The sequence below is a fragment of the Phaseolus vulgaris genome, chromosome 4 (assembly GCF_051622355.1).
Source record: "Phaseolus vulgaris cultivar YP4 chromosome 4, ASM5162235v1, whole genome shotgun sequence".
Lineage (NCBI taxonomy): Eukaryota > Viridiplantae > Streptophyta > Magnoliopsida > Fabales > Fabaceae > Phaseolus > Phaseolus vulgaris.
Window position 1 is genome coordinate 50222605 of NC_143501.1, and position 68736 is coordinate 50291340.

At 34.9% G+C, this 68736-nt stretch overlaps 4 protein-coding genes across 13 annotated transcripts in view; 3 read left to right on the forward strand and 1 right to left on the reverse strand.

Annotated features, from left to right (window-relative positions):
- LOC137838170 (arginine--tRNA ligase, chloroplastic/mitochondrial) overlaps positions 1 to 2348 on the reverse strand; it is an 8389-nt gene extending 6041 nt beyond the window's left edge. For 4 of the 7 annotated variants that reach the window (XR_016520421.1, XR_016520422.1, XM_068647417.1 and 1 more), the window contains exons 1-6: positions 2096 to 2348; positions 1882 to 1979; positions 1481 to 1629; positions 1028 to 1103; positions 774 to 875; positions 343 to 561 (exon numbers count right to left, since the gene is read on the reverse strand). Coding sequence is in view for 5 of the 7 variants with exons in the window: in XM_068647417.1 (XP_068503518.1) it covers positions 343 to 561; positions 774 to 875; positions 1028 to 1103; positions 1481 to 1629; positions 1882 to 1979; positions 2096 to 2180 (729 nt within the window). In the remaining 2 variants the exon portion in view is untranslated. Of the gene's footprint in view, positions 1 to 342; positions 562 to 773; positions 876 to 1027; positions 1104 to 1480; positions 1630 to 1881; positions 1984 to 2095 lie in introns of all 7 variants that reach the window. The other 3 variants (XM_068647418.2, XM_090301361.1, XM_090301362.1) reach the window with 3 other exon arrangements.
- Positions 2349 to 12753: 10405 nt separating this feature from the next.
- On the forward strand, positions 12754 to 20540 carry LOC137838171 (arginine--tRNA ligase, chloroplastic/mitochondrial). 2 transcript variants are annotated; one of them, XM_068647419.1, is made up of 18 exons: positions 12754 to 12994; positions 13102 to 13157; positions 13294 to 13442; positions 13596 to 13671; positions 13788 to 13889; positions 14120 to 14338; positions 14937 to 15017; positions 15710 to 15793; positions 15884 to 15988; positions 16593 to 16771; positions 17124 to 17208; positions 17610 to 17796; positions 17993 to 18062; positions 18566 to 18635; positions 19082 to 19171; positions 19531 to 19599; positions 19800 to 19901; positions 20220 to 20540. In XM_068647419.1, exons 2-18 carry the CDS (start codon positions 13146 to 13148, stop codon positions 20328 to 20330), a joined length of 1791 nt encoding a protein of 596 aa, XP_068503520.1. In that variant the 5' UTR covers positions 12754 to 12994; positions 13102 to 13145; the 3' UTR covers positions 20331 to 20540. The 2 variants fall into 2 exon arrangements, with proteins under 2 accessions (XP_068503520.1, XP_090157490.1); XM_090301364.1 differs by having other exon boundaries at positions 12917 to 12994; positions 14876 to 15017.
- Positions 20541 to 23150: 2610 nt separating this feature from the next.
- Positions 23151 to 40562, forward strand: NRPC2 (nuclear RNA polymerase C2). 2 transcript variants are annotated; one of them, XR_016520493.1, is made up of 38 exons: positions 23151 to 23300; positions 23632 to 23743; positions 23845 to 23966; positions 24085 to 24177; positions 24331 to 24403; positions 24479 to 24569; positions 24686 to 24738; positions 24900 to 24964; positions 26612 to 26717; positions 26815 to 26925; positions 27114 to 27173; positions 27626 to 27664; positions 27795 to 27845; positions 29246 to 29344; positions 29727 to 29786; positions 29895 to 29987; positions 31383 to 31490; positions 31623 to 31733; positions 31969 to 32085; positions 33644 to 33760; positions 33859 to 33939; positions 34141 to 34245; positions 34317 to 34397; positions 34479 to 34629; positions 34739 to 34783; positions 35073 to 35150; positions 35214 to 35353; positions 35458 to 35548; positions 36620 to 36747; positions 36825 to 36954; positions 37037 to 37167; positions 37432 to 37557; positions 37639 to 37694; positions 38368 to 38438; positions 39141 to 39225; positions 39305 to 39408; positions 39692 to 39820; positions 40186 to 40562. XR_016520493.1 is itself a non-coding variant. In XM_068647420.2 (38 exons), exons 1-38 carry the CDS (start codon positions 23260 to 23262, stop codon positions 40234 to 40236), a joined length of 3486 nt encoding a protein of 1161 aa, XP_068503521.1. In that variant the 5' UTR covers positions 23151 to 23259; the 3' UTR covers positions 40237 to 40562. The 2 variants fall into 2 exon arrangements, 1 of the variants encoding a protein (XP_068503521.1); XM_068647420.2 differs by having other exon boundaries at positions 34498 to 34629.
- Positions 40563 to 41711: 1149 nt separating this feature from the next.
- On the forward strand, positions 41712 to 51692 carry VPS15 (protein kinase family protein / WD-40 repeat family protein). 2 transcript variants are annotated; one of them, XM_068647422.2, is made up of 12 exons: positions 41722 to 42208; positions 43013 to 43135; positions 43237 to 43282; positions 43445 to 43605; positions 44263 to 44342; positions 44657 to 44762; positions 44954 to 45130; positions 45224 to 45533; positions 45648 to 48331; positions 50110 to 50357; positions 50434 to 50533; positions 51297 to 51692. In XM_068647422.2, the coding sequence occupies exons 1-12, from the start codon at positions 41936 to 41938 to the stop codon at positions 51471 to 51473; spliced, it is 4485 nt and encodes a 1494-aa protein (XP_068503523.1). In that variant the 5' UTR covers positions 41722 to 41935; the 3' UTR covers positions 51474 to 51692. The 2 variants fall into 2 exon arrangements, with proteins under 2 accessions (XP_068503522.1, XP_068503523.1); XM_068647421.2 differs by having other exon boundaries at positions 41712 to 42208; positions 45224 to 48331.
- The last annotated feature ends 17044 nt before the right edge of the window (positions 51693 to 68736 follow it).

The window sequence follows — 68736 nt, forward strand, 5'->3', positions numbered from 1 at the left end:
ACAAAGAATAACAGAAAACAAACACACATAAAGACGTAGATGTACTTGATCATGAAGACAATTAGAATTTAGAAATGCCAAATTATATCATCTATTTTCTCAAACAAATTTAGTTCTTGAGCCATTCAGTAAGGCTGATGACAAAACTTGCCAAATTAAATGATTGTTCCAAATGAATTACCCAAAGTTGTGCCTTATATAAAGAAACCTAGCTTTGACAGTGTATAGCTAAGATGTAGCCACAAGAAAAGGTAAAAATCATTTGTCATTAGATTAAACATGCACTATTTTCAAACTCTTGGCACAAAACCAGTATAACATTAGATTAGAACTAAAATCTACCTGTGTTCCCCAGTCACCAACGTGATTTCTACGGATTACACATTCCACTCGTGAAAATTCAAACATACGGGCCAATGTATCACCAATAATGGTAGATCTCAAGTGGCCAACATGCATTTCCTTCGCAATGTTAGGGGATGAAAAATCAACCATGGCCCTCTTGACTGGAAGCTGAGGTGCCCATGCATCAATGCCATCAATTAGCATTCTCTGTACCCTCTGCAATAGGAAGTTTCTTGGGCTTAAATACTAACAGAAGTTTGAAAGAGCTCAATCATCCATACAAATTTAAAACCTTAACTTCTGCATATATACTCCCTTCCCATAAATGAACTCAGATCCCACCCCCACTGGAAAAATAAAGTTGAAGGACTTAGACACTAGTACAGACTTTTTGTAATTCAAAATTATAAGATGCAAAATGCCATCACCTGTGCTATCCACTTCTTTGACAATACAACGTTGACAAATCCTGGACCAGCTACAGAGCATGAATCTATCATTTCAGATGGAGGAAGATTGTTAACGATGGCCTACACATATAAAAGAACATACAGATGACCTTTAACAAAAGTAAACCAACTCTAATTCCAAATAAATAATTACTAAAGAGGAATAGAAAAGAAAAAAAAAAACACAGCTGGTAGAAATGCCAAAAAAATGAGTGAATTATCTCTGATCATACCTGCCCAATTGCTGGGGGACCCCTAAATCCTGTCTGTTTTCCCTTCACCTTAGACCACACACCCATTGCGTTATTGCTGCATCAAGAGAATATTCTTTGTTTCACATATGCATAAATATAACAATAATACCACTTTTCAACTGTGCACAATCAATTAAGGACTTGTTTGAGTGCACTTCTCTACGAGTACTTCTTGAAAAAGAAATAAGGAAGAACGAAACGAATTTTTCCATAAGACAAAACTAACTTAAACTTAAGCATAAGTTAATTTGTAAAAGTACTCCAGTATTCAACTTTTCTAAAAGATTACTTTTAACTTATAGAAAAACTTATTTCATATTTCTTTTTTATTTTGCTCTCCTAAAAGTGCTTGTGGATAAGTTTTTCCACACGTCATAGAACCTCATTTTCACTTCACATGGATACAACAAGGGAAAAAAAAAGTGAACCAACCATTGATAATCTCCAAACTTCACACCACCTTTAACAGCACAAGCATCAACTAATGGCACAACATCTGGTTCATCAGGCACTGTAGCCCTCAGAGACAATTCAAACAGCTGCGCCAATTGCCTCTTGACACTGGCCGGGTTATCTATTTCCTACATCATTCCAAACACGATACAATACCATATATCACACACACAAAACCAAACCAAATAAATAAACATAAAGTTTAGATAGTTTTATATTCGGTTTCATTTGCCTTGAACAAAAACACTTGCACTTCCAGTACCAACTTGCTTTCATAATAAAAACATGAATCACATACTTCTAAATCAATTGAACTGCGATTAACTTCTTTCAAAATCAATTTCGCCACCACTCTTCAAACACACACTTGGTGAACTTACAGTTACAGCAGTGGACGTAGATTGTGGCTTGGTGACAGGAGATTGCTGCGTCTTGGTCACTGATAAAGCGAATCTCCGAGACGCAATCTTGAGCAAATCTGTCTACACATTAAAGTTCAAAGGAAACGACGTCGCGTTAGTGAATTAAGTTCAGGCGTTGAAACAGTGTTACGATGGTATCATTGAAGAGAACGAGAGAGGAAGCTTAACTGACCGGAACGAGAAGGTGGTAGAGTGGAAGATGAGGGAAAGTGAGAGAACCGATTGAGATTAAAGCAACCTAACCCTAACCCTAACATTTCTTCTTCTTCTTCTTCTTCTTCTTCTTTGAGGTTCCAACCTTCCCAAACACCATTGTTAAGTGTTAGCCATTTTTGTGTGCATTGTGTTGGCCTCCGCTGAAGATAGCCAGTGGGCCACCACCACTGAACAAACCAATTTTACAAAAATGCAAAAAAAATTAAAAATTCAAACTATGTAAAATATTATAATTATATAAATTGAGAATAAAAATTTATACACAACTATATTTTAATTTTCTTTTAATAAAAATATTTTTTAAAATAATTAATAAAAAATATACAATAAATTTGTGGTTTAAAAAATTAATTTTTTAAAAATAGTGTTAAAACTGTTCTAAAATTATCATAAATTTAATAAATACTTTTTAAACTTGATATTTCATCAGTTTCTATAAGTATTGATATTCGATATGTTAAGAGACGTGTTCGAATCTCGTAACTTCAAAATGTATTTTATTTATATCAATGATTTAATTTAATTATATTATTATTTACTAAATTATAATTATATAATGAAATTTATATTTATATATAATTATGATTATTTCTGATTAATCATGTGAAAATATATGACAGTTAAACTCTTATATTAGTGTAAAGTGTATATTACATTGAAAAAATTCATTCTCATGGAATTTTGTTAAAGACTTGAAAAAGATAATACTTCAGTAAATATTAATACGTATAATATTATTTTAAGGAAATATACATATATTCATATAAAAGTTTCTTACACAATAACCAAATCATAAATAGTCATTTTAACTATTGACTTTTTATAATAATTATTTAACAAAATTGTAAAATAAGAATTTTAATTTAGCGCTACATTTTCATAAGGAAACTTTAATAAAAAAACGAAAATAGGATAAATTTATATTTTTTAATATCTTTAAACACCACTTGCAAGCTTTAATATACGAGTATTTCTCATAAATAAATATGATAGTGCAAACTAAGTATATGAAAGATGAACCTTGATGATGCATAAGTTAACATGTTGTAGGTTGTAATTGTAGTAAAATAAGCTTTAAAACACAAACAAAATTGATTATCCGAAGCGTGAATAATTGACTTATCCACGATGTATTGTGCAAGTCCTTTATGATACAACAAGAACTTCCCGGTAATTACCAAGGATCAGAATTAGCAAGTTATTCTTGATAGTGTAAGAACCCAATGTACTTAGGAAAATAAATATAATAAAGTAAAATAATGAATGAAGAGAGAGAAAGAGAAAATTGTGAATAAGTGGGAGGAAGAAGAAAGATTGCAACGTTGAGTTGCTGAATATGAGAGGCAAAGAAGGTGTGTTTCCGGAAGAGGGAACCCTTGTTTATATAGGGGAAAAAAATAACAGTCCTAAAACTGCCATAACCCACGTTTCATCCATTGGCGGCACTACTCCAGGTCCCAGTTGCACAACCTCCCGAGAAGAACGGAGTCTTCGAAGGTTTGAGTCTCACAATTTGCCCTTGCACAAATCGTGAGTGAAGAGAAATGGAACACTTGCACAAGGGTTTCTGTGAATTGTGCAACAAGGAAGCTGAACCCTGGATTTTAGGTTTGTGAATCAAAACCGCATTAGGTTCGTGAGTCAAAACTGTATTAGGGTTCATGAATCAAAGCCACATTTTTTGTTTTTCCGTTTCGCAAAATCGCACTTTGTTTTTCGTTTTGCAATATATACAGTTTTACAATAGTAATCACTTGATTTTGTTTAGTTGCAGTTAGATATGATCGGATTATATGAGGTGAGATTTACCTCCTTACGATGATGACATGGCACCTCCACACCCATTTGTAGTCATAAATGGCAATTCGTCTACAAGCTATGGTTGTATTTTAATGATTAAGTTATTCGTGATGTTGTTGTCATATTGCATCCCACAAAGCATTTGTTGCATAATATATAGAGTGATGTTGATTTGTATCACATCCATTATTACGAAGTGGACTTTAAGCCTAACTCAACCCCATAAAACCGGCTCATAGGGTTGAGGTTTGCACCCACTTATATACAATGAAAGGCTCTAATCTCTAGTCGATGTGGGATCTCCAACACACCCCCTCACGTCGAGACTACCAACTCGTGCATGGGACTATATATTATGGGTGGTCCGATAGCGACCCGATAGCGGGTGGCACAATAGGCCCAACACAAACACTCGCTAGAATAGGCTCGAAAATGGCTCTGATACCATATTACAGTAAATGAAGATGAATATTCCTTGTCTGATGTGATGCTTTAATGTAGCGTACGTAATCGCACGTAATCGTAATGAAGAAAGAGAGGTTTTGATAAACCCTAATTGTAGAGAAAAATAAATATAAAAGAAACTTTTATTCACTTGTATATTAGAGAGTAAAATACATGATGTATATATAAGAAAAAAATTAAGACCTAGCTGAAACAGAAAAGGAAAGTTGGACCAAACAAACAAAGCCCAATAGTTTAAAATAGAAAATTAAATATATTAACACCCACAAGCTGGGGAGTAGATATTTGCCAGGCCCAGCTTGGGTTTGAGAGTAGAGAATTGTGCGGAAGCAAGGGGCTTGGTGAATATGTCAGCAACTTGCATTGCAGAAGTAATGGGCAGTAGTTTGAGGAGACCAGAGTTAACTTTTTCACGAACTAGGTGACAATCAATTTCGATGTGCTTGGTTCGTTCATGAAAAACTTGATTGGAAGCTATTTGAAGGGCAGATTTGTTGTCACAGTACAGGGTTGCAGCCTGGGAGAGAGAAAGATGTAAATCCTGAAGGAACTCACATGTGGTGGTGGCAAGGGCTCTATACTCGGCTTCAGAGGAGCTGCGGGAGATAGTTGGTTGCTTCTTTGATTTCCATGATATTAGGGAGTCTCCTAAGTAGATGGAATATCCAGTGACAGATTTGCGTGTGGTAGGACATGTTGCCCAGTCAGAGTCACTAAAACCACAGAGGTGAAGTGAACTAGTGTGAGAAAAATATAGTCCTTCACCAGGGGTGCCCTTGAGGTAACGCAAAAGACGTGAGACAGCTTGTTAATGATGAGTTGTGGGTGCAGATATGAATTGGCTTAAATTGTGGACAGCGAAAGCGATGTCTGGTCGCGTGTTGGTTAAGTAAATTAGACGTCCAAGGAGTCTTCTGTATTAGAAAGTGGCATCAGCATCGAGAGGTGAGCCTTGGTCGGGAGAGAGACGGGAAGTGTGAGTCATAGGAGTGGCCACAGGTGCAGAGTCAAGCATGCCAGTTTCTTGAAGGAGATCAAGAGTATACTTGCGTTGACTTAAATGAAGACCAGTACTGTTGCGAGCAATTTCCAGTCCCAAAAAGTAAGTGAGATTACCTAAATTTTTTATCTTGAAGTGATGGTGAAGGGATGCAGTTAATGTATTGATTTCCTCCGTGTCATCACCAGTTAAGACCAAGTCATCAACATAAACAAGAATAACAGTGAGTTTATCATTATTATATTTAAGAAAAAGAGAGTGATCAGCAACAGAAATAGAGTAATTATTTGATAAAAGAAAAGTAGAAAGTTTGGCGTATCATTGGCGACTAGGTTGACGAAGGCCATACAAAGACTGTTGAAGCTTGCAAACATGTTGGGGAGAAGGAAGAGAGAGGCCAGGCGGGGGAGTCATGTATACCTCTTCATGGAGATCACCATGAAGAAATGCATTATTAACATCAAGTTGTTTTAAAATCCAATTTTTGGTAGTGGCAATAGCAAGGAGAAGGCGGACGGTAGTGAGTTTAGCAACAGGTGCAAAAGTGTCTAAGAAATCAAGTCCTTCAAGTTGGGTGAACCCTTTGGCAACAACTTTAGCTTTGTGGCACTCAACAGTGCCATCATAATAGTATTTGATTTTATATATCCATTTACAACCAATAGTTTTCTTTCCTGGAGGGAGAGGGGTAAGTTGCCAAGTATTGTTAGCAACAAGAGCTTGAAGCTCATCTTGCATGGTAGATTGCCAATAAGCATGTTTGGAGGCTTCGTTATATGTCCGAGGTTCAGGATGAGAATTGATAGAGGAAATAACATTTCTAAAATTGGAAGATAAGGAATTGTAAGACAAGTAATTATGAATAGGATATCTACTACTTACAGTGTTGGTTGCAGTGTGGAAATCTGCAAGATAGGCAGGTTGTCGGTGAGGACGAGCTGATCTTCTTGGAAATTGAGGTGAGATGCTTCCTGGAGATGCAGGCGGTGATAATTCTAATGGAGGTGCAATGTTGGATGCAGGAGCAGAGGAACTATTTGTTGGAAGATCATAGGATAATGAGGTTGGTGGAAGGACAGTATTGGATGCAGAAGTAGAGGCACATGGCTCGACAAGAGGTGCAGTATCCGAAAAAAAATCAAAAGCAGAATTATATGCATTAGAAATAGGGAGAGATAAAGTGTTAGGGTCCTTAGGCAAGTCACTGTCCAATTTATATGGAAAGTGGTTTTCATGAAAGATTACATGTCTTGATATCTCTATGCTATGAAACTTTAAATTTAAGATAATATAACCTTTTGTATTTTGTGGGAAGCCAAGAAAAATACCTTTGATAGATCTATCATCTAATTTTTTCCTATGTGCAGTAATGGTACTAGCATAACAAAGACAACCAAACACTTTTAGAAAGGAAATGTCATATGGTTTTCCAAACAACTTTTCATGAGGAGTGATGTTATTAAATAATGGAGTAGGAATAGCATTTATTAAGAAAACAACATGATTTACAGCAAATTCCCAAAAAATAGGAGGAAGGTTTGCTTGAAAAAGTAAAGCCCGGGTTACATTTAGTATGTGTTGATGTTTACGTTCTACAATGTCATTTTGTTGTGGTGTTTCAACACAAGATTTTTTATGTATAATTCCCTTTGAAGCATAAAAATTTGACATAGCAAACTCAACACCATTGTCAGTACGAATCATTTTGATATTAGTTTTGAAATGATTTTGAACGAAAACAGTGAAGTTAATGATGTGCTGACGCACTTCAGATTTGTTATGCAACAGAATAACCCAAGTATAACGCGAGTAATCATCAACAATAGTCAATAAATAACGAAAACCTTGCATAAAAATTATGGAACATGGTCCCCAAATATCAAAGTGTACAAGATCAAAAATAGCAGAGGTAACAGTATTACTTAAAGTGAAAGGATGTTTTCTCTGTTTTGCACGACTACAAGTGTCACATACATGATGAGTATCAACAGTAATAAAAAAGTATTGTTTGCTTAAGACATGTAATCTTTCATGTGAAGGGTGTCCTAGTCTATAATGCCATAGTGTTTTGTCTGTGATATTACAATTAATAAAAGGAGCAAAACAATGCGGTTTAGAACGACTAGAAGCAGGCAAGGTAGTGACAAGGTACAAGCCAGCGGTGGCTTTAACTGTACCAATCCTCTATTGGGTGAGATTGTCTTGTATAATGCAGTGGGTTGAAGTGAAAGTTAAAGTGCATTTAAGTTGGTGTGTGAGTTTGGAAACAGATATTAAGTTTAATTGAAAATGAGGCATGTATAACACATCAGACAAATAAAACTTATCAGAAAAACATACTAAACCAGAATATGTGGCATAAACGGTTTGGCCATTTGGAAGACTAATTAGACAGGTTTAATTTTAGTATAAGTAGTAAAAACGTTCAAATTGTGACAAACATGATCAGTGGCACCAGAATCAATAATCCAAGATTCTTTTATAGAAGATAGTGAAGAGAGAAACTTACCTGTTGAAGAATGCTCAGTATTGGGGATTTCATCCGTAGAGATGGTGCCGACTTGATTAATTTGAGTGTGAGGGGCAAGATCCTCAAGGTTTTGTTGACGCAAAATGTTGGTAAGGAATTGGCACTGTTGTGATGTAAGTTGAATCCCCTTTACATCCTGTTCTTTAAGAAAAAGCTCAGAAAAAGTGTCAGTAGTAATCATATTATTGGTTTGAGATGTCCAATTGGTGAATTTGTAGCCAGCAGGGAACCCATGCTTTTTATAACAAGTGTCGACAGTGTGGCCAAGACGATTACAAAAAGTGCAGACTTTTATAGTAAAAGAAAACTTTGAGGTTTTAACATTACCAGAAGGAAAACCCACTTTGTGAAAGCAAACAGCCTCAGTATGACCATATTTACCACAAAAATTGCATGTAATAGTGTGACTACTATTAGGACTATGAAGACTAGGATTTTCATTAAACATTGCCTAAAATATTTTTAAAACCAATCAAGATTTTGAAAGAGAACAGAACAAAAATAACCAAGAACAACAAAGAGGGAAATAAAAATCAGAGAAAAGCGCAGCAGAACTCTTCATTTGAAGAGCTCTGATACCATATTACGAAGTGGACTTTAAGCCTAACTCAACCCCATAAAACCGGCTCATAGGGTTGAGGTTTGCACCCACTTATATACAATGAAAGGCTCTAATCTCTAGTCGATGTGGGATCTCCAACATCCATATATAAGTCAGATGGCGCGAGGATGATTGTGATGTACTGAGACCCCCCTGATGGAGATGCATATGTTAGACTTAGTGGACCCTTTAAGACTCATCCTGGACATCGTGTTTTGGTATGAATTTATCATTATTTATTTATGGTTTATATATGTTCATTTCACTTTAATATAATTTTGTCCATAGTTATTGGATATACATCGGAGGATTACAAAGACGTTGCATTTCATAATGGACAAAGATAATATAGTTGAAAGTACCTCTGAATGGGAAAGGACACACATAACCCTTATACTAGCCCAAGAAGCGACTCAAGAAAGGGTTGTATACATTAGGACGCATCGACACCATATACAATTAGTTTGACTTTATGAAATTTATTGTTTATTACTATTTAAGTGTTACTTAATTGATAATTAAATTACTTAGCATAAATAATAATTGCGTAAACGATAACTGAAATTAATAATTACATTTTCATTTATTATAAATTGAAATATGTGTTAGTCACATATGTCATTTATCTATGTAAAAACTTGCATCCGGGTGGTGTAATATGACGACAAAGTTTGGACGGTTGGATAACAATGAATAGACTACAATATATTTATTGGTGGAATCAGACAACCTTTTGCACCTTAACTTGAAATAGGAATTACCAATTTCAGTTAAATAATTATTAACAACTTAATTCGATGCTAAATACCAAGATTTAGTTCTTAAGTAGAGTATACTTTAATAAAATGATTTCCAAACATGTGTCTAATTACAATAATACGATGGTGGCTCAAATCAGATAATTGGTGGGTTCTTAAAGAGAAAATAGTCATTGAACACAAAAAAAATTGCCAGTAACATGTTCTAAATCTGGAATTCATATTTTTTCTTTTTTGAAATGTGTCATGCCTCCAACTCCACTACATAATAGGGTACCATAAACCAACCTCTATACTCCTTTGTTTCAAATCAAAATTTCAAAAATAATTTAAACATTTAAAAAAAAAATTATACAATACAGGTGCAAAATATTGTAGAACAAAAGCAAAAGCCAAGAGTTTTTGGTCAAATTAAAAACTCAATTAATGGGGGTGGCCAATGGGCTAAATAAATGGTTTTGCAATTTAGCGCATAGTCTACCATGCACCATGCCGCACAGAAGCTTCCCCCATCGTTCTTATCCGATCGCAACTTCCCAATCGCATTGCAACACGTGTTCGTGTTGTCGATTAGATTCAACGTACGGTATAATTCACAAGGCTCAAAATTCAATTTAAAACTGTTCATGTGAAATCCCTCTATTACCCTCACCTCCTTTATATAAAAGCCCTCACCAGAGAGGTTTTTCAGTCACTCACTCACTCACTCTCTGTGACAGCGAAATCACCGTTCAAGAGAAAGCATGAAGGACGCCGGAAAGAGCCACAAGGCGAACGGAAAGCTGTCGCCGGAGGCTCGGAAGGACCGGAAGTCGGCGACGGGGATGAGCGGATCGCCGAAGAAAGGAGGCCACGGCGGGAAGTTCACGTGGATCGGCAACGGCTACGAACATGTTGAGATCGCCATGGACGCCAAGGATCCGAACTTCGAGGATCCGGCGGAGATTGCCGTCGTGTGATCGCCGTGGTTTCCGGTGACCAGATCTGTACATAGTTGGCGATAGACTTGGTTTTCTAATTCAATAATGTGAAGTTAGTCGAAGGAGAAGCGTTTTCGATTATTGACTGTTATAGATCTGTCGTATTTCGTAGTAGCATGGCACTTTTGTTGTTGTTGTAAATATATGATCCTCGGAGTGCAGTGATTCTCGCATTCGCGATTTCATGCTTCCAGGAGCTTCTCATAACGAGAATTTGATTTTAATTTTCAAGTTTAAGTGTTTCACTTAACACTTTTTCGTATGATAATTCGTTAGAACAGCTTTAACTTTGTTCATAGAGGAATTTTAATAACTTAACAACCTATTTTGGTATGCAGAAACTAGATCTTATAGTAATTATTTTTGTGAGATTCATTGATGAAACTCATAAACAGTGTTGTTCTGGTTTGAGTTTTTAGATTTGAGTAAGAGAATTTTTACTTTAACAAAATCGTATGTATTTTAATAGACTACAACTACACAGATTTTAAGTTTTTCAAATAATATGAATATATCATAGTACACAAGTTATGTGAATATAGATATTGTAAGTAGGTGGCAACAAATCTATTTATCTATCGTTTTGTTTTACAATTTTAAATTTATTTCATTATTCCATTTCAAAAAAAAAAATCATGTAAACTCATCTGTTTAATTTTATGGATGATTAATAATTTATTCATTATCTGTTAAAAAATTAATAGATTCTCTATTAGTATCACTTTTCAAAAAGTAATTTTAGATCTTTCAAAAGTTTACCTTCTTAAAAAGTTTTTGAAAAAACACATGTTTAAATTTGTTTCACAGTATTTAATTGATTTCTTTTTAAAAGTGTATTTTTAAAATATTTCCATGTCATTTTAATATATTTATATGGGTTACATATTCATCCACCCAATGAGACCACTCCTCTTCTTCCTCAAATCATTTTTTAATATTCGACACTCTCGGTACTTGATTCAGATTCTTACAATTATCCTAATGTATATCTTGTTTGTCAAATGGAAATTTAATTGGAATAAATCAAATTTTATGTTATCTTATTGCTTTATTTTATTGTATTGCTATCATTTTCATTATTGTTTATATTAGTATCATTATTTAGTCTAGAACTTTTGTTACAATCATTTTTAACGTTATTATAGGACTAATGATATTATTATTATTATTATTATTATAAATGTGATATATATTGAATTAATTATCATTTGTTATGAATAACTTCAACCTTAAACCCTAAACAAATTTTATGTTATCTTATTGCTTTATTTTATTGTATTGCATATTATTGTTTATATTAGTATCATTATTTAGTCTAGAATTTTTATTATAGTAATTTTTAACGTTATTATAGTACTAATGATAATATTATTATTATGATATCTATTGAATTAGTTATCATTAATTGTTATGAACAACTTGGTCAAAATTACTATTTATGTCACCAATTTATTCTATTCTCTTTTTATCTCTCTCATTTTTTGTCTTCTCTTTTGTAAACTTAATATTAATTTTACATAATAAGACACAAAAATACTATTACGTTATGATAGCTTTTGGAGTTGGGGTTTTCAACTCTCCATGTAGTAATGTTGTCATTTTTTCTGTGAACATTAACAATTCATTCTCACATAGTTTTCATCCTAAAAAAGTTGTAAAATGGTTTGGGTAGTAGTTTTGCTTCAAAGCATGAAATATGTATTGATGAAAAATACAAGAAAAATTGAAAACATTTTTATCAAAAAGAATATAGCAATGTGAATTTATTGCTTGAAGCACCATGAGAACTCAAAATGGTATAATTATTAGAAGAAAAAAATGTGACTTATGAAGTAAAAAAATTAAGTGTTTTGAGTTTGTCATGGTTTCGCAACAAAAATTAGTGAAAACATATCGTTTGACTTTTAGAATGCTCATATATAATTGATTTTTTTTATAAAGGAGTACAAGACAAAAGTATAAATATTGTTAACAAGATAAAAATAAGTCACATTTATTTAAATTTCAAATTATAACCTATAAGTCACAAGAGTAAAACTCTAAACCTTAAATCATAAGCCCTCAAAATCTAATCTCTAAAGCCTAATTCACACAATTAAATAAAATAAAATAAGTAAAATAAAATGATCAATAGATGAATTAAGTGATGAATCCGTAATCATAATAATTTAATCACAAAATAAAATTCTCACTTTTTATTTAAAATTTAAAATTAAACTAATATAATCTTAAATATTTTAACTAATTTAATAAACTATAAAATTTATTTATTTTTATTTAAAAAATAAATATATTTTACCATAAAATATTTGAAATTCATTATAAAAGTTATTACCTTTTCATACTTTTTTTCTATCTAGCCAAAGTAAAAAGAAGAATAAGCATAATAATATTACATATAAGTTTGATATTCTACATGTGTGTTATTTTCCTTACAATGAAAGAAACCCTATAATATATGGTACCAATGTTAAGTTTTTGTCCTCTTTTTTAACCGGAAACCGTCAAAGTCTTGACGGCCAAGTAACCGCGTGACGAACACGGCCAAACATAATTGGTCCACGTCACCAGCCACCGGCAAGTGTGGGTTAGGGCTAGGGCTGTTCTGGAAGTTGAAAAAAAAGGCTCACTCGCGCCGTTATCGTGCTCCCATTTCATTTCTCTCAACACACTCTCACTCTTCTCTTCCCTTCTCAGCTTCTTCTCCAGCATCACTCTCAGGTTCGTTCATCTTCAATTCACCTCTCTTTTTCTCCTTTCATTTTCACACTTCCATGAATCGCTAACACTACGTAGTTTCCTTCAATTCTTCGTTCTTTTCCAAACAGATTAACTCCACCAACGTCGCCGTTTGACGCCGCAATCCAATTCCATGGCGTACATCGTGAGTTAACCTAGCTTCTTCAATTTTCCAATTAATCAGTGAATCGATTAATTATTATCTATTCAGCTTCATTTTGCATGAGTCGTTTTACTTTTCGTCTTAATTAGCTCGAGTGTTTGTTTGGAATGGCTTGCAGGAATTAGATTGTCCGGCGAGTGTTAAGAAACAGTTGGCGAAGGTGTTCGAGGTGTCTCTGAAGACAACGGTGCCGGATGAACCCGAGGTTTCGCCTTCAGTTGATGCCTGCGCTGCCAAATCCGGTGTCAAATTCGCTGATTACCAATGGTTTGTTGCGTGTGAACTGTGGAAACGAATTTAGGGTTTTAATTTTGGTTGCGCCTTGTATGTCGTTATTAGGATGCATGTTTGCAACGTAATTGCACTCCCGGTGCTTTTTGAGGCTAGCTTAGCTTGTCAATGTTTTCGTTTATGGTGCAGTAATAATGCGATGGGTATATTTGCTAAGATAAAAGGAAAGCAGTCAGGATTCAGGGGTCCCCCTGCCGTTGGACAGGTATAGGAAGACGTGGTTAATTCCGTTTCTTTTTCTTTTTGCGTTTTTCACTTTCTGAGTATTGAAGTTGACTTGTTGTTGGAAGAGGATCATTTATGTGTGTTTGGTTTGTGTAGGCAATAGTTAAAAATCTTCCGCCGTCTGAAATGATAGAATCGTGCTCTGTAGCTGGTCCTGGGTTTGTGAATATTGTTTTGTCGAAGAAGTGGATAGCAGAGGTGATTGCATTTTCTTTTCTATCTTCTAATTTTTGAGCAAGAGATGTCATGTGGATATTGTTCGAGTCTGTTTTTATTTTTTTGGGGAGGGTGGGGTGTATCCGAGACATTTTGTCCATTTATTGGAAGGGTGCTATAATAAGATTCTAATGGTTTTTTTTTATTTTTTTGGATTATTGAGTTTATTCAAAATCTCTATTGTCCTTTAAGTGAAAAAACTCATCCTGCAGAGATTAGAGAGGCTGTTGATTGATGGTATTGATAACTGGGCACCACGACTTCCAGTGAAGACAGTTCTGGTTGATTTTTCCTCACCTAACATAGCAAAGGAAATGCATGTTGGCCACTTGAGATCTACCATTATTGGGGACACATTATCTCGAATGCTTGAATTTTCTCGTGCGGACACTCTTATCCGAAGGAATCATCTTGGTGACTGGGGGACGCAGGTAGAATCATCTTTTCATGGAATGCTATTTGTGTTGTGAAATTGAAAATTCTGTATGTTTGAACTGAGGTGAGATGGTTTATGTGACTTGTGTTGTTACTAAAACTTTGACATACACTGTAAAAAAACACTAGCTTCCTTTGGATAACTTGTGGCATTGAGTAACATAATTGCAACTGCAATTTAATAAGATTATGTTTGTTAGCATTACTAGGCTTGACTTTTAAGTATGCTTAGGACTATGTTTTGTGTAAGTTGCTTTTGTAGCTGTCTTCATGTGCATGAACACATTATATCCTTCTTAACTGGACGAAGGTATGATACAAGTTTTGTACCACTTCTCTGTTTTACACTAACCCAAATCAATTAGTGTCCTAAGATCACTGCTCTGCTCTCTATCTGTATCTCTCCCTCTCCCTAGATGAAATCAGTTAGATATTGAACCATTTCAATTAGTCCCTAAATTAGGAATGTACGCTGACTTATTTTTACAGGGATATGTGGCATATTTTCTTGAATCATAATATTGTTCTATCAGGAAAGTTCTCGTTTTATATTGGTATCATATCGCTCCTCAGAGTCCATGTATTCGTTTACAGTTTGGGATGCTAATAGCTCACCTCTTTGACACGTTCCCAAACCCAGAAGATTTCAATGAAACAGCTATTGGGGATCTCCAGGTGAGAAAATATATGAAATCAAACTTATATTCCATTTACTTTGATTTAGATGTTCAGTCATACATTGTTTTGTTAGCATTTCTTATTTAGGCCGGACGTTTTTTAGTTCATTTGATGTTTACTCGTTCTAGATAATTGAATTAATTTCTAATTCCTTAATGGAAGTAATAACTATGCCTTCCAATTAACTAATTTGTTTGGATGGTCGTTCACCCTAACTAGGAATTACAATGTTTTTTTTTTCTCACATGTTGAAAGAAAAAGTAACCAGTGCTTGAAAGAAAAGTGATCAGTTTTATCTGCATCTTTGATTCAAATTTGTATTCTCTTTTTTTTTGTGAATAAAAATTGGTCATAACTATCTGCTGATTGAAATCAGTTCTATATCTCTATACCTTTCTTTTTTTACTGAAAGAAGAATCTAATTAGCAAAAAAGTGAAGTCAGAAATACTCGTTTTATTTGGGTTATTTTTTATTATTTATGTTGTTCTTTTGTCAATTCTTACAACTGATGAACACTTAACTTTGGAAAGGAAATGTTTATAATAAGTCTTGAAGGATAATATTCTCATTAATTGTCACTTAGTTTAAACTTGGTCAAATATATTTCTATTATGACACTTTTTGTTCCACTGCATAAGTGAATTATTATTAGAGATTCTGAAGTTCATGTGACTTGGTGCATTTTTAGGCATTCTATAAGGCCTCCAAAGTGAGGTTTGATAATGAACCTGAGTTTAAGACGAGGGCACAACTGTCAGTGGTCCAACTCCAGGTATTGATAGTTTTCTTTTTTGTCTTGTATGTTTGTAAGATCTTAACGACCTTGGTTGTAAATTTAATGTGTGTTTAACGTTGGCTTCAGGGTGGAGATGAGGTTTATCGCAAGGCATGGGAGCGAATTTGTGATATTAGTAAAGCTGAATTTGAAAAGGTTTATCAGCGCCTTGGAGTTAGATTGGAGGCAATGGTAGGGCTTCTAGTTTCCTTTTTGACTTACTGAGCTCACCTGTAGTGTCTATTGAATTCCTTTTTACCTTCCACAGGGAGTATTCTAAGATGTTTTGTTATTGTGTTACAAGAGCACTGCTACACTACCAACTCTATTCATGCTTAGAATTTTTTTGCTTTAACTTCTGTCTTTTGGCCAGATCTCCCATATTCTGTCTATCAAGTCTGTTTTTTTGTCTGTTTTCTTCCTTTTTTTTTCTATTCTAGTTGGGTTCTCGCAAATTAGCTTAAGAAAACTGAATATTTTTTTTCTAGCTCCTCAGAAGCTGCATAATAACTTTCTGTTGCAATTTTATTCATAACTAAGATTGAAATTAGGACTTTTTATGAAAAACAACTTCTCTGCATTTTTTAATCATTTACAATACATTTGTAGCCTAAATTTAACAATAATGCCAGCATAAAAGGCTCTGTTTAAGCTAATTATGTGCTGATGTGCAATAAGTGTAACAATAAGTAGATTATTGAGTTAATGGATTTCTTTTTTTAATAATTATGTGTTTATTTAATTCAATATCTGTTACATTCGACTGTGTACTGAATGATAATATATTTGGTTACAGGGAGAGAGCTACTATAACGATATAATCCCTCCAACTTTGGATAAATTGGATAAATTAGGGCTGATCCAAGAAGATGACGGTGCTCGTGTGATTTTTGTTGAGGGTGCAAATATACCAATTATTGCTGTGAAAAGAGATGGTGGCTACAACTATTCTTCAACTGATATAGCATCCCTCTGGTTAGTTTTCACTTTCAGTTTTTGAATAAACAAACTCATACCGAGTTACTGTTAGTGTTACTGGCTCACTTCAGTGGTTAAAATTTATTATTGATTGTCCATCAGAAGCCACTACAATAGCTTCTGGATATGTTACATATTAGTCACGGAGAAAGAATGTTTGATCCACAATTTTGATATGTTTCAAAAATGCACTGTGTCAAGTTTATTGGCCCTTTGTATGCATACATTCTTTAATTTCATATAAACTTTGTTTCTCTATCAACTGCACATAATATGAATGTGGATCACAAAATTTACTGACTTCAGAAGGTAAACTGTAATGATTATCTGAGCTACTTTCATCATGTAGGTACCGTCTAAATGTGGAAAAACTTGACTGGAATATATATGTTACTGATGTTGGGCAGTGGCAACACTTTGATATGCTTTTTAAGGTATATCTCAGTTCATGTTTTTTTATGGTTTGTGTTGGCTACCACCTTTTTTTGTTGTAGCCAAAACTCTTTGGTACGCTTTTTCCAGTCGAATTGCCCTTTGTTATTGAAGAGTGTTTTGTATTGCTGATTGGCTACAGTACCCTCGGCTAGTTATTCTGTCCCAATATTTTTCTTGCTCATTTCATATTTTTCAGTTTTCTAAAAGAGGAAAGCCATGTACCCATGACATGTTTCTGGCGCTAATGTGCATTATTCTAAAAACACTTCCAATTTTATGTTCAATGCCTACCATTTTTTTTTCAATTTTTCAAAAGAGAAAACTCATGGACCATGACATAACTGTGCATTTTGTCTGATGAGACAAAATGTCTGATATCCCCTCCAATTTTTTCTTTCAGGCATTTAGACGTGCAGGATGGCTGCCAAAGGATGAAAATGAGTTCCCCAAATGTACTCATGTTGGCTTTGGTCTTGTTCTTGGGGAAGATGGAAAACGATTTCGAAGTCGCAGCAGTGATACTATTCGATTGGTAGAGTTGCTTGATGAGGCCAAAAAACGCTGTAAAGCATCCCTTCTTGAACGTGGTAAAGTACTTGCTGCCCAGTGTGATTTTTACTTTTTCCTTATTTGCATGCAAGCATGAATGAATTGAAGTGCAACCATCAATAAAGTCAAGTCTGTGCTTGATTAAATTGTATTAATTCATGTCCTATTTAATCTTATTTTGTGAGAATCTTGAATACATTGATGGTTAATCTTCCAAATCCTATATACTTTCAGATGCTGTTAAGGATTGGTCCGAGGAAGAGATTGAGAAAACAGCAGAAGCAGTTGGTTACGGGGCTGTTAAGTAAGCTCCTTTAACTCAATCCCTTTTTTCCTCTACTTCTATGTGCTAAATCAGCATTTTGCCCTGGCTATAGATGTTGGTAGTTGCTCCATTGTAGATGCATTATCATGTGCCAAATTGTAGACAAATATATCTCACATAACGGTTTCCTGTTGACTTGTTTTTAAGCTGTATTTTTATAGGGTACTTTAAATTCTGAACTAATATCTGAATCCTATTAATGAATACTAATATTCACTGGGGTTTGTGATTGTATGTGCTAAGTGCTAACTCAAATGAATCAGAACATGTAATGAGTTTGCTTGCCATTCTGTGATTTTTCCCGCTAAATGATAGGCTAGGTATTCTATTTAGGTTCTCTTTTATTTAACTTAAATTTCTACATATTGCTTTTTGACTTGACAAATCTTTCTCTTGCAGTTTACTTTTGCCTGTGATGAGAATAAGAATTGAGTTGTTGGCTTTTAGCACCTTATTTTAGTGTCTTCAATTTTTGCTTGCAGGTATGCTGACTTGAGGATCAACAGATTAACAAATTACACATTCAGCTTTGATCAGATGCTCAATGATAAGGTGCATTTAGTGTGTCCTAGTGTAGCTCAGCATGTAGATTATTGACAATTATTGGTTGTGCTATTTTTATTTCCCTCGTAGCAAGCATCATATGAAGTATAGGGTAACTTTCGAGATTAATGTGTGGTTGGTATCCGTGGGTGGTAAATGTCACTGTTACGGTTTTGATAAAAAAAAATATAGGGTATATTGATAACTGTCCGTTAGTGTGAAAACTCATATCCTTTGATGTTCTCTTCAGTGGTTCAGTTCCGGAGGTCCCTCTAAAGTGTATCCTTCTTCCCTTTAAGTTGGAGCCTTTTCTAATTGTTAGCTCCTTATTAACAATGGGTGTTGGAGCTGCTAAGAAGAATCTCCTGTTTGCTTTTGTTGAACTTTTCATTCCTATAAACTTATCGAACATTATTTTTGTCTTGTCTCACCTTTCTAAATTTGTTATGAAACAGGGGAATACAGCTGTTTATTTGCAGTATGCACATGCTAGGATCTGTTCTATTATGAGGAAATCTGGTAAAGATATTGAAGAAATAAAGAAAGTAAGTTATTTTTTTCCCGGGGTGATGATTTGCCACTTTATTAAATGCCATGAAAAACGGATTCAGTTCAAAATAAATGTTGTATTTGTTTACACTCTGTCATGGTTGACTTGACGCCAGTCAATTTTGTTCTCATCAATTGTATTTGTGATATGAATTTGTCTCACATGTGCTTTATATATAGTTAGTCAGCTAAATATTGTTCTTTAATTTGTGTACATTCCTTCATACGTATGTCATGTTTCAACGACTTTGTGATACGACTTCATATCAAGTGTGTTTTATATAGTCACTCAACTAAATATCGTTCATTAAATTGTGCCCATTGCTTCTTACTATGTTCAACAACTTTGTGACAGAATGGGAAGATAGTGCTGGATCATGAAGATGAACGGGCATTGGGGCTTCATTTGATTCAATTTCCTGAGGTAGGACACATGAAACACATAAGTTGTTCTTGTGCTTTAGACCCTTCCATGCTAGTAATGATTTGAATTTTCTTACTGGCATTCCATTTTCTTTATACCAAGGGTATGTCATGGCTATGCGACCTGACATTACTGTATACTGTTTTATAATCCATCAGATACTTGCGTTGATATGTTGGCTTTGTTGTTTTATTTTTCAGGTTTTCGAGGAGTCACTGACTAATCTATTGCCTAATGTGCTGTGTGAATACCTCTATAATTTGACAGAAATATTTACAAAAAAGTTTTATACTAATTGCCAGGTATACTTCTAAAGTCATAACCTTTATGCTATTTTCTACGCAATTCCTATTCCTATTTCAGTGGTATACATAAAACTGCCAAGTAGCATATCTGTATGTTTATCCCCAAAAATGTTGGAGATAGGTTAATATATACAGACACACTTTTAGTTATTCTTTTGTGAAATAGCTGATGGTGGGTTATCACCTGAAATTTCTCTGTTCACGTTTAAACTTTCTCAAATGTTGCTTTGTTGAGTGTCTCACAGTAGAAAGTTCGGTGAAAGAATAATGTTTAGATTGAAGCCATGCAACTGAGCTTTTTTTTACCATTGGCAGGTTGTGGGGTCGCCTGAGGAAACTAGCAGACTCTTGCTATGTGAAGCAACGCTAATTGTGATGAGGCAGTGCTTTCATCTCCTTGGAATCGTACCTGTATACAGGCTATGACCTATCTGAAGAGCTTTTTATGCAAATTTTTGCAACAGATTAATTGTCTTCGCAGGTTTAGGAAACTGATTGTTCTTTCTAATGATCTGCCCCATGCTGTTCTGTCTATTGTATGAAGGGAAAGTAGGAAAGTAGTGTACGACTGATTGTAGTTGTACTCACAAGGTTATTTAAATTTTGATTCAATGCTATACGGGTTGTTTCCTTTCATTTTTGGGTCTTGTATTAGTACTTCATTCTGTTATTCTTTTAATTCTCTTTTATTTTTCTAATTTTCAAACTGTGCAACATGTTTTCTTAAATTTTGTTTTGCCGAGCTTTTTGTGAGCCTAAAATAACCTGCACTAGACATCATTTAAGGTTTGTATTCGTAAGTATTTTTCAGCATATTAGGCCGATTTATATTTAATTTTGTATAATGCTAATAATTTTAGAAAATTATTTCTACTTTTTGGCTTTAATTTTTATAAGATAACTTTATGCCTGTTCTTTATGCCCCTAATTTCCAGATCGTGAACGAAGATGTAGTACGTGGGACTATGGGCGATGAAAAGGGGAGTGAGGAATATGTTACATTTGGGCATACGTCAATGTATTTCTTTTAATTTATTTATTAATCCAATTCATCAAACAACCATCTCCATGAACATAAAAGTTCCTATTTTATCCTTTTTTTTATTGTAAAATTTGGAAGTTAAAAATATCTTTTAGATTATACAACTTTTTTATTTATTTTGGATTACATAATTTGAAAATTATTTATCAGGTGATTTTTTATTTTAAAAAAATTGGGTATTTATTCCAACACTTCATATTTTCATTCAGGATCTTATAAATGTGAAAATTTTCACTTTCTTTTTATAGTTTGAAGCTTTGTTTTGTTTGAATTTTACAATCTAAAAACTTCTGCAATCAAGAAATAAAAATGTTTAAATCTAAAAGTCATTTTTTTAAAACAAAACCCTTTTTCACTATCCATTTTTTTTATCTTCTAAATTGTGAAATTAAAAAATACTATGCCAAATATTAGCTCATTTCAAATTTTAAGATTAAAATTAATTTTAAAACGGAAGAGATTAACTATTTCAGTTAATTTATCTTCCTACATTATTTTTAAATGCCATATTAATTTAGGGACACAAATTAAACTAAAAAAAATCGCAAGTCTTGTCAATTTTGAATTTGAATAACAAATTAGATGGGAAGTCAATAAATCAAATTACTGTGCATTTTAAAATCATATCAGAGAGAATTAAAGATAAAATCAATTAAAAAGGGAATAATATTTGAGTATTTTTTTTTCTAATACTAATATACTTCATTTTTTTTGTCAAGTATTGACTAATTTCAAAACTTATGAAATTAGTTATTTCAATTAATTTATCTTCTTACTTTATTTTTAAATGCTATATTAAAATCTTAATTGGACTGAGTGATAAAAAATAAATTTTTAAAACATTTACAAATCGTGTTAATTTTAGATATATAAAAATTATATGAGAAATCAATAAATCAAATTACCATGTATTTTAAAATTAAAACAATCAAATCAGGGAAAAATAAAGATAAAATTATTTTTAATAATTGCACTAATAAAAAATCAAATACATTCATGATATATTATCAGTGTTTCAAAAGAATCAAATAAGTCAGATTAATATTATCATTTGCATTTTTTACTCTTTAAAAAAAATTAATGTATAAGTATACATTTTTCTATTATAAATGGTCATTTTGGTCCATTTTTATCTTGTATGTAATAATAATAATAATAAAGTTATTGTATTTTCTTTGTTATATATATATATTTTACTTATACGTTTATAATAATTATAATTTTATTAAATTAATATATGAGGTGAATTTACAAATGTTAATAATATATAATTTTATTTAAGTTTAAGATGATTCTAAAATATCAAAATTCGTCAACCTTTAAAGCAACAAATGTTTTCTTTTGAATAACTTGATGCAGTGATAACATAATGAAAAAAATAAATTGTCCAATTATTTTGTTTATTTGTTTTAGAGATATTTGTGAAATTGTTATTGGTACTGATATTTTATTCATATCGATTCTGTAACTTTGATTATTGTAAGTATATTTCCATTAATTTTAAAAATAATTTAATATATTTATACTTTACTTTAACATTATTTTTACAATGTTTAAGATATTTATATTTATATTATTTTTGTATTGAAAAATAAATGCTTATATTTATAGATTTTTTTTGCCATTCAGATAGTAGTAAAACGAGGGAGGTGACAAACATATTTAATATAAACATTTCAAAATACATACAAAGCACTGTATTTAATATTTTACATGTATCAATTAATATATAATTTTAAATTATAGTTAATTAATTTATAACTTATTCGTTACTAATGTTAATATAACTTATATGGATCATTGACAACAGTTGCTAACATTATTCCTCATCGTTTTCACATAATTATTCTGTATTATTACATATAAGAAAATTAACAATTTAGTCATCAAACATATACTATCAAATATATATAGATGCATAATTTTTTTATTCTATTATATTTTCTATCTTAATTATTGATATATAAAAATATTTCCTTTTATATATCGTTATAGATAATAATAATAGTAATAAGTATTAATAAAATCATCATCCCTAATAACCATTATTAGAAAACCTAAATCCAATATTTCCACTTTTAAATTTATTTTTTATCAACTTAATTTATTTCATATACGTTTTTCTATTAGTATATTAATATAACAACTCACGAAAAAAAAAAGAAATTATATATTTTTTCATATTATTATTTATCTCCCCTTTAGGGGTTTTTTCGAGCCAAACAGGGCTTAATCCCTAAACCCCCACCTTGTATAAACAATTTTCGAATTCATAGGAAGAAACCATAATCCTGCAACTCACCCATCACTGCAATGGCTCGAAATCACGATCCTTTGCATCGACCCACCACAGAGTAACTACTTTTCTTCTTCTTTTCTCTCTTTATTCGTCACTTCACACATTACTTCCACACAAAGTTGCAAATTTTTCGTCGTTGGTTTCTGCTGTGCCGTGCTGTTATTTCAACTTTTCTGCGTTTTCATGCTCAAACATCACGTGGGGTTGAGTTTTATCATTCAGAAAATAGTTTGAGAAAACAGTGCATGGGTTGTATTTTGCACTGTCAATCACTCTCCTTTTAATTGTTTTAACTGTGTAAAAGTTTTTGCTCTTCCTTTGAAAGAGGATTTTGCACTGAGAGTATAATTGAAATTTTGTGTTAATGCTGGTTTTTGTGAACTTAGGAGCAATGGGGGCAACAAGAAACCTGATGATTCTGGTTTTGACCAAAGGATTCTAACTGCTCCTATAAAATCTGCTGTTGACAAGTTCCAGCTTCTTCCTGAGTTTCTCAAGGTATCTTGCTGTGTAGTATGAATTGTAATTACATGGGATTAGGTAATGTAGCTATTGCTGGTTGATTTTCGATAATTTGTTGACACTTTGGCATTTGGTAGGTTAGGGGATTGGTTAAGCAACATTTGGATTCCTTTAACTATTTTGTGAGGACAGAAATAAAAAAAATAGTTCGAGCTAACAATTTGATCAGTGCGACTAGGCACCCACATATATATCTGAGGTATTGATGGTGGTTTGCTTATATCTTTGTCCATTTTGTTGTTTTATACTTTTTTGTGTTTTTGTTCTCTACTATTTCAAAGCTTTATTTGCTTTTGGTTACTTGGTCCCTTCTGCAGGTTTTTAAATGTCAAAATTCGTAAACCATGTATAATGGACGAATCAGTTACTGATGACGTTACTCCGCAAACATGCCGTCTAAGTGATCAAACGTGAGATTCATTACACTAAAAAACATGATCTAGTGTTTTTAATTGGATATTTCTTAGCTATTGATAGAAGTATTCAATGTGCAAATACATTCTAGTCAATCACTTGTTCTATGAAATTATTGTTTTTTTCTAATGTACTTATTGGTTATAAAGGTATGCTGCTCCTATATGTGTTGATGTCGAGTACACACATGGAAGTCGTGATGACCCTCGTCTACATAAAAGGGTATTTGAAAACTACTGTTATCTGACTTTGATGAAAATCTGTGTTATTAACTTTGGCTTTGTTTTTCCTTCATAGCTCAATGTTGAAATTGGAAGAATGCCTATTATGCTGCGGAGTTGTTGTTGTGTCTTGTATGGGAGAGATCAAGCTGAACTTGCTAAACTCGGTTTGTTTGAATTTGGAATACATATGATTATACACACACATATATATATTTTACCATTGTTCTTGTATTTTTTGTAATATAAAATATGTTACCTGTTTTATTGTTCATTTCATCAGGTGAGTGCCCCCTTGATCCTGGAGGGTATTTTGTGGTAAAAGGGACCGAGAAGGTGATATTCTCACTTTTAAGATTTTTAATTTGACATATTAAACTTTCAGTTGTTTTAATTCTGGATCCGTGACACTAACTTTCATTTTTTAAATATAATGTAATATCCAGATATTTTTTCTTTTTTTCTTTTCAAATGATGGTTTTATCTATCAATTTCAGGTGATTTTGATACAAGAGCAGCTGTCAAAGAATAGAATAATTATAGACACGGACAAAAAAGGAAAGTAAGTAATCATTCTTGGTGTGATAGTGCCTTGTTGTTTTCCTTCTGATATCTGCCTTTGCATATAAATACAGGTGTGTTTACATGTCATATAGATACTTACTTTATGCAGATAATTTGAATTTGAATTCTGTTAGTTGTAATCCCTGATTCCCTGTAATAAAAGGATATGATTGTATTTGTTCATGTTCATGTATTAAAGTATACATCTACTAAGACTTGTCTTTCAAGCAATGGAGTTGTAAACAGTTCCCATTTATGTTCATTCCTCTGGTATTAACTGAGTTCAGTTATGTAGGTTGTAGGAGAACATCCAGTTGCCAGTTAGGAGACAAAGAAATATGGAATGAGTTGACTTTGGTCTCATATTCTAAATCATAGATTATTTCTCTGATTTTATGCAAGATGAGACTATGTTGTTAGTATATGTATCTATAACTATAGATAAAGAGGATTCCTTTTATCAACCGCCTTGTAACTCATTTCATTATTTACCCTTTAGGTTTTGTAACTATTTTTTTAAACTCATTTAGTGATTAAGTGAAATAGCACTCTTCTTTAAGCAAGGCATGAGGAATTCAAAAAAAGTTTTTTGCTTGAAATCTCTACCAGTTCATGAATGTGAATAGTATATACATGAGTCAAAGGAAACCGTGAAGTTTTGAGTACAAAAGTATGGTAGTAAAAGCATGAAGTTTCTTCATGGAAATCTCTTTTAGGCTAATATTTTCTTGTATTTTTTTTGACTAAGTGAAGTAGCACTCATTAAGCAAGGCACGAGGAATTCAAAATAAAGTTTTTTGCATGAAAACCCTCTACCAGTTCATAAATGTGAATATATATACACGAATCAAAGGAAAGGGTGTTGTTTTGGAGTACAAAAATATGGTAGTTATTAGGAAGTAGTCTTAAGCCTAACTTAACTTTATAAAACTGGTTTATAAAGTGAGGTTTGTACCACTTATATACTATGAAATGTCTTTATCTTTAGTCGATGTGGGATCTCCAATAGTAGTATAAACATGAAGTTTTTTCATGGAAATTTCTTTTAGGCTAATATTTTCTTCATGTATTTTTTTATTGGTGGATTGCCTTAAGTTCTTGTTTGTACTCAGTGATCCATTCTATCTGTCCATGAATTCTTTCCTTCCGTCTCCAAAATAAATAGATCATATGTTTGACAAGTAGTAGCACAGCACTCAATTAATTGCATCTTTATTGGAGTAAACGAATTTGTATTCTTGTTTGTAGATTGAAACTAATTTTTTAATGGGGTAAGGTCATAAGGCTTAAATGTTGTTGGATGTTATCTTTTTCTTCTCCTAGCTGTCTATTATTCTTTACATCTAATTTGGCTGTACATTCATGTCATTTATGTAAATTTTCATGAAACTTTCATGCACTCCATAAGGGTTTACCATGAAGTGAAGTAGCACTCTTTAAGAAAGGTGGGAGGAATTACAAGAAAGGATTTTTGCACGAAAATTTTCTAACCAGTTCATAAATGTTAATTATATTTTATGCTTTATATGCATGAATCAAAGAATATTATGAAGATTTGGAGCACAGATATATGATGGTAAAAGTGTAGAGTTTCCTAATGGATATCTCTTTTGGGCTAATGTTTTCTTGTTATTTTGGCTTTCAGCATAGCTGCATCTGTTACAAGCAGCACAGAGAAAATAAAAACAAAGACCATTATTGTAATGGAAAATGAGAAGCTTTGGTTACATTTGAATCAATTTCCTAAAAAGGTTTTCTTTTTGTACATTTTAAATGACTTATTTGCTTATATTTAGCTCTCTCTTTCCATTAAAACTAGCTCCTCTTTCCATTAAAATTATTCTATAGGTTCCTCTAATGGCAGTTATGAAGGCTATGGGGATTGAGAGTGATCAAGAAGTTACACAGATGGTTGGAAGAGATCCTCGTTATAGTTTTCTACTATTGCCCTCTTTTGAGGTAATTAAAGTACATACTTGTTATTTAAAGTATTATGACACTTCTATCCATAATAAATTATAGGAGTTGAAGAAGCAAAGGACTTCTACAATACATTAAATGCTTCTCTGTTTATTTTTAGTGATCTTAAGTAAATTTTATTGTTATGTATTTATCAATTAATTATGAAATATGTTTTTCACAATCAGGAATGTAGAAAATGCAATGTATATACACAAGAGCAAGCATTGGAGTACCTTGATAAGATGGTGAGCTGGCAGATTTACTATTTGAGTTTTTTTTTCCTACATCAATATATCTGTCTGTTGTATTGTATCCAGTTTCCTTAAATATCCAGTTAGTCTCCATATTATGAAGAGCTCAGCATATATGTGTGGGTACCTTCTCAGGGCAGGATTGTTAGTTCCAACAGATTTGTAGTGTTCTGTTTCGTTGTTCTTCTTATTATATGGATTATTCTATTCTATATTGATTGGCTTCCCTAGGTGAACTATTCTGTTATGAAAAAAGTTGTTAAAAGCTGTTGTGTACTCTTCTAAATTTTTTCCAACCCACAGATGTACTTGAGTAGTATAATAAAAATGACAATATTGGCAGTTTCTGATTTTGATTTATACATGTTCTTCAACTTTCTAGTTTTAGATAGATGCATGTAATTTCTTATTCTTCTGTATTTATTAATGACTTGTGCACCTACCAGGTAAAACGTTCCATGTATTCAAGCAATTCAGCTGAGAAGGTTTCTTCGCCCTCTGTCTCTCTTGTGAAGTTGATTTTTTTTACATTATAATGCTTTGGATAAAATAATATATTAATTTATGTTTTTTCTCTTCAATTTTGTGCTTTTTTCATTTGAACCATCTATATAGGAAGGAAGAGCATTTTCTGTCCTAAGAGATGTATTTCTTGCAAATGTTCCTGTAAGATTTCTTTCAAACTTCAGCATCTCTTAAATTTTGTGCGTTTGTTTGGGATAATTTGATTTCATTCTATTCAGTACACAAGAGAAAGTATGAAAAAAATGTGGGACAGATGATTTTGAATATGCTTGAGTTCACTGAGCACTAAGCAGAATGTTATATTAATACACAAAAAAATTACAAGGCTAACAAATTTTAAATGCAATTGGAAGATGGATAATGAAGGTTAACTCTATCTCCTAATGTATATTGGAACTGCTATATTCTGTACAATGAACATTTATTCTGAAGTGAACACTAATTCTGAATATATTGCTAACACTCCTGTTCTAGATGGAGTATAGAGATCAACTTTAGCCAGATTGTTGGTGACACAATTAAAAAAATTTGGTGAACAAATATGCCAATGGATCATTTTGATTTTCTAAAGGTGCTAATTTTTCCCTAAGTGATCTTCTCATGAATAAACTGAAAATCAACTACTATTTGTTTAGTTTGCTAATTGAAAACTGGGTTGGGAGCAATATGATGAGCTACATGATTATCTTGACTTACTGTGTCATAGTTCGAATGTTAAAAAAACTAACTCTTTAACACGTTTTGACCAAATTAGTTCACAAGTAATTATTTGAACTACAAAGGGAAATAGTTTCATTGATAACAATCTCAACAATTACATTCTCAATTCTTTATTTGTAACAATCAATTGCGCTGAAATAAGAAAACAAAAGTATGCAGAAATAAAAAAAAAAGATTCTAAAGATATTTAACCTAATCAATGTGGAGATCCTAAAGATATTTTATCTTAAAAAACTGCTATTTACAAGACTTCCCCGTCTAGTTGGTAAATAAATATCAATCATCCCCAACTTGTCTACACGATCTTGGAATTTGTTATAATGAATCTCCTTACTGAAAATGTTTGTTATTTGAATTTTTGTAGGACATGAGTTGTTACACAAGATGTCATCTTCTAGAGAAAGTCTTGTAGTTACAACCCATGTCCCTACCAAGACTTTAGATTGTGGACATTTTCACTACGGCTTCTTCACGGCAGATTCTAGGATCTTATAGATAAGTTGAAAATAATTGATATTAGTTTACTAACTTGAGGGGAGGTATTGTAAATAATGGTTTATTAAGATAAAAGTATCTTCAGGATTCATTCTGAAGTAACTTGTGGTACATTGAAACTATTGTACTTTTGTGCATTGACACTATTGTACTTTTGTGCATTGAAACTATTACCTTAAGGTTAACTCTATTTCCTCAAGGTACACTAAAACTACTGTACCTCTGCATTTAATTCCAGATCTTTTAAACTTCACTACATCAGTATATATGTAATTCGGCTTACTTGTGTTTGGTTTGGTCTGAGTTGTTTCTTTTGTAATAAATAGGTGGATGGAGATAATTTTCGGCCAAAATGTATATATGTTGCTGTTATGATGAGACGCATAATGGATGCAATTTTGAATAAAGATGCAATGGATGACAAGGTAGTATCTATTTCTGTCTACCTTTTTTATTTTTTATAAACAAAGAATTTACTATTATTGTAGAAGAAAAAGATACACATGCAAGATAATAAGAAATTCTCATGAACTAACCAAAAAACAACAAAAAAGTTAAATATTTAAAAAAGGTCTGTTGATCTAACTAAGACCCCCCCCCTGACTGGGTGACTCACATATGGATATGTGCTGTAACTGATGATTGGAGCCAATCCATTAGGAGCTGATATTGGTGCTTCTAAAGATAGTATGTGGGGTTGATGACTCCGAAAGATATTCACAATGAAGAGAAAAATTAGTAATCATCTTCTAATTTGATTTTTATTTTTACAATATATCATCTACTAATGTTTCTTTAAACTTGTAGGATTATGTGGGTAACAAGCGGTTGGAGTTATCTGGCCAGTTAATATCTCTACTTTTTGAGGTACTATTGTGTTTAATTTGACATGTCCCATGCTTTTGCAGAGATACTCTGTACTTTGTACATTTTTAATTTCAATTGAATTATTTGACATTCTTCTTTCTGGTTCAGGATCTCTTCAAGTCAATGGCAACCGAAGTTAAAAATTTGACAGACAAAATGTTAGATAAGCCGGACAAGGCTAGGAATTTTGACATATCTACTGTAAGCACTCTCTAAATCTTCTTGAGTCAAATTTAATCTTACTAAAGCTGTTCTGAATCTCTGGCTTGTCACTTTAAAGAGTTTCTTTTATATGGTTCTCTTTCTATCCGACTCTCTTCTTGATTTGGGCTTGTTGTTCCTAGTTGATGCTGATAGGGACTTTGGTATTATGGGGTACCTAAGTCCCACGTCAAGTTTTAAGGAATGCTGGTGGTGTATTCAAGTCTTTGGCTTCCCTCCCATAATAGCTGCCTATTGAGGGTGGGTTTCCCATTGCTTGGGTGCTTATCAATGCCTAATAGGCATGGTTGTTTTCCTAACCCAAATGCCCGAAGCTAGTGATGCAGTAGTTAGTAGATTACTATAGCAGACTAGTGGTGATATAGCGGAGCAGCCTTGGGATTCATATAGCAGAGTGGTTTTCTCTTTCCAGCTATAGAAGCTCTTTGGTTGCTCTTGCAGCAATATCATGATATAGGGTTCAAAAATTATTTTCTACCGTTGAAATAAGGTTTTTTTCGGATAAATTGTGATTTATCCCTCATATCTTAATGCATTTTTGGGTAATATGTATTATAAATATTTAATTATTAATACATAGTATAAATTTTTTGTTTTGTATTAAAAAATGAGTTTTAGCTTAACTTATCCTCACAAAACTAGCTTGTAAGGAGAAGATTGCTCCCACTTATATACTGTAAATTGACCTTATTTCTAGTTGATGTGTTATTTCCAACACACCCCCTCACACCGAGGCATGAACATCTTGTGTGTGAGACTAGATATTTATAGGTTTTTCAACGGCTGCTGGATAGCAGGTGGCGCAATACCCCACAAACCACTTTAGGATAGACTCTGATATCATATTAAAAAATGAGTTTAAACCTAACTCATCCTCTTAAAACATGATTGTCCCCACTTGTATATTTTTAATTGGCTTTATCTCTAGTCGATGTAGGATCTCCAATAACATTAAATATATAAAATATCGGCCATCATTATATAAGATTGACAACTATGGTTAGTCAAAATCCTGTGACATAATTTTGGTTGTCAGCTTATTACAATCTCTCTTAGGTGCAAATATTTTGTTATTTGAGATAAAAGTGGGCAATTTCTCATTGCTTTCAACAGATATGAAGTTGACTAACAAGTAATCAGCATCTGAACAGAATGTTATTTTTATCTTGGAGTGATGATTTGTGGGGAATCTCAAAGTTGAAATGTAGCTGAAACTGTATTTATTCATGTGTTATCAATGTAAAATCCATAAGTGGTGATGATTTTCATTTTATCATGTTTGTTAAGAATTGTTGTTCATTGCTTTGTTCTTTTCAATCTGATCTTAGCATGCCCGATTTTCTATTTACATTTTTTCTTTGGAAATGTTCATAGCTTCTTAATCGGACTCAGAATATCATCACTCTAGGCCTGGAAAGAACTCTCTCCACTGGTAATTTTGAAATTAAAAGATTCAGAATGGAAAGAAAAGGAATGACACAGGTTGTATATTGTCTCCCTTTCAAATATTTTTTCTCTTGATACTCACTATGACAAAGTCACCTGCTCTTGCTCAGGAACTTGGATTTATCTAGCACATGATATAACCCTCTAATGAAATTTCTCTTTTCACAGGTGTTACAAAGGTTATCATTTATTGGTGCTATGGGCCACATGACAAGAGTCTCACCACAGTTTGAGAAGTCCAGGAAAGTAAGTGGACCTAGAGCTTTGCAGCCTAGTCAGGTGAGATGCAGTCTAATTTTGTAGCTATTTTGATGGATCGTTCTCATGTTTTTTTGAGTTATGGATAGAAAAAGCAGGGATTGTATTATCCTTGTACTCGACCTTGCTTGGTGGATAGAAAGACTTGTGTTGTATTCTTGTTTTGCTTAGGCTTTTTATTCTTTTTACTTTAACTTATAAAATCTTATATACTTATAAATTTATACCTTCTTTTCTCATCTCTTCCATTTGATAGTGGGGCATGCTTTGTCCTTGTGATACCCCTGAAGGCGAGTCTTGTGGACTGGTAAAGAATTTGGCTTTGATGACTCATGTTACTACTGATGAAGAGGAGAGCCCCTTAATTTCTATGGTATGTTTTGTTATATTACAGGTCAAGATATTTTCCTTTATTATTTATCATTGTAACTACTTATGTAAATATTTGTAGATGTTATATCCAGGTAGTGGGATTTATGGCATCTTCTAATTTTTGAGGTTAAAATTCAATTTAATAGTTACATACTAATACTTTACCCTGTACCCATTCCTTGGAGACTAACCTTGACCAAATACTTCTGTTTCACGTAGTTCTCATTGTCTCCATGAAGTTTTGACAGTTGTGAGTTTGGAGGAAGTTGTAATGATTTTACTAATGGGTCTCTTTTAGCTGCCTTCAATTAGACATCTGTAATCCTCCATCCAGTCAATGCATAATAGTTTGGACTCAAAAAACAGATAGGGCACATTATAACACCTCCAAATGCCACCAAACTGCTGCAGCCATGGATCCACTGGGCTTTGTTTTCAACTAAAAAATGCCCTACCTTGTTGGGTAAATGAAACCTGTTGAAAGAGAGAAAATTTGATGCAAGAGATGCTGAAAACTGCATGTAGACCAGACAACATGGTCCACTCCATATAAGTTGATGACAATAAATACTTGATATGATATGATTTGCCTATAAATCATATTCTAATAAATCTATTTCTAATTATCAAGATCCTAATAGATCATCTAAGATACTCTAAAATATTGTAAGATATTATCTTTAGACATTTCTAACAAAATCCATCGGCAGCCAAACTCGTGCACTTCTCACACCTCAATAAAAACTTGATCTCCCCAATCCTCAAGATTCATTATGTTTGGGCTGGCACAGACATTTTTCGTCCCCCAACAGTCTTGGTCAGGCTCCTTTGCCGTGAGTTTTTCTTTTTTTGGGTTTTCTAGAAAGGCTGTTGAAGATGGCACTAGACCCTAGATACCATGCAGAAAGCGAGAGGGAGAAAGAGTAAGGAAAGATAAAGTAGTTGCATGAACTATAAACTGTAGTGACCCTCATATTTATAGTATTAGGTATTGTACATAAAGGCACAAATAAATCTCAATTTTTTTGAGAAATACGATACTTAGAAGTTATAATGTTCTTGGAGACACTGGAAATACTGAAAAGAAAAAATAATTGGCTTTAAGACGTGTTTCTATCCGTGTTCAAAGATGTAAAATAGTTTACTTGGAAACTTTTTCAATAAAGGGTGCATTCGGTTCATTTTGGATAAAATTGAAAATTGTTATTTTCTTTTCATAGTTTCGGATGAATGAAAATATTTTTTTATGTTAAAAATTTGGATTCGGAAAAAGACAATTAAAAATGTTCAGTTATATAGAGGTAGAACAGAAAAAGTCTGAAAAATTTTCAGTATCCCGTCACACCCTTTGGTTTTGGGAATACCGTGTCCTTTATAGTTTCTCTCTCTCTCTCTCTTTTTCCAGAAAAGCTTTTCTCATAAAATTATTGAAGAGTCACTGTGCTTGTATTTCAATGTACATTGTTTGATATAGATTTAAAATATAGGAGATTTCCATATACTTCATTTTTTAGTGTAGATGTATAGCATTGTTTAGTGTTTCATTATTTCTGTGACAGTGCTATTCATTGGGTGTTGAAGACCTGGAACTTCTCTCTGCAGAGGAGCTTCACACACCTGATTCCTTTCTTGTCATTCTAAATGGTTTAATTCTTGGAAAGCATAAGAGGCCACTGGTATTTGTTCTCTCTTTTAAATTTCTAAAGAAATATTCGCTCATGATTCTATTATTATTATTATGTTTTGTTAACCATATCATTTTCTTTTATTCAAGCGTTTTGCTACTGCAATTAGAAAATTGCGGAGACGTGGTAAAATTGGCGAGTTTGTAAGTGTCTTCGTCCATGAAAAGCAGGTGAATAATACTGTTCTTGTTTTCTCCCAACATAACCCCCTTGTGTAATTTTTCTGTTTTATACTATTTCGATCTTGTGTATTTTACTTTTTTAGGGGCTACAGTTTGCTCTAAATCATAATATTTATTGTACTTCAACAACTATTTTAATGCTGAAAATATGTGAATACGGTCTCAATGGAAAAACATATATGTTTGCAGAACTGTGTCTACTTAGCTTCTGATGGTGGTAGAGTTTGCCGTCCCCTGGTCATTGCTGACAAGGGAATATCAAGAATCAAACAGCATCATATGAAAGAGTTAATGGTAAAGTGTATTCTTTCATCCTGGAAACAAAGAAAGTATCTTGTGAAAATTCAATTTTATACTTTTTTCAGGATGGAGTACGCACATTTGATGATTTCTTACGAGATGGCTTGCTTGAGTATCTTGATGTTAATGAAGAAAACAACACTTTGGTTTGTTCTACTCTAATTACATTTAATTTTTTATTTTCAGCTATGACATTCTATCTTATTCCTGACAGCTGATAGCCTCAGTTGCCTTTTCCCTCTGTAGATTGCTTTATATGAAGGAGATGCCACATCAGAAACTACGCATATTGAGATTGAGCCTTTTACCATCTTGGGAGTTATTGCAGGGTTAATTCCATATCCTCATCATAATCAGTCACCTAGAAACACATATCAGGTTCCCCTTCCTCCTTTCTTCTATATCTACAACTTCCTGAATTTTTCTCTTCTATGAATGAAGTGGGTTCTCTGCCAACTTGAAATTACTATTGTTTTGCTCACTGTAGTGTGCTATGGGTAAGCAAGCGATGGGAAATATAGCATTTAATCAGGTCAGTAAAGTTCTCTTATATGACTTGAGTTTAGCAATTGCATGAGGTATAGACTTAATGAAATTATTCCCAGTTTTAAAAAACCATCATGTTTAGACCATAATGCATGCGTGCAAGTAAGTAAATACAAGCCTGTAAATTTGTGTTCACATGGGTCCAGAGTTAAAATTCTAAATATTTGCAAAGGATCAGATTTAAAGTAATTTATGAATGCTTATGGTGTGTTGGGTAACTATATTTCTTCACTCGAACGTAATTGATGAGCTTATATCTGTCTTGTTGTATGTAGCTGCGCCGGATGGACAGTTTGCTTTACCTACTTGTTTATCCTCAACGACCTTTACTGACAACAAAGACCATTGAGCTGGTGAGTATAATTGATTAATTTCTCACTGATTTGAAGGGCTTTAACTAACGTATTTCATTTTAGGTTGGATATGATAAACTTGGAGCAGGTCAAAATGCCACGGTAGCTGTAATGAGCTATAGTGGTTATGATATAGAAGATGCGATTGTCATGAACAAGGCATCTCTTGACCGCGGGTTTGGTCGTTGTATAGTTATGAAGAAGTATGCAATTTTATTTGGTGTTTTTCTGTTTTCGGTTGCAGCATATTTTATTGTCTAAGCTTTTTAAGGTAGCACTTTTGACCTTGATGTTCCCATATATATAGGTATAGTGCGGTCATTCAGAAGCATTCGAATGACACATCAGATCGAATACTTAGGCCTAATAGAGCTGCAGACACTGCAGGACGAATGCGGGTAATGTCTTCATAGTGAATCCAAATTAATTATTATTTCATTTTACTACAGTCATTTGCTTAAAATTTGTTTTAATTTATCTTATAAACCATTGGATAATGTGACATTACTAGGTATTAAACTTAGTAAAGTGACACTTTACTAACTGTTTTTCTTAAAAGTAAATTTTATAAATCTAATTGTTAAACTTAAAGGTTTATAAAGTATATCAAGTTTACAAAATTGCATACAATTTAAATGGTTGGTAGATAACTTTGTTTCTTAAGCATGTGGCCAGGGATACGATCTCTGGTTTGTAATTGTATGTATGGAAAAACATCTGCTGGGAGATGCCTGCCCTTAAATGGATCTAAGTACTTAAACAAAATATAAGTGGAGGTTAAAGCTAGGAAAAATCTAATTATTTTTTATCTTAATGTGGGACTCCTAACACACTCCCTGTCACAAAAGTGGTAAAAGGCCTCCTTAGTGGCAGCAATAGTTGGGCTAGCAAGATTTCAATCGAGCACAGAAGTGAGATCTGTACTCACAAAGTAACAGGCAAAATACACATTATATAATACTTATCATGCGATATCAAGGTCTCAGCAGTAGTTTTAGGGGCTGATTTATCAGAGCTGTTATGTCTTGTTGGTCAAGTTTTAAGTACTGAATATAAATGTTGTATGTCATTATGGTACAGATTTATCGTGTGCCACTAATCATAAGTATTTATTATATTTAATGTCTTAGATGACCTTGAGTTGGTTTTATAAATAGCAAGGATGGATAAAACATTTATGCCCCATCTTGAGTGGGAATGGTTGAATTAATCACATGCTACTTATGCTTCTTGTTTACATTGTATTTGTATATCTTTCTTGAAGTATTGTAATTTATAACATATATGAAAGTGTCGATATGTAGTGTTATGATTACTATAATTATGTTCTTCTGATATGCGGAAACCAGATTACTGTGTTAACACACCACACAATTCCTTGTACTCTTTTACCTGTTATTATTGATTCAAATTATATAGTTTTCTGAAATTGTTTTCTATGCCACTGGGTATTTTCCTGCTCCCTGTAGATACTTGATGATGATGGTATTGCTGCTCCTGGGGAAATTCTTAAGCCTTTTGACATCTATATAAATAAACAATCACCAATTGATACACGGACTCCCAGAACAGGAGCTGCTGGAAATTTGCCCGATAGGTTTGTTTGTTTTTTTTTTTAAATATGGGTTTAACTATTCTTGGTTCACATTTTTTCTATTGTTTCCTTTTATGCAGTGCATATCGGTCGAATTCACAATCATTCAAGGGTCATGGAGGAGAAGTAGTTGATAGGGTGGTTCTATGCTCTGATAAGGATAAAAACATGTGTATCAAATTTCTGATTCGACACACTCGTAGGCCTGAGGTAAAGTCGTTTATGGTTTATCATGATTTAGTGTTATTGGTTAGAAAGTGTATTCATTTCTAGTTTGAATTTGTTGCATTAGCTTGGTGATAAATTTAGCAGCAGACATGGACAAAAAGGTGTTTGTGGAACTATTGTCCAGCAAGAAGACTTTCCATTTTCTGAGAAAGGCATTTGTCCTGATCTGATCATGAATCCTCATGGTTTCCCAAGGTACTATAACTCATTTTACATGTCATTTTTCCTCGTGTTATGTAGGTAGGGAACACAACAGTAAGTATATTTAAAGATTATTGTTACAACTGTTGTAAGAATACTTATCTAGATTTGATAGCCTATTTGGCACAGATCAGAGTATTAGTCAAAAAACTTACCATCTCTCGTCCTTATTGAGTAGAAACAAATTTATTTTTAAATGAATAAATATATAATATAACATGTTTTAAGATGGGAACTTATTTTTTTTAATGGTATCAGTCGAATGACGGTTGGAAAGATGATAGAGCTTCTTGGAGGAAAAGCTGGGGTTTCATGTGGTAGGTTTCATTATGGCAGTGCTTTCGGGGAAAGAAGTGGACATGCTGACAAGGTTGAAGCCATAAGGTATCTGTCTTGATTATTTTTTGTACGACATTCATTGATTTATCTATATATCTATATTCTAATAGTTTCATGCTTTTACAGTGAAACTCTTGTGAGTAAAGGCTTCAGCTACAGTGGGAAAGATTTCATTTATTCAGGTTTTTATTTTCTTATTTCATATTACTATTGGATTTGTATGCAATGTATTTATGGCAAATATCATCATCAAACACCAATACTTCAGTTTACTTTACGTAATGTATTTGATACTGGTACTTTTAGATACTTCACCGAAATATATTTGTGGAGTATCTAAGTTTCTAAAAATGAAAAATCCAATACAACTAACATACGAGGCCTAGAAGATATATAATATAGAAATATTGTCTGTTGATGAATTCAAGAAAGAAATGAGATTGATACTATCATTCTTTGTAGATAATAGAGAGTGATTTATGTTGACAATGATTTTTAGTTTTTATTGGTTTTAGTAACTTCTAAGAAGTATGTTCTCAATTTAAATTTGCGAAATTGCAATAATACATTTTTTTATGTTATATGAATTTCTACATATCTAAACATGTATCTTACACATCATATGTTTTGAAATATTTGTATGGCAGTATCCAATATGTATCATTTGGATACACATGTTGTATATGTGCATTATAAAATAGTGGTGAGAGTTTGAAATTTCTAATAAAATATTAATTATTTATATTTTGACAAGAATAAGGGTAAGGTTTGTACTCTAGTTTTCAATGCTACATTAAGTTTTACACAAGAAATGCTATTTACCCTCTTATATGGGTGCTAATTTTCTTTTTTCAGGTATTACTGGGTGTCCACTGCAAGCATATATTTTCATGGGTCCAATTTACTACCAAAAATTAAAACATATGGTTAGTGAAGTCCTTTCAAAGAATACTTTCTCTTGAGTACCTACCACAAAAAACTAATAAAATACTGATATACCATGTTCCAGTTTGCAGACAAGGGTTTCAAAATATGTGTCTGGTCCATTTCTTTATATTATTATGTAGTTGTTCTCCTTTGATTATTTAGGAAACAATGAACTACCATTGGCTTGTTTCATGAAGCATGAAATTAAAGAGAGCATAATTCCCGTAATTACATAAATTAACAATTTTCTAACAAATATCTCAACAATATTTCCCACAATACTTAAGCACTATCTCACTATTTAGGTATAATTGTTCTTAAACAATTAGAATCTTCTGTTCCTAGTGTGAATTAGTGTTGTAGAATATTTCTATTAGTAAGAGACCTGGAGTTGTCATTCTTGGTTAACAATAGGTTAAATTAAAAATTTATGGCTAAACTCTGTTTTTCAATTTGAACAATTCAACAAGAAACTTACAGTTTTGGTTCTTACATGTAAATCAGTTAATACAAGACACCATTTTTTCCAACACTGTTATAACAATTGATTTGTTATATTTTTTATGCATAGAGAACAAAATTGACTTGTTACTTATTTTTAATTTAACCTGTATAAATGCTTGGACAAAGTAATATTTTTTCTTTATAAGTTGTAACTTGTCTGTATTAGTTCCTGAAGCAACAGCTGTGGTGTTAATCAGGTTCTTGATAAGATGCATGCTCGCGGCAGCGGTCCTCGTGTCATGCTAACAAGGCAGCCTACAGAAGGGAGAGCTAGAAATGGAGGTATACTATTTATACTTTTTTGATGAGTTTTAGAATTTATTTCATGATTCACATCATTCTTTTCTTATAATTATTTCAGGTCTTCGTGTTGGAGAAATGGAACGCGATTGCTTGATTGCATATGGTGCTAGTATGTTAATTTATGAGCGACTTATGTTGTCTAGTGATCCTTTTGAAGTTCAGGTAATAATCTGGTGGACTTTATCTTACTATCACTGCAACTACCAGTTTTGTTTCATTTGAAAATGAATATTATTGAATGGGAAGTTTTGCCATCACATTTGGGGTGGCTTGCCTCAACTAAATACCTTCTTTTCTTTTGATGGGAAACTCTTCAGTTTCTGAAACTTTTTATAAAAACTCTCATGTTAGACATCACTACGAAACTTGACATTTCAGCTAGGCTGGCACCTCGAGTAACTTTAAGATCAAACTTACTGATGATTATAATTTCCTTTTTACACAGGTATGTACAGCATGTGGGTTGTTAGGATATTACAACCATAAGCTGAAAACTGGTATCTGTTCATATTGTAAGAATGGAGACAAGATTTCCACCATGAAGCTGCCATATGCATGCAAACTCATGATTCAGGTATAATGCATCATTGGTAGAACCTATTTTAGGATAGTACATCTTAATAATTAGGAATGAATCATTGTAATTATACTAATATACATATATATTGAGAGCCATACTTTATATGATTCTACTTACTGTAAATTTGAAATTGCTCTCAAATTCGAATTGAAACCATTCCACAATCTGATTAGCAGGCTGGTAGATATGTTAACATAAAAAAATTACTTTTAATGTTCAATGAAGCTTTGTTTTAGCTGCCAATGTTGTCTGAAATTTACAAAATTTCTCATGCCAAGCAATTTGCATTTTATTTGATTTGTTGATTTTGTCTTACTTCTTTTGTTCTTGATCAATTTGATTTGATTCTCAATTTCCAGGAACTCCAATCGATGAATATTGTTCCCCGTTTAAAACTGGCAGATGCTTGAGATGATCCAATTATTGAGAATGCACAGATATCACTGTTTGGGTAAATTACAGTGCAGAAAAATTGCCATTGACAACTGTTCATGAACTTCTGCTAATTCTTTTGTATATTCTTCTGTTCAATTTTGCTCAACCCTCCCTTTCTTTACACTGAAAAAATTGTAAATCTTAGGACCTGTTTATTTATGTTTTTTTTTTAGTTTAAAAACATTTTGTAAAGCTATTGTGTACTGTTCAAGTGTCAATTTCTAAGTTAAAATTGATCAATATTTGAGAATTGTTTGTAAAGAAAGTACTTTAGAATAAAAAATAGACATTAGTTAATGCAGTATCTGTTTCTCAAATGACATTCTAATATATATATATTCTAAATAACAAAGCAGTAATTTACAATTTCATGGTTTTGCCATAATAAATTCTAAGACACGAAATAAATAAATATTGGTATTCAAGATATATTTCATTTTTCCTGTCATTTAAAAAAAAAATATAATTGTTCAATGGTCATTCTTTAATAATTACTCATAAAATGAAAGTATAATCAAAATAGAATAATAAAATAAAAGAATAAAATAGAAATAAATTTGTATTTATAAAAAATAGTTATAATAGAAAATTCTCTTTTTATATATATAGGTATAGATTAAAACATGTTTTCATCCGAAAATCTCTTAACTTACAAATTAATTTTACCAACTCAAGTAATTTTCTAAGAGTTGAGTTATATGTTAACATATCAATATTTTAAATCACTAATATTGATTTAATCCGTAAGAATGTTGTATTTAGAACGCATCTATCTTTTTCGTCGTCGACTGTAAAAAAATCTGAATGTTTTATATTTAATTAAACGGTTTGGGATATTCTTCTTCTTTATCTTCTTTTGCTTTCACTTGCTGTAAAAAAATAAGAGTAAAAGAAATAAAAACAAGGAATATTAACAATTAAACAATCAGAATTTATACCACTCATATTGATTGATCAGAACAAAGTAAACTATAATAGAAATATCTTTAAATTAGCGGGAATGAAAACAAAGTAAGTTTTTGTGGTTTAAATTTTTTAATATTTCTTTTTCTTTTTATTCTTTTTTCTGTTTGAGTCACTTTTTACAATTCAATTTAAATATTTATTTGACTCATCCTTTTTAAATAAATGTAATGCAAACAGTTTCTTTCAAATATAATATTAAATATATATTTTTTTTAAATTTAAGTAATTATAAAATAATAAAATAATAAAAAAATAAAATAAAATAAAATATTGATATAAGGATAGAATAAAAACAAATCTCTGTATAACAAAAAACAATTTTTTTATATATAAGTAATGATTAAAATGAAAAATCTTTTTATATATAAATATAAACAAATTTTTATTATTAATTTATATAATTTATAATTATATAATATATAAATTCTTATTTAATGTCTTATATTTTAAAAAATATACGTATTTTTTATTCGTATCCGTATGCGAGTCTATGTATGTAAGTTACATAGGTAAAGAATCATTTCACCTTACTGCGATGCCAAAGATTCTGTTTTATCGGAAGCGCGTTTGCATTCGGAATTGGAAGTTCCTTCCAAACACACACTTCCATTAATAATCCCAAACATATTTATTTGTTCAGCTGAGAAGAATCGCTTAATCACAATGGGAAGAAGCAGTAGAAGAAGTTAATCGCCAAGCGGAAGCGCGATGGGGAACAAAATCGCGCGCACGACGCAGGTTTCGGCGTCGGAGTACTACCTCCACGACCTCCCGTCCACCTACAATCTCGTTCTCAAGGAGGCCTTAGGTCGCGGCCGTTTCTTCAAGTCCATTCAGTGCAAACACGACGAGGGTTTGGTCCTCGTCAAGGTCTATTTCAAGCGCGGCGATTTTCTTGATCTCTCCGACTACGAACGCCGTCTCTCTCAGATCAAACAAATTTTCAGCTCCATCGATCATCCTCACGTTTGGCCGTTTCAGGTCTCCCTCTGCTTTCTCCAATTAATTCAATTCTCTTCTGTATTTAATTAATCAATGTATTAATTCAGTTTTAGAATGTTCGATTTAGTGTGCTCTGAAAAATTCAGGTTGATAACGTTGAAGTACTAGCTAATGTGATTTTAGGTAAATGTAAATTTTAGCTCCGCTTTGATGATTGATTTTTACTCTGTAATTGATTGAGTTGAAGTAGATTTAGGTGACTCTTGCGTGAATGAAACAAATATACTGAGTTTATGTTTGGTGACTGCTGAAATTTACAGCTGCTTTGTAGGAAAAAAATTGTGAAAAGAAAACTGAAAATAGTTTTGTTTTTGCTTCTGAAAATTTGTATGTTCCTTTTCAAATTTATATGTTTTTGTTCTTCTTGTGTAAAAGCTGATATTCTTTTGTTGCAGTTCAAGGAAATTGTTTTCGACCTCTTTCAGCAAACTTGCGTAAATAAAAATTATGTTTTATTATAATCGATTGTTGAAAAATACATATAAGTAATTTAATGTTTGCAACTGTCTCAAACACACCCTATCTCTGTTTGGTTTATCATCCAACTGCAGTAGTTTGCGTCAAAGCATAAACAGCTAGTATTAGCTTCTGCTTCATTTTGTAGTTTGAAGTGTCTTTAAACACAACCAACATAAGTTGCTTTAGAATAAAGACATCAAAAACAATTTTAACGAAAATTAATTTTGGAAAACCTATTTTTGTTAAAAATAAAATTTGTTGACACTCATCCAAAAATCACGCTCTATTGTTTGGAACTGAGCGTGTGAGAGTCTTGTGTTGCAGTTTTGGCAAGAAACGGACAAAGCAGCGTACCTTTTGAGACAGTATTTCTTCCATAATCTGCATGATAGGTTAAGTACTCGACCTTTTCTTAGTCTTGTTGAGAAGAAATGGTTGGCTTTTCAGGTATTATTCATCACTCGTTCCCTTGTCTACTCTTTTAGTTAGCATTGGATGGAGTTGGAGTTGGATTTGTTTTTGTTAACTTGTTTGGGGGCAATGTGCAGTTGCTTGTAGCTGTAAACCAGTGCCACGAGAATGGAGTATGTCACGGTAAGTCTTGATTTAACTGAAGTCCTTCCTGTAAAGATGTACACAATAAAAAAATAGAGGACAGATTAGAGTAGGACTTATTATCTGATGATATTAGACCTTCTCTTATCACGTCTTGACTGTGCATTGATGTTATTTGTATAAATTTGTATTTTGTTTAAGGTGATATCAAGTGTGAGAATGTGCTGATTACCTCCTCCAATTGGCTTTACCTTGCTGACTTTGCATCTTTCAAACCCACATACATTCCGTATGATGACCCATCTGATTTCTCTTTTTTCTTTGACACTGGTGGACGAAGACTATGTTATCTTGCACCTGAGGTTTGTTCTTTTTCCTTCTTGTCTATTTCATTTATTTTTTGTTTTATTTCTTATTTGAATTGTTTGCTCGTCCAAGATGCATTTTTTGCTGCAACTGAGTTAGAAGTTAGATCAACAACATATGTTGTTAAACTGTTGATGTCACTGGGTATTTTCTCTTATTCCTTGTTTTAATCGATTTTAGTATAAAGATGCAAATGAGTGCTTACTAAGTAATCCTCTGTTTATAGGCTTAAATTAATTAAGAATTCAGCTCGTGGACCTTGATGGATTGATTAAACTAAGACTCTTACGCTATGAAATATTTGTTACAGGCTTATAAATAAGGCACATCTGTGCTTAAGAATTGAAACTAACATGAAAAAAAAATATGTCATGATCTTAGAGGGCCAATTTCTGGACACTTTTTTGTCGATCTAACAATTTTTTTGACCTTTATTGCAAAATTATTGTACAGGTATCTTTTTGACCTTTATTGCTCAGTTTGTTATGATCTTTTTTGTTTTACTAAAATAGAAAATGCAGTTAGTGATGGAAACTGTTAATCCTTTTTGTTCCACTGATTACATGTTTTCTTGTTAGTAGTTGTTTATACCTAACATAATTATGTTATTAACCCTCTCATTCTCTCTATTTCTTTTTGGGCGTGGCTTTCAGAGATTTTATGAACATGGAGGCGAGATGCAGATGGCACAAGATACCCCCTTAAAACCCTATATGGATATATTTGCTGTTGGGTGAGCATTCTTTACTGCAAGAATCTTAACGTAGAAGATGTTTTAGTTTTTCAACCATCCATGTTTCAGGCTGGAAATAGGAATATTTATGCGCACGTAATTTAATTTACTGATTAAAGCAATCCAGAAAATAATTGATCTGCAAGGCATTATACTGCTGTAATTATTGTAGGTAGAGGTGATATTTTATTCTACTATTGATTTTGATTTTATATAAATTTATATTGAACCTTGACGCTCTGGGTCTATTTTCTTGTTATGCTTTTGTTCTTTATTTTATTTTCTAAGTTTGAAATATCATTTTACATCTTCAGGTGTGTAACTGCTGAGCTTTTCCTTGAGGGGCAGCCACTATTTGAACTGTCTCAACTTCTTGCTTATCGCAGAGGGCAATATGATCCAAGTCAACACCTTGAAAAAGTATATACATACATATGTGTATATATGTACATACATACACACACACACACACACATACACATACACATTTATATTTATGTTTGTGCTTGTTAGTCTTGTTTGGTATTCCTGTAGTACCATCAGTAGACATACCCCACATATGTTCATGATTTACTTTCTAATATTTTATATGTATTCTCTATGGGATGCAGATACCGGATATTGGAATCCGTAAAATGATATTGCACATGATTCAGTTAGAACCCGAGTCCCGATTTTCTGCTGAAAGATATCTGAAGGAATATGCTGCAGTTGTTTTTCCGATTTATTTTTCACCATTTCTTCATGATTTTTACCGTTGCTGGAGTCCTCTTCATTCTGACATGAGGGTATACCAATTTGCTGAAATATTTTTTACAATGATTTGACACTTTCTGTAACACTTGTTTATTTTATCTAATTACTTTCACCATTCTGCGTAGGTTTTACTATGCCAAAGTGCTTTTCCGGAGATACTCAAACAAATGATGAACAATAAGCCATCTGATGATGCAGGTGCTAATTCCGGGGAACTTTTGGAAGAGATGGTTGCTAAAGAAAGTGTGAGTTTCTTGAAGGATTCACTGAGGAAGAGAGAAGACATAGGCAAAGGCTTAGTCCATGATAACTATGAAGTTCTTGGTGATATTAATGGCATACCGAGGGATGCGAAAAGAAATAATAATCCATCCGATGTAGCAGGAAAGGCACATAATTCAACTTTCCCCGAAAATCTAACAAATCTTCAAACTGGTAAACTGCTTCAAACTATCTCCAATGCTTTTCGAGGGAATGACCATCCCTTTTTGAAAAAAATTACTATGAATGATTTGAAATCATTGATGTCTGAGTATGATAGTCAATCAGATACATTTGGAATGCCTTTTCTACCGTTACCAAAGGATAGTATGAGATGTGAAGGCATGGTTTTGATAACTTCTTTGCTGTGCTCTTGCATACGCAATGTCAAGTTGCCTCACCTGAGGAGGGCAGCTGTACTCTTGTTGAAGGCTTCTGCTCTATATATTGATGATGAAGATCGTTTGCAGCGTGTTATACCATATGTGATTGCAATGCTTTCAGATGCAGCAGCAATTGTCCGTTGTGCTGCTTTGGAGACTTTGTGTGACATTCTTCCCTTAGTGAGGGATTTTCCTCCCAGTGATGCGAAGATATTTCCTGAGTATATTTTTCCAATGCTTTCTATGCTTCCTGATGATCCTGAGGAAAGTGTGAGGATATGCTATGCCAGCAATATAGCTAAACTGGCGTTGACTGCTTATGGATTTCTGATACACTCAGTAAGCTTGAGTGAGGCAGGTGTCCTTGATGAATTGAGTTTGTCACAGAAACCATTGACATCATCCACTCAGACCTCTGGAAGAATGAAGAGGATAAATGGTGATGTTCAACTTCTGCAGCTGAGGAAATCCATTGCGGAGGTTGTCCAAGAACTTGTTATGGGTCCTAAGCAAACCCCAAATATAAGGAGAGCACTTCTTCAGGATATTGGCAAACTGTGCTACTTCTTTGGTGTGAGACAGAGTAATGACTCTCTTTTACCCATTCTTCCTGCTTTCTTAAATGATCGGGATGAGCAATTAAGGACAGTATTCTATGAAAAAATAGTTTATGTCTGCTTTTTTGTGGGGCAAAGAAGTGTAGAAGAATATTTATTACCTTATATTGAGCAAGCTTTAAGTGACATGACAGAATCAGTCATTGTTAAAGCCGTAGAATGTATGTCTATTCTATGTAAAAGTGGTTTCTTCCGGAAGAGAACATTGCTTCAAATGATAGATCGTGGCTTTCCTTTATTGTGTTATCCTAGTGAATGGGTACGGAGATCAGTTGTCTCTTTTATTGCTGCTAGCAGTGAGTGCCTGGGTGAAGTAGATTCTTATGTTTACCTTTCTCCTGTTATACGGCCTTTCCTCCGCAGGCAACCTGTGTCTCTTACTTCCGAAAGGGATCTGCTTTCATGTTTAAAACCTCCTGTCTCAAGACAGGTTTACTATGAAGTCTTGGAGAACTCTAGGAGTTCAGACATGTTAGAAAGACAAAGAAAAATATGGTATAGTTCTTCACAGTCTAAACTATGGGAAATGGATTTACTGAAAAAAGGAATTGAAGAGTTGGACTCATTGAAGAACTGGAGTGACAAGCAACAAGGTCCTGGGGTTCAACAAACTGTCGGCACTGCCTTCCAACAGCCAGGGATAACTGATTGTGACAAAGCTGAGGCAAAATTGAGAGATATGGGAGCCTTTATGCATAATGATAGCAATGTGGGGCATCGTGATACCCAAGGCTTGGAGAAGTTACAGTTTTCAGGATTTATGTCACCAAATTTTAGTGGCGTGAACAGTTTGACGTTTGAAAAGCCATCAGAAGGCATACCTCTGTACTCCTTCAGTGTGGACAGGCGAGGAATGGGAGTGCCCCCTGCTGCATCTGATCCTCCATTGCCAATGAATTCTCTGGGTGTTAGTTCATCTGCAATGCCTTGGGTTAATCCACTTAGCAAGTCCTTTAATTTGGCTAGTTCAGTTCCAGCACCAAAGCTTTTTTCTGGTTCTTTTAGTATCAGCAATGGCTCTAAACAGTTCCATCGAGTGGTACATGAACCAGATGCAAGGGAAAATGAGACGGCCTATATTAATAGCACATTTCAAGATTTGGGATCATCTGCTAATGTTAAAGGTACTTCAATTGCACTGGAAGATGCAACTGCCCAAACTGATCTATCAGGATTTCCATCCTTTGCTCGAGCTTCCATACCCGATTCTGGTTGGAGGCCCCGAGGGGTGTTGGTTGCACACCTCCAGGAGCACCGATCAGCTGTCAATGACGTTGCTATATCTGCTGACCATAGTTTCTTTGTGAGTGCATCTGATGATTCTACAGTCAAGATTTGGGATTCCAGAAAGCTAGAAAAGGACATTTCATTCAGGTCTAAGCTAACTTATCACCTGGAGGGAAGCCGTGTGTTGTGTGCAGCAATGCTTCCAGGTTCTGCTCAAGTTATAATTGGAGCATCTGATGGATTTATTCATATGTTTTCTGTTGATCATATATCTAAAGGTCTAGGACACGTTGTCGAGAAATATTCTGGAATTGCTGATATCACAAAGAAGGATATCAAAGAAGGTGCCGTACTCAACCTCTTGAACTGCCCTGTGGATAATTATACCATTATGTATAGCACACAGAATTGTGGCATTCATCTGTGGGATACTAGGTCAAATTCCAATACCTGGAATCTTAAAGCTACTCCTGAGGAGGGCTATGCTTCTTCTCTAGCATCAGGGCCTTGTGGTAATTGGTTTGTATCAGGGTCATCCCGGGGGGTTATTACACTTTGGGACCTGAGGTTTCTTATACCTGTTAACTCTTGGCAGTATTCTCTTGCTTGCCCTATAGAAAAGATGTGTCTCTTTCTTCCTCCGTCAAATGCTTCTCTGTCTTCAGCTGCTAGACCCCTTGTTTATGTGGCTGCTGGTTGCAATGAAGTTTCTCTTTGGAATGCGGAGAATGGTAGCTGCCACCAGGTATGAGGCTAACTGTTTTTTCTTTGTTTATAGACATTAAGAAGCTATATGTGCTACAACTGTTGAACTTCTGGCAAGTGTACCAAAATCAACTGTAGTATAATAGTTTTGAAAGTAAGAGAGTTAAACACACAGGGAACAAATCCAATTAAAATTCAAAGTTTTAATACTCACTAAGTATAGATACATAGAGAATAATGTTGTTCAAGAAGGATTGATGGTGAAAAGAACTAATTGCATCTAAAAGTGTAAAGAGTAACAAGGTAATTTAGTTAAAGAGTTCAGTGAGTGAAACTGGATTGAATTTCATCTATCTCACTTGTCTGTATTCTGAATAGTAAGATATATAGCATTCGAAACCATTGATATTGATGCCACCTTCTAAGTCATTTATATTGATTCCTCAAGTATAAAATTCATAAGAAAAATCTCCTAAATATCCATTGCTCGGATATTTAACCGATTATCCAGCATTACGATCGGATGTTGTAAAGCAATCGATACATTGAAATCTATTCCTAGTATTACAATATATCAAGTATTTTCATTCAAATCAGTTTGTATTCTTCCTAGTATTACAATATATTGAGTATTTTCGTTCAAATCAGATTTTTAGAAATACTTTCCAGTTAGATCTTAAAATTGAAATCAAGAATCTATTGATCAAATAGAATCCATCAATTAGAACAAAACAAATTACCGTATACAAATATCATCAGAATACATCTGAGTTCAAATCCATTACATTCAATCCCAAGAAGGAAGTTAGCCACTCATGGCAGTCATTACAAGCACAAAGATTGGATAAGATGTGAAAGAAAATATGATCCATGCTTTTTTTCTCTTCCTTGGTCCAGAGCTTCAACAAAAGTGTGTTCTGTCCTTTTTCCCCCCGCTCCTCATTTGTTTCAAGTCCACTCTTTATTTGGATTAATGAATTCTTGCTTGAGCCTGCCAATTTTCGCCCAGGCGAGAAGAGTACTTGTACTTCATCATGAAGAAAATTCTTCTTGCCCAAGCGAGTCAATTCTCACTTGAGCAAGAATGACACTGAAAATAATCCACTCTCTGGACAACTCTCTCTTAAGCGAGCTGATTCTCACCCAGGCGAGGATGTCATTGCAAGTCACCCGTTTTCCTAAACAATTCTCGCTCAAGCGAGCTTCTTCTAGATTGAGCGAAGATTTCACTGAGAAACTTCCTTTGGATACTTCTAGCTTGAGCGAGATTGTTCTAGCTTGAGCGAGATTGTTCTAGCTTGAGCAAGCAACTAGAAAAAGCTTCATCTTTGCTCTTTTTTCTTGATTTCTTCATAAGTCTTTCAATCCTTTCCTTCCATCCTTGATTACCTGAATTGTTTACAAAAGGTGGGAACAAATGACTCTAATTATCTCAAGACTCACATATATTTTGATTCAATAATTCTAAAATTAGGGGTAATTGCTATCTCATAAATACAATCAAGAGACCATAAGTGACACAATTTCCATATGTAAATTCACTAAATATTGACACTTATCAACAAAATGCAGTTGCAACAAATATTCCAGCTTAGTACAAAGTTCTATTTATCCAGAGAAATATGGTTTTTGATTGAAGTTCACCAGCATTTGTTTTTATCACTAGTACTCGAGTTGTCGTATAACTTAATTTCTTATGAGATGGTTCAATAAGACTTATTACATGACCTGTACCCAGATTTCTTCAAATCGTAGGTATTATTTCATTTTAGTAATATTCTGGTTATTGTCTTTTACAATTAACAAATCTTCTCACAGGTCCTAAGGATGGCCAATTATGACAGCGATGCCGAAATGTCTGATCTGCCTTGGGCCTTGGCCAGACCTTCAGGTAAGCCAACTTCTCAATCAGATCTAAGACGGAATGTTAATCGGAAGTATGGAGTTGATGAGGTAAACGAACCTCCTTCTCGTCTTCCTGGTATCCATTCGTTACTTCCCTTGCCTGGGGGCGATTTGTTGACTGGAGGCACTGATTTAAAGATACGTCGGTGGGATCATTACAGGTTTGTGCTGAACTTTCAATATTTATTTTTCTTGTGAGAATGGTCTGATTGAATCAATTTGTCTTCTTTGTTACAGTCCTGACAGAAGTTACTGTATTTGTGGACCAAACATAAAAGGAATAGGAAATGATGATTTTTATGAAACAAAATCTAGTTTTGGGGTGCAAGTTGTACAGGTAATTTATGTTTCAGTAGGTTGTGTTTTCAAGCTTCTTATTTGTTATGTGCATGAATATTTGCTTTAAGGGCGAGGTTCTCAATCAGCATAGGTACAAAAGCTGGGTTATGGTTTGTGTGACTGAATAAAATATCAATGTAGGTACTTCAACCATCCTAGAGATATGGCCTGAGTTGTTAGCTTTTGGTTGGTTCAGTCCAACCATCCTTTTTCTTCACTCTGGTGTTTTCTGTCCCAACTGCAAGGGATTAGCCAATGATTCCTTTGTTGAACAAGTCAAGAAATTAGACGTACCCAACTATCCTTTTTCGAATATTTGCCAAAATAATTACTTTTCATGATTTTCTTAAATAAAAGTATTGTTCAAGTCAGTCTTCCTTCACAGTTTTTCCTTTGTTGAAACTTTGAGAAAATATTGGTATTTGTTATAGATCAGATTGAGAGGTCATTTCTATATAATGTCTTGTTGAAGTCTTTTTTTTAAACAATGTTGAGGAGAGGAACAAGGGAAAATAAATAGGCTTCAAGAGGGAATGAAGGATAGGATGACAGATTAAAGCATGGGTGGCAGGAACCTTTACATTCTTCAGTAAATACTGTGTATTGAATGCCTGGATCCTTGTTATCCTGCTGAATAATTGACGAGTTATATTCATGGTGCCTTCATAATGCTGTTTTGGATATTCTTCCATCTCTGTCAACTTTTCAACCTCTTAAGATATACAAGTAGCTAAGCTTTTATCTTTTACTCTTATAAACAGGAGACAAAAAGACGTCCTCTTACAATCAAGCTGACAGCAAAGGCGATTCTTGCGGCTGCTGCCACTGATTCTGGTGGTTGCCATCGTGACTCCATTGTTTCTTTGGCTTCTATTAAGTTAAACCAGAGACTCTTACTTTCAAGTGGTAGAGATGGGGCCATCAAGGTTTGGAAGTAAATTTCTGAAGTTATTTTGGTTATTCTGTACATAAGTAGTAGGGTCACATCTTAGTTTAGTCAATATTGTACATGAATTAAGTTATAGGAACTAACCCACCAGGTAGTGATTAAAGCCAGTTTCTGTGTATATTTTTCCATTTTTGTGTACACCTGATCAATACCGTAGGTATTATTATTGATAGTTTCATTGACCTTATCTTATTATACCCTTGAGTAAGTAGTTGGTGATTTCCTCTAACAATGTTGATAATATTAAGCAGACACCTTAATGATTATTTAAATGTACAGAAAGTGAATGAATTCGAGGAGAAAATAGTATGGAAGTAATGTGAATGGAAAAGAAATTGTAAAAATTGTTATATTAAAGATTATTATTATGTTCTTGGTTTTTTTTTTAAGAATGTATGTAAATTTTATTTGAACAGTGAATAATTTTGATATTAAAAGTTTAGAATAAAATAGAAAATATAATGAGTATGAAAATAAGTGTAATATTTTTTTTTAAATTTATTTTAACATATTAATTAATATGATTTCAAAATACTTACATATTTAAATTAATATACTGGAAAATTGATTCTGAATTAAACAGGTTTAAAAATATTTTATGTATAAAATATATTGAATTATATATTCATATTTTTAAATATGATATTAACCATAAATGAAATTAATTTAAAATTAATTTTAATTAAGTAGAAGGAAGATTTTAATATAATTGAAAATTATTTAAGATTTAAAATTGATTAAATAAAAATAATAATTTATAAAAGTGAAAATAATATTTAAATTTCTTTTAATATAATTTCATATTTCTATATAGTTTTAGTTCATTTTGTTAATATTGATTTTACAAGAAAACAAAATTACTACTATCAAGTAATTATAAATATTCAAATATTATTTATTTTATCCAACAAAGTTTTATATATCAATAATAATAAATAATTCATATTTTTTTACTCAAATTCGGTCATACTTTCTGCAATTTTTTTCAGGGTTTGCATTGCGCTCACACAAGTAATTTCATGTGTTATTTACGGCTAGGTAAGGAGGCACGTCCATTAAAAAAATCACAAAAAGAAGATACGGGGTAGAAAAGCCAGAACCTTTTGTTTTCGGAAAACCAGTTTTGTTCACTCTGGGTCTGAGAATTACTATGCCTTACTCCTTGGGTATTTTGGTCTAAAATTTTTACCAGACATTCCTCACTGTGTCTACTGAGTTTTCGCGTAGATTTGACCTGAAATTTGTCGAGTTTTGTCCCAAATTCAAGCGAGGTTCTTACATGGAATTTCAGGAAAAAACTATTTCGGGACAATTTTTCAGAAATTTTGTGCAAAACCAAAGCTATCCTCTACCGAAACTTATGAAATTCTGCCATAGTTTCTGATATTTTTTTCTGGGTCCGTATTGCGCTGAAAAAATTCACACAAGTACTTTCATGTGTTGTTTTCGGCCAGGTAAGGAGGCACGTCCATAAAAAAATCACAAAAAGAACATACGGGGTAGAAAATCTAGGACGTTTTGTTTTCGGAAAACCAGTTTTGTTCACTCTTGGTCTGAAATTTTTACCAGACATTCCTCACTGTGTCTACGGAGTTTTGGCGAAGATTTGAGCCCCAGATTCCTCCCACAAGATTGGCGATAAATTTTTCATTCATCACTGCCAGGGCAGGAAGGACGAATCGTTTGTGTGTGAAACTGTTTGATTTTTTTCCTAGGTGAATACTCATCCGTTTGACCTAAAATCTGTCGCGTTTTATCCCCAATTCAGTCGAGGTTCTTACATGGAATTTGAGGAAAAAACTATTTCGGGAAATTTTTTCAGAAATTTTGTGCAAAACCAAGGCTATCCTCTACCGAAACTTGTAATATTCTGCCCTAATTTCTTCAATTTTTTACTGGGTTCCTATTGCTCTGAAAAAATTCACACAAGTACTTTCATGTGTTGTTTGCGGCCAGGTAAGGAGGCAAGTCCATAAATAAAATCACAAAAAGAAGATACGGGGTAGAAAAGCCAGGACGTTTTGTTTTTGGAAAACCAGCTTTGTTCACTCTGGGTCTGGGAATTACAACGCCTTACTCCTTCGGTATTTTAGTCTGAAATATTCACCAGACACTCCTCACTGTGTCTACTGAGTTTTGGCGTAGATTTGAGCCCCAGATTCCTCCCACAAGATTGGCAATAATCTTTTCATTCATCACTGCCGGGGCTGAAAGGACGGATCATTTGTGTGTGAAACTGTTTGATTTTTTTCCTAGGTGAATACTGATCCGTTTGACCTGAAATCTGTCGCGTTTTGTCCCAAATTCAGTCGAGGTTCTTACGTGGAATTTCAGGAAAAAACTATCTCGGGACAATTTTTCAGAAATTTTTTGCAAAACCAAGGCTATCATCCTCTACCGAAACTTGTGAAATTCTGCCCTACTTTCTGCAATTTTTTTCTGGGTCGGTATTGCGCTAAAAAAATTCACACAAGTACTTTCATATGTTGTTTGCGTGCAGGTAAGGAGGCACGTCCATAAACAAATTAAAAAAAGAAGATACGGGGTAGAAAAGCCAGGACGTTTTGTTTTCGGAAAACCAGTTTTGTTCAGTCTGGGTCTGGGAATTACTACGCCTTACTCCTTGGGTATTTTGGTCTGAAATTTTTACCAGACATTCCTCACTGTGTGTGCTGAGTTTTGGCGTAGATTTGAGCCCCAGATTCCTCCCACAAGATTGGCAATAAATTTTTCATTCATAATTACCAGGGCAGGAAGGACGGATCGTTTGTGTGTGAAACTGTTTGATTTTTTTCCTAGGTGAATACTCATCCGTTTGACCTGAAATCTGTCGCGTTTTGTCCCAAATTCAGTCGAGGTTCTTACGTGGAATTTCAGGAAAAAACTATTTCGGGACAATTTTTCAGAAATTTTGTGCAAAACCAAGGCTATCCTCTACCGAAACTTGTGAAATTCTGCTCTGCTCTCAGCAATTTTTTCTGGGTCCGTATTGCCTTGAAAAAATTCATACAAGGACTTTCATGTGTTGTTTGCGGCCAGGTAAGGAGGCACGTCCATAAAAAAAATCACAAAAAGATGATACGGGGTAGAAAAGCCAGGACGTTTTGTTTTCGGAAAACCAGTTTTGTTCACTCTGGGTCTGGGAATTACTACGCCTTACTCATTGGGTATTTTGGTCCAAAATTTTTACCAGACATTCCTCACTGTGTGTGCTGAGTTTTGGCGTAGATTTGAGCCCAGATTTCTCCCACAAGATTGGCAATAAATTTTTCATTCATCACTGCCAGGGAAGGAAGGACGGATCGTTTGTGTGTGAAACTGTTTGATTTTTTTCCTAGGTGAATACTCATACGTTTAACCTAAAATCTATCGCGTTTTGTCCCAAATTCAGTCGAGGTTCTTACATGGAATTTCAGGAAAAAACTTATTTTGGGACAATTTTTCAGAAATTTTGTGCAAAACCAAGGCTATCCTCTACCGAAACTTGTGAAATTCTGCCCTGCTTTCTGCAATTTTTTTCTGGGTCCGTATTACGCTGAAAAAATTCACACAAGCACTTTCATGTGTTGTTTGCGGCCAGGTAAGGAGGCACGTCCATAAAAAAATCACAAAAAGAAGATACGGGGTAGAAAAGCCAGGACGTTTTGTTTTCGGAAAACCAGTTTTGTGCACTCTGGGTCTGGGAATTACTACGCCTTACTCCTTGGGTATTTTGGTCCAAAATTTTTACCAGACATTCCTCACTGTGTCTGCTGAGTTTTGGCGTAGATTTGAGCCCAGATTCCTCCCACAAGATTGGCAATAAATTTTCATTCATCACTGCCAGGGCACAAAGGACGGATCGTTTCTGTGTGAAACTGTTTGATTTTTTTCCTAGGTGAATACTCATCCGTTTGACCTGAAATCTGTCGCGTTTTGTCCCAAATTCAGTTGAGGTTCTTACGTGGAATTTCAGGAAAAAACTATTTCGGGACAATTTTTCAGAAATTTTGTGCAAAACCAAGGCTATCCTCTACCGAAACTTGTGAAATTTTGCCCTGCTTTCTGCAATTTTTTTCTAGGTCCGTATTGCGCTGAAAAAATTCACACAAGCACTTTCATGTGTTGTTTGCGGCCATGTAAGGAGGCACGTCCATAAAAAAATCACAAAAAGAAGATACGGGGTAGAAAGGCCAGGACGTTTTGTTTTCGGAAAACCAGTTTTGTTCACTCTGGGTCTGGGAATTACTACGCCTTACTCCTTGGGTATTTTGGTCCGAAATTTTTACCAGACATTCCTCACTGTGTATGTTGAGTTTTGGCGTAGATTTTAGCCCCAGACTCCACCCACAAGATTGGCAATAAATTTTTCATTCATCACTGCCAGGGCAGGAAGGACGGATCGTTTGTGTGTGAAACTGTTTGAGTTTTTTCCTAGGTGAATACTCATCCGTTTGACCTGAAATCTGTCGCGTTTTGTCCCAAATTCAGTCGAGGTTCTTACGTGGAATTTCAGGAAAAAACTATTTCGGGACAATTTTTCAGAAATTTTGTGCAAAACCAAGGCTATCCTCTACCGAAACTTGTGAAATTCTGCCCTGCTTTCTGCAATTTTTTTCTCGGTCCGTATTGCGCTGAAACAATTCACACAAGCACTTTCATGTGTTGTTTCGGCCAGGTAAGGAGGCACGTCCATAAAAAAATCACAAAAAGAAGATACGGGGTAGAAAAGCCAGGACGTTTTGTTTTCGAAAAACCAGTTTTGTGCACTCTGGGTCTGGGAATTACTACGCCTTACTCCTTGGGTATTTTGGTCCAAAATTTTTACCAGACATTCCTCACTGTGTGTGCTGAGTTTTGGCGTAGATTTGAGCCCAGATTCCTCCCACAAGATTGGCAATAAATTTTCATTCATCACTGCCTGGGCACAAAGGACGGATCGTTTCTGTGTGAAACTGTTTGATTTTTTTCCTAGGTGAATACTCATCCGTTTGACCTGAAATCTGTCGCGTTTTGTCCCAAATTCAGTTGAGGTTCTTACGTGGAATTTCAGGAAAAAACTATTTCGGGACAATTTTTCAGAAATTTTGTGCAAAACCAAGGCTATCCTCTACCGAAACTTGTGAAATTTTGCCCTGCTTTCTGCAATTTTTTTCTGGGTCCGTATTGCACTGAAAAAATTCACACAAGCACTTTCATGTGTTGTTTGCGGCCATGTAAGGAGGCACGTCCATAAAAAAATCACAAAAAGAATATACGGGGTAGAAAGGCCAGGACGTTTTGTTTTCGGAAAACCAGTTTTGTTCACTCTGGGTCTGGGAATTACTACGCCTTACTCCTTGGGTATTTTGGTCCGAAATTTTTACCAGACATTCCTCACTGTGTGTGCTGAGTTTTGGCGTAGATTTGAGCCAAGATTCCTCCCACAAGATTGGCAATAAATTTTCATTCATCACTGCCAGGGCAGAAAGGACAGATCGTTTGTGTGTGAAACTGTTTGATTTTTTTCCTAGGTGAATACTGATCCGTTTGACCTGAAATCTGTCGCGTTTTGTCCGAAATTCAGTCGAGGTTCTTACGTGGAATTTCAGGAAAAAACTATTTCGGGACAATTTTTCAGAAATTTTGTGCAAAACCAAGGCTATCCTCTACCGAAACTTGTGAAATTCTGCCCTGCTTTCTGCAATTTTTTTCTGGGTCCGTATTGCGCTAAAAAAATTCACACAAGCACTTTCATGTGTTGTTTGCAGCCAGGTAAGGAGGCACGTCGATAAAAAAATCACAAAAAGAAGATACGGGGTAGAAAGGCCAGGACGTTTTGTTTTCGGAAAACCAGTTTTGTTCACTCTGGGTCTGGGAATTACTACGCCTTACTCCTTGGGTATTTTGGTCCGAAATTTTTACCAGACATTCCTCACTGTGTATGTTGAGTTTTGGCGTAGATTTTAGCCCCAGACTCCTCCCACAAGATTGGCAATAAATTTTTCATTCATCACTGCCAGGGCAGGAAGGACGGATCCTTTGTGTGTGAAACTGTTTGAGTTTTTTCCTAGGTGAATACTCATCCGTTTGACCTGAAATCTGTCGCGTTTTGTCCCAAATTCAGTCGAGGTTCTTACGTGAAATTTCAGGAAAAAACTATTTCGGGACAATTTTTCAGAAATTTTGTGCAAAACCAAGGCTATCCTCTACCGAAACTTGTGAAATTCCGCCCTACTTTCTGCAATTTTTTTCTCGGTCCGTATTGCGCTGAAACAATTCACACAAGCACTTTCATGTGTTGTTTCGGCCAGGTAAGGAGGCACGTCCATAAAAAAATCACAAAAAGAAGATACGGGGTAGAAAGGCCAGGACGTTTTGTTTTCGGAAAACCAATTTTGTTCACTCTGGGTCTGGGAATTACTACGCCTTACTCCTTGGGTATTTTGGTCCGAAATTTTTACCAGACATTCCTCTCTGTGTGTGCTGAGTTTTGGCTTAGATTTGAGCCCAGATTCCTCCCACAAGATTGGCAATAAATTTTCATTCAGCACTGCCAGGGCAGAAAGGACGGATCCTTTGTGTGTGAAACTGTTTGATTTTTTTCCTAGGTGAATACTCATCCGTTTGACCTGAAATCTGTCGCGTTTTGTCCCAAATTCAGTCGAGGTTCTTACGTGGAATTTCAGGAAAAAACTATTTCGGGACAATTTTTCAGAAATTTTGTGCAAAACCAAGGCTATCCTCTACCGAAACTTGTGAAATTCTGCCCTGCTTTCTGCAATTTTTTTCTGGGTCCGTATTGCGCTGAAAAAATTCACACAAGTACTTTCATGTGTTGTTTGCGGCCAGGTAAGGAGGCACGTCCATAAAAAAATCACAAAAAGAAGATACGGGGTAGAAAGGCCAGGACGTTTTGTTTTCGGAAAACCAGTTTTGTTCACTCTGGGTCTGGGAATTACTACGCCTTACTCCTTGGGTATTTTGGTCCGAAATTTTTACCAGACATTCCTCACTGTGTATGTTGAGTTTTGGCGTAGATTTTAGCCCCAGACTCCTCCCACAAGATTGGCAATAAATTTTTCATTCATCACTGCCAGGGCAGGAAGGACGGATCGTTTGTGTGTGAAACTGTTTGAGTTTTTTCCTAGGTGAATACTCATCCGTTTGACCTGAAATCTGTCGCGTTTTGTCCCAAATTCAGTCGAGGTTCTTACGTGGAATTTCAGGAAAAAACTATTTCGGGACAATTTTTCAGAAATTTTGTGCAAAACCAAGGCTATCCTCTACCGAAACTTGTGAAATTCTGCCCTGCTTTCTGCAATTTTTTTCTTGGTCCGTATTGCGCTGAAACAATTCACACAAGCACTTTCATGTGTTGTTTCGGCCAGGTAAGGAGGCACGTCCATAAAAAAATCACAAAAAGAAGATACGGGGTAGAAAAGCCAGGACGTTTTGTTTTCGGAAAACCAGTTTTGTGCACTCTAGGTCTGGGAATTACTACGCCTTACTCCTTGGGTATTTTGGTCCAAAATTTTTACCAGACATTCCTCACTGTGTGTGCTAAGTTTTGGCGTAGATTTGAGCCCAGATTCCTCCCACAAGATTGGCAATAAATTTTCATTCATCACTGCCTGGGCACAAAGGACGGATCGTTTGTGTGTGAAACTGTTTGATTTTTTTCCTAGGTGAATACTCATCCGTTTGACCTGAAATCTGTCGCGTTTTGTCCCAAATTCAGTCGAGGTTCTTACGTGGAATTTCAGGAAAAAACTATTTCGGGACAATTTTTCAGAAATTTTGTGCAAAACCAAGGCTATCCTCTACCGAAACTTGTGAAATTCTGCTCTGCTCTCTGCAATTTTTTCTGGGTCCGTATTGCCTTGAAAAAATTCATACAAGGACTTTCATGTGTTGTTTGCGGCCAGGTAAGGAGGCACGTCCATAAAAAAAATCACAAAAAGATGATACGGGGTAGAAAAGCCAGGACGTTTTGTTTTCGGAAAACCAGTTTTGTTCACTTTGGGTCTGGGAATTACTACGCCTTACTCCTTGGGTATTTTGGTCCGAAATTTTTACCAGACATTCCTCACTGTGTATGTTGAGTTTTGGCGTAGATTTGAGCCCCAGACTCCTCCCACAAGATTGGCAATAAATTTCTCATTCATCACTGCCAGGGCAGGAAGGACGGATCGTTTGTGTGTGAAACTGTTTGAGTTTTTTCCTAGGTGAATACTCATCCGTTTGACCTGAAATCTGTCGCGTATTGTCCCAAATTTAGTCGAGGTTCTTACGTGGAATTTCAGGAAAAAACTATTTTGGGATAATTTTTCAGAAATTATGTGCAAAACCGAGGCTATCCTCTACCGAAACTTGTGAAATTCTGCCCTGCTTTCTGCAATTTTTTTCTGGGTCCGTATTGCGCTGAAAAATTTCACACAAGGACTTTTATGTGTTGTTTGCGGCCAGGTAAGGAGGCACGTCCATAAAAAAATCACAAAAAGAAGATACGGGGTAGAAAGGCCAGGACGTTTTGTTTTCGGAAAACCAGTTTTGTTCACTCTGGGTCTGAGAATTACTACGCCTTACTCCTTGGGTATTTTGTTCCGAAATTTTTACCAGACATTCCTCACTGTGTGTGCTGAGTTTTGGCGTAGATTTGAGCCCAGATTCCTCCCACAAGATTGGCAATAAATTTTCATTCATCACTGCCAAGGCAGAAAGGACGGATCGTTTGTGTGTGAAACTGTTTGATTTTTTTCCTAGGTGAATACTCATCCGTTTGACCTGAAATCTGTCGCGTTTTGTCCCAAATTCAGTCGAGGTTCTTACGTGGAATTTCAGGAAAAAACTATTTCGGGACAATTTTTCAGAAATTTTGTGCAAACCCAAGGCTATCCTCTACCGAAACTTGTGAAATTCTGCCCTGCTTTCTGCAATTTTTTTCTGGGTCCGTATTGCATTGAAAAAATTCACACAAGCAATTTCATGTGTTGTTTGCGGCCAGGTAAGGAGGCACGTCGATAAAAAAATCACAAAAAGAAGATACGGGGTAGAAAGGCCAAGACGTTTTGTTTTCGGAAAACCAGTTTTGTTCACTCTGGGTCTGGGAATTACTACGCCTTACTCCTTGGGTATTTTGGTCCGACATTTTTACCAGACATTCCTCACTGTGTGTGCTGAGTTTTGGCGTAGATTTGAGCCCCAGATTCCTCCCACAAGATTGGCAATAAATTTTTCATTCATAATTACCAGGGCAGGAAGGACGGATCGTTTGTGTGTGAAACTGTTTGATTTTTTTCCTAGGTGAATACTCATCCGTTTGACCTGAAATCTGTCGCGTTTTGTCCCAAATTCAGTCGAGGTTCTTACGTGGAATTTCAGGAAAAAACTATTTCGGGACAATTTTTCAGAAATTTTGTGCAAAACCAAGGCTATCCTCTACCGAAACTTGTGAAATTCTGCTCTGCTCTCTGCAATTTTTTCTGGGTCCGTATTGCCTTGAAAAAATTCATACAAGGACTTTCATGTGTTGTTTGCGGCCAGGTAAGGAGGCACGTCCATAAAAAAAATCACAAAAAGATGATACGGGGTAGAAAAGCCAGGACGTTTTGTTTTCGGAAAACCAGTTTTGTTCACTCTGGGTCTGGGAATTACTACGCCTTACTCCTTGGGTATTTTGGGCCGAAATTTTTACCAGACATTCCTCACTGTGTATGTTGAGTTTTGGCGTAGATTTGAGCCCCAGACTCCTCCCACAAGATTGGCAATAAATTTTTCATTCATCACTGCCAGGGCAGGAAGGACGGATCGTTTGTGTGTGAAACTGTTTGAGTTTTTTCCTAGGTGAATACTCATCCGTTTAACCTGAAATCTGTCGCGTATTGTCCCAAATTTAGTCGAGGTTCTTACGTGGAATTTCAGGAAAAAACTATTTTGGGATAATTTTTCAGAAATTATGTGCAAAACCAAGGCTATCCTCTACCGAAACTTGTGAAATTCTGCCCTGCTTTCTGCAATTTTTTTCTGGGTCCGTATTGCGCTGAAAAAATTCACACAAGGACTTTTATGTGTTGTTTGCGGCCAGGTAAGGAGGCACGTCCATAAAAAAATCACAAAAAGAAGATACGGGGTAGAAAGGCCAGGACGTTTTGTTTTCGGAAAACCAGTTTTGTTCACTCTGGGTCTGAGAATTACTACGCCTTACTCCTTGGGTATTTTGGTCCGAAATTTTTACCAGACATTCCTCACTGTGTGTGCTGAGTTTTGGCGTAGATTTGAGCCCAGATTCCTCCCACAAGATTGGCAATAAATTTTCATTCATCACTGCCAAGGCAGAAAGGACGGATCGTTTGTGTGTGAAACTGTTTGATTTTTTTCCTAGGTGAATACTCATCCGTTTGACCTGAAATCTGTCGCGTTTTGTCCCAAATTCAGTCGAGGTTCTTACGTGGAATTTCAGGAAAAAACTATTTCGGGACAATTTTTCAGAAATTTTGTGCAAAACCAAGGCTATCATCCTCTACCGAAACTTGTGAAATTCTGCCCTGCTTTCTGCAATTTTTTTCTGGGTCCGTATTGCGCTGAAAAAATTCACACAAGCACTTTCATGTGTTGTTTGCGGCCAGGTAAGGAGGCACGTCCATAAAAAAATCACAAAAAGAAGATACGGGGTAGAAAGGCCAGGACGTTTTGTTTTCGGAAAACCAGTTTTGTTCACTCTGGGTCTGGGAATTACTACGCCTTACTCCTTGGGTATTTTGGTCCGAAATTTTTACCAGACATTCCTCACTGTGTGTGCTGAGTTTTGGAGTAGATTTGAGCCCAGATTCTTCCCACAAGATTGGCAATAAATTTTCATTCATCACTGCCAGGGCAGAAAGGACGGATCGTTTCTGTGTGAAACTGTTTGATTTTTTTCCTAGGTGAATACTCATCCGTTTGACCTGAAATCTGTCGCGTTTTGTCCCAAATTCAGTCGAGGTTCTTACGTGGAATTTCAGGAAAAAACTATTTCGGGACAATTTTTCAGAAATTTTGTGCAAACCCAAGGCTATCCTCTACCGAAACTTGTGAAATTCTGCCCTGCTTTCTGCAATTTTTTTCTGGGTCCGTATTGCATTGAAAAAATTCACACAAGCAATTTCATGTGTTGTTTGCGGCCAGGTAAGGAGGCACGTCGATAAAAAAATTACAAAAAGAAGATACGGGGTAGAAAGGCCAGGACGTTTTGTTTTCGGAAAACCAGTTTTGTTCACTCTGGTTCTGGGAATTACTACGCCTTACTCCTTGGGTATTTTGGTCCGACATTTTTACCAGACATTCCTCACTGTGTGTGCTGAGTTTTGGCGTAGATTTGAGCCCAGATTCCTCCCACAAGATTGGCAATAAATTTTCATTCAGCACTGCCAGTGCAGAAAGGACGGATCCTTTGTGTGTGAAACTGTTTGATTTTTTTCCTAGGTGAATACTCATCCGTTTGACCTGAAATCTGTCGCGTTTTGTCCCAAATTCAGTCGAGGTTCTTACGTGGAATTTCAGGAAAAAACTATTTCGGGACAATTTTTCAGAAATTTTGTGCAAACCCAAGGCTATCCTCTACAGAAACTTGTGATATTCTGCCCTGCTTTATGCAATTTTTTTCTGGGTCCGTATTGCAATGAAAAAATTCACACAAGTACTTTCATGTGTTGTTTGCGGCCAGGTAAGGAGGCACGTCCATAAAAAAATCACAAAAAGAAGATACGGGGTAGAAAAGCCAGGACGTTTTGTTTTCGGAAAACCAGTTTTGTTCACTCTGGGTCTGGGAATTACTACGCCTTACTCCTTGGGTATTTTGGTCCGAAATTTTTACCAGACATTCCTCACTGTGTCTGCTGAGTTTTTGCGTGGATTTGAGCCCCAGATTCCTCCCACAAGATTGGCAATAAATTTTTCATTCATCACTGCCAGGGCAGAAAGGACGGATCCTTTGTGTGTGAAACTGTTTGATTTTTTCCTAGGTGAATACTCATCCTTATGACCTAAAATCTGTCTCGTTTTGTCCCAAATTCAGTCGAGGTTCTTACGTGGAATTTCAGGAAAAAACTATTTCGGGACAATTTTTCAGAAATTTTGTGCAAAACCAAGGCTATCCTCTACCAAAACTTGTGAAATTCTGCCCTGCTTTCTGCAATTTTTTTCTGGGTCCGTATTGCGCTGAAAAAATTCACACAAGCACTTTCATGTGTTGTTTGCGGCCAGGTAAGGAGGCACGTCCATAAAAAAATCACAAAAAGAAGATACGGGGTAGAAAAGCCAGGACGTTTTGTTTTCGGAAAACCAGTTTTGTTCACTCTGGGTCTGGGAATTACTACGCCTTACTCCTTGGGTATTTTGGTCCGAAATTTTTACCAGACATTCCTCACTGTGTCTGCTGAGTTTTTGCGTGGATTTGAGCCCCAGATTCCTCCCACAAGATTGGCAATAAATTTTTCATTCATCACTGCCAGGGCAGAAAGGACGGATCCTTTGTGTGTGAAACTGTTTGATTTTTTCCTAGGTGAATACTCATCCTTATGACCTAAAATCTGTCTCGTTTTGTCCCAAATTCAGTCGAGGTTCTTACGTGGAATTTCAGGAAAAAACTATTTCGGGACAATTTTTCAGAAATTTTGTGCAAAACCAAGGCTATCCTCTACCAAAACTTGTGAAATTCTGCCCTGCTTTCTGCAATTTTTTTCTGGGTCCGTATTGCGCTGAAAAAATTCACACAAGCACTTTCATGTGTTGTTTGCGGCCAGGTAAGGAGGCACGTCCATAAAAAAATCACAAAAAGAAGATACGGGGTAGAAAAGCCAGGACGTTTTGTTTTCGGAAAACCAGTTTTGTTCACTCTGGGTCTGGGAATTACTACGCCTTACTCCTTGGGTATTTTGGTCCGAAATTTTTACCAGACATTCCTCACTGTGTGTGCTGAGTTTTGGCGTACATTTGAGCCCAGATTCCTCCCACAAGATTGGCAATAAATTTTCATTCATCACTGCCAGGGCAGAAAGGACGGATCCTTTGTGTGTGAAACTGTTTGATTTTTTTCCTAGGTGAATACTCATCCGTTCGACCTGAAATCTGTCGCGTTTTGTCCCAAATTCAGTCGAGGTTCTTACGTGGAATTTCAGGAAAAAACTATTTCGGGACAATTTTTCAGAAATTTTGTGCAAAACCAAGGCTATCCTCTACCGAAACTTGTGAAATTCTGCCCTACTTTCTGCAATTTTTTTCTGGGTTCGTATTGCATTGAAAAAATTCACACAAGCAATTTCATGTGATGTTTGCGGCCAGGTAAGGAGGCACGTCCATAAAAAAATCACAAAAAGAAGATACGGGGTAGAAAAGCCAGGATGTTTTGTTTTCGGAACACCAGTTTTGTTCACTCTGGGTCTGGGAATTACTACGCCTTACTCCTTGGGTATTTTGGTCCGAAATTTTTACCAGACATTCCTCACTGTGTGTGCTGAGTTTTGGCGTACATTTGAGCCCAGATTCTTCCCACAAGATTGGCAATAAATTTTCATTCATCACTGCCAGGGCAGAAAGGACGGATCGTTTCTGTGTGAAACTGTTTGATTTTTTTCCTAGGTGAATACTCATCCGTTTGACCTGAAATCTGTCGCGTTTTGTCCCAAATTCCGTCGAGGTTCTTACGTGGAATTTCAGGAAAAAACTATTTCGGGACAATTTTTCAGAAATTTTGTGCAAAACCAAGGCTATCCTCTACCGAAACTTGTGAAATTCTGCCCTGCTTTCTGCACTTTTTTTCTCGGTCCGTATTGCGCTGAAACAATTCACACAAGCACTATCATGTGTTGTTTCGGCCAGGTAAGGAGGCACGTCCATAAAAAAATCACAAAAAGAAGATACGGGGTAGAAAGGCCAGGACGTTTTGTTTTCGGAAAACCAGTTTTGTTCACTCTGGGTCTGGGAATTACTACGCCTTACTCCTTGGGTATTTTGGTCCGAAATTTTTACCAGAAATTCCTCACTGTGTGTGCTGAGTTTTGGCGTAGATTTGAGCCAAGATTCCTCCCACAAGAATGGCAATAAATTTTCATTCATCACTGCCAGGGCAGAAAGGACGGATCCTTTGTGTGTGAAACTGTTTGATTTTTTTTCTAGGTGAATACTCATCCGTTTGACCTGAAATCTGTCGCGTTTTGTCCCAAATTCAGTCGAGGTTCTTCCGTGGAATTTCAGGAAAAAACTATTTCGGGACAATTTTTCAGAAATTTTGTGCAAACCCAAGGCTATCCTTTATCGAAACTTGTGAAATTCTGCCCTGCTTTCTGCAATTTTTTTCTGGGTCCGTATTGCAATGAAAAAATTCACACAAGTACTTTCATGTGTTGTTTGCGGCCAGGTAAGGAGGCACGTCCATAAAAAAATCACAAAAAGAAGATACGGGGTAGAAAAGCCAGGACGTTTTGTTTTCGGAAAACCAGTTTTGTTCACTCTGGGTCTGGGAATTACTACGCCTTACTCCTTGGGTATTTTGGTCCGAAATTTTTACCAGACATTCCTCACTGTGTCTGCTGAGTTTTTGCGTGGATTTGAGCCCCAGATTCCTCCCACAAGATTGGCAATAAATTTTTCATTCATCACTGCCAGGGCAGAAAGGACGGATCCTTTGTGTGTGAAACTGTTTGATTTTTTCCTAGGTGAATACTCATCCTTATGACCTAAAATCTGTCTCGTTTTGTCCCAAATTCAGTCGAGGTTCTTACGTGGAATTTCAGGAAAAAACTATTTCGGGACAACTTTTCAGAAATTTTGTGCAAAACCAAGGCTATCCTCTACCGAAACTTGTGAAATTCTGCCCTGTTTTCTGCAATTTTTTTCTGGGTCCGTATTGCGCTAAAAAAATTCACACAAGTACTTTCATGTGTTGTTTGCGGCCAGGTATGGAGGCACGTCGATAAAAAAATTACAAAAAGAAGATACGGGGTAGAAAAGCCAGGACGTTTTGTTTTCAGAAAACCAGTTTTGTTCACTCTGGGTCTGGGAATTACTACGCCTTACTCCTTGGGTATTTTGGACCGAAATTTTTACCAGACATTGCTCACTGTGTCTGCTGAGTTTTGGCGTAGATTTGAGCCCCAGATTTCTCCCACAAGATTGGCAATAAATTTTTCATTCATCACTGCCAGGGCAGAAAGGACGGATCGTTTGTGTGTGAAACTGTTTGATTTTTTTCCTGGGTGAATACTCATCCGTTTGACCTGAAATCTGTCGCGTTTTGTCCCAAATGCAGTCGAGGTTCTTTCGTGGAATTTCTGTAAAAAACTATTTCGGGAAAACTTTTCAGAAATTTTCTGCAAAACCAAGGATATCCTCTACCCAAACTTGTGAAATTTTGCCCTACTTTCTGAAATTTTTTTTTGGGTCCGTATTGCGCTGAAAAAATTCACACAAGTACTTTCATGTGTTGTTTGCGGCCAGGTAAGGAGGCACGTCCATAAAAAAATCACAAAAAGAAGATACGGGGTAGAAAAGCCAGGACGTTTTGTTTTTGGAAAACCAGTATTGTTCACTCTGGGTCTGGGATTTACTACACCTTACTCCTTGGCTATTTTCGTCCGAAATTTTTACCAGACATTGCTCACTGTGTATGCTGAGTTTTGGCGTAGATTTGAGCCCCAGATTCCTCCCACAAGATTGGCAATAAATTTTTCATTCATCACTGCCAGGGCTGAAAGGACGGATCGTTTGTGTGTGAAACTGTTTGATTTTTTCCTAGGTGAATACTCATCCGTTTGACCTGAAATCTGTCGCGTTTTGTCCCATATTCAGTCCAGGTTCTTACGTGGAATTTCTGGAAAAAACTATTTAGGGAAAACTTTTCAGAAATTTTGTGCAAAACCAAGGCTATCCTCTACCGAAACTTGTGAAATTCTGCCCCACTTTCTGCAATTTTTTTCTGGGTCCGTATTGCGCTGAAAAAATTCACACATGTACTTTCACGTGTTGTTTGCGGCCAGGTAAGGAGGCACGTCCATAAAAAAATCACAAAAAGAAGATACGGGGTAGAAAAGCAAGGACGTTTTGCTTTCGGAAAACCATTTTTGTTCACTCTGGGTCTGGGAATTACTTTGCCTTACTCCTTGGGTATTTTGTTCCGAAATTTTTACCAGACATTCCTCACTGTGTCTGCTGAGTTTTGGCGTAGATTTGAGCCCCAGATTCCTCCCACAAGATTGGCAATAAATTTTTCATTCATCACTGCCAGGGCTGAAAGGACGGATCGTTTGTGTGTGAAACTGTTTGATTTTTTTCCTAGGTGAATACTCATCCGTTTGACCTGAAATCTATCGCGTTTTGTCCCATATTCAGTCGAGGTTCTTACGTGGAATTTTTGGAAAAAACTATTTCGGGAAAACTTTTCAGAAATTTTGTCCAAAACCAAGGCTATCCTCTACCGAAACTTGTGAAATTCTGCCCCACTTTCTGCAATTTTTTTCTGGGTCGGTATTGCGCTGAAAAAATTCACACATGTACTTTCACATGTTGTTTGCGGTCAGGTAAGGAGGCACGTCCATAAAAAAATCACAAAAAGAAGATACGGGGTAGAAAAGCCAGGACGTTTTGTTTTCGGAAAACCAGTTTTGTTCACTCTGGCTCTGGGAATTACTTCGCCTTACTCCTTGGGTATTTTGGTCCGAAATTTTTACCAAACATTGCTCACTGTGTATGCTGAGTTTTGGCGTAGATTTGAGCCCCAGATTCCTCCCACAAGATTGGCAATAAATTTTTCATTCATCACTGCCAGGGTAGAAAGGATGGATCGTTTGTGTGTGAAACTGTTTGATTTTTTCCTAGGTGAATACTCATCCTTTTGACCTAAAATCTGTCTCGTTTTGTCCCAAATTCAGTCGAGGTTCTTACGTGGAATTTCAGGAAAAAAACTATTTCGGGACAACTTTTCAGAAATTTTGTGCAAAACCAAGGCTATCCTCTACCGAAACATGTGAAATTCTGCCCTGCTTTCTGCAATTTTTTTCTGGGTCCGTATTGCACTGAAAAAATTCACACAAGTACTTTCATGTGTTGTTTGCGGCCAGGTAAGGAGGCACGTCGATAAAAAAATCACAAAAAGAAGATACGGGGTAGAAAAGCCAGGACGTTTTGTTTTCGGAAAACCAGTTTTGTTCACTCTGGGTCTCGGAATTACTACGCCTTACTCCTTGGGTATTTTTGGTCCGAAATTTTTACCAGACATTCCTCACTGTGTCTGCTGATTTTTGGCGTAGATTTGAGCCCCA

Excerpts from the sequence above, each read along its gene's own strand:
- VPS15 (XM_068647421.2), top strand. The coding sequence starts at position 41,936 with ATGGGGAACAAAATCGCGCGCACGACGCAGGTTTCGGCGTCGGAGTAC. Across the intron at positions 42,209-43,012 it reads CTCACGTTTGGCCGTTTCAG|TTTTGGCAAGAAACGGACAA; the intron begins GTCTCCCTCTGC and ends CTTGTGTTGCAG. Across the intron at positions 44,343-44,656 it reads ATGGATATATTTGCTGTTGG|GTGTGTAACTGCTGAGCTTT; the intron begins GTGAGCATTCTT and ends TTACATCTTCAG.
- NRPC2 (XM_068647420.2), top strand. The coding sequence starts at position 23,260 with ATGGCTCGAAATCACGATCCTTTGCATCGACCCACCACAGA. Across the intron at positions 37,558-37,638 it reads GACAAGGTTGAAGCCATAAG|TGAAACTCTTGTGAGTAAAG; the intron begins GTATCTGTCTTG and ends ATGCTTTTACAG. Across the intron at positions 39,226-39,304 it reads AGGGAGAGCTAGAAATGGAG|GTCTTCGTGTTGGAGAAATG; the intron begins GTATACTATTTA and ends TAATTATTTCAG.
- LOC137838171 (XM_068647419.1), top strand. Across the intron at positions 14,339-14,936 it reads TTGGTGACTGGGGGACGCAG|TTTGGGATGCTAATAGCTCA; the intron begins GTAGAATCATCT and ends ATTCGTTTACAG. Across the intron at positions 18,636-19,081 it reads ATCAGATGCTCAATGATAAG|GGGAATACAGCTGTTTATTT; the intron begins GTGCATTTAGTG and ends GTTATGAAACAG.